Raw genomic sequence first — 67,886 nt, 5'->3', positions numbered from 1 at the left:
CTGCTTGTTCCTTCGCCCTGGGAGCCTGGATGTGTGGTTCCGCCTTCTTGGCTCCTCTGGCTTTGGCGCCTGACACACTGACCCACATCACAAGCAACTGCACGCTCCGTTCCAGCCACCTTGGCAGGGCCTGCTGGCTTCATGGCTGCCGTCACCAAGTCTTACGCTTGGGCAGGCAGGCAGGAACCCACCCCAGCCAGAGAGCTCCGGGCTCCCTGATCTACCGAGCCTGTCTGGCCCTCTCCACTGAGGTTTCCTCGGAGCCCAGAGCCCACTCTGGAGGCCCTCCACCATCCCTGTGTCTAAGCCAGGGCAGAGGATATGATTGTTCTGGGCCCCGCAGGCTGCTTCCAGTGAAGGAGCCACGTGTGTGTCAGCCCCATCCCGACCCCCAGGGCTCCTCATGGCTCCTGCCCTGGGGTCTGCAGACTGGCTGCAAAGGTGGTGACTCCTGGAGGATGTGGCTTGGTGGGATGGGCAAGATTTAAAGAGGTAAAGGGAGGAAATAAGGACGAGAGCAAAGTGAGTGAGGTGTGTGTGGGGACCAGCAGTCAGCTGCTCATTTATTCAATCCACAAACGCTCGTGAGTAAGTACTGAGGCCAGGCCATTCACAGGAAGGAAGGCACATCAGCTTGGCTCTAACGGGTGGCAAAATAAGGCTGGAGCCGTCTTGTGGGACCTCTCGCCCCTGGGAAGTTCCCCAGGTTCATGTCCACTTCTGCGTGTCCAACACTGACGTCATCAGGTTTAGCTCCTGCTTTTGGATTTCCTGTTCCCATGAATGACACCACAGAAACCCAACCGCTCAAGCCGAAAATTTAGGCAATATCCCTGACTTCTCTGTCCCTCACTCCTGGCACCCAGCCCTGCGGCCTTTCCTGTGGAGCCGCCCCTCTGAACAGCTCCACATCTGTCCACTGCTCTTGATTTCCCTGCCGCACTCATGGGAAGGACCCATGGCCTCTGGCCGGGCCCTCTGCAATAGCCTCCCACTGGTGTCTATGCTTTCACTTTCGTTTCCTTCCTGTCCATTCTCTGCACTGAAATTGGAGGCATCGGTCGGTCAAAAGCATCTAGCTGATCACGGCACTTCCAGACTTAAAATCCTTCATTGGCTGATCTCCCACTGCTCTCAGGACAATGTGTCCAAAGCCCTGCATGATCTCCCCTGCCTGCTCCACACAGCTAATTTCTCTCCATTTTTGATGCCATCGCAGCTGCTTCTCCTGGTGAACCCCCTGAACGTGCACAGGAGATGCCATTAGTCTTCATGCCACCTCCCCTCCCTCACCTCCGCTTGCAGCTGTAGCTGGAGTGGGCATTTACTTCCCCAGCACATTGCCAGGTCCTACCACCAGCTTCCACCTCGAGGGCCTGCTGGGGCTCTCTGATTTTTTGGCTCCACCCTCCCATCCTTTGGAAGGACAGTTCTGAGGCATATTCTTTTCAGTTCTTCAGAGAATTCCCTAGAATTGATCCCTGGTTACCCTCAAGTATGCCCATTCCACACCCTCACTGGCTTTCCCTCTTTCCTCCTACGCCCTCGGATCATCACCCAAACAAACTCTCTGCTCCCAGGTCCTTGCCTCAGGCTCTGTTTTCAGGGGACCCAAACCAAGAAACGTCTTCTCTCACCCAGACAGGAGTAGATGCCCCTCCATTCTTATGGTTCCGTGTTATAATTGTCTGTCTGTGTGTCCATCTCCCCTGTGTCAGTGTGAGCTAGGAAAGAGAAGAGACCATGACTGTCCCTTCCCAGCACACAGCACAGGGGTATGTCAGTAGGTGTTGTGAAATGCTGTGAAATGAATGAATAAGAAATAGGGTGGTCATGATAAAGATGCACAACAAACTGAGGATGATAAAGGTCATTTGTGAAAACTCCACAACTAACATCATACTCATTGGGGAAAGAGAAAGATTTTTTCCCCCTAAGATCAGGAACAAGATAAGAATACCCACTCTGGTCATTTATATTCAACAGTGTACTGGAAGTTATAGCCAGGGCAATCAGGGCAATGTCTTAAATGAAATAAAAGGCACAGATTGGAAAGAAAGAAGTAAAACTATTTCTAGTCACAGATGACATAATTTCATATATAGAAAATCCTACAGAATCAACCCAAAACTATTAGAGCTAATAAATAAACTCAGCAAAGTTATAAAATAAAAAATCATCATGCAAAAATCAGTTATATTTCTATATGCTAGCAATGAATAATCCAAAAAGGAAATCAAGAAAGCAATTTCATTAAAAATACTATCAAAAAGAATAAAATATTTAGGAATAAATTTAACTAAAGAGTTGTAAAGACGTATACACTGAAAACTGTAAAACATTGCTGAAAGAAATTAAAGATATAAATAAATGGAAAGATATCACTTTTTTTTCAAATTGGGGTTGTTTTACAATGTTGTGTTAGTTTCTACTGTACAGCAAAGTGGAGTTCCCTGTGCTATACAGCAGGTTCTCATTAGTTATCTATTTTATACATATTAGTGTATATATGTTAATCCCAATCTCCCAATTCATCCCACCCCCCACCCCTTGCCCCCCTTGGTGTCCATATGTTTGTTCTCTACATCTGTGTCTCTATTTCTGCCTTGCAAACTGCTTCATCTGTACCGTTTTTCTAGATTCCACAAATACATGTTAATATACAATATTTTTCTCTTTCTGACTTACTTCACTCTGTATGACAATCTCTAGGTCCATCCACGTCTCTACAAATGACCCAATTTTGTTCCTTTTTATGGCTTAGTAATAAGACATCCACTTTTATGGATTCAAAGATTTAATATTGTTAAAATGTCAATACTCCTTGAAGTGATCTAATGATTCAATGCAATTCCTACCCAAATCCCAATGGCCTTTTTTTTTCTTTGCAGAAATGGAAAAGCTTATCCTCAAATCCATATGGAATTTCAAGGGACCCTGAAGAGCTAAAGCAGTTTTGAAAAAGAAGAACAAAGTTGTAGAACTCACACTTCTCAATTTCAAAATGTATTACAAAGCTACCATAATCAAAACAGTGTCATACTGGCAAAAGGATAGAAATATAGATCAATGAGAATTGAGAGCCCAGAAATAAACCCACACATCTATGGTCAGTTGATTTTTGACAAGAGTGCCAAGACCACCTTTCTGAGGGAAAGAACAGTCTCTTCAACAAATGGTGCTGGGACAACTGGTCTCAAAATGTAAAAGAATGAAGTTAGACCCTTTTTTACACCATATGCAAAAATAAACTCAAAAACAGGTCAAAGACCTACATGTAAGAGCTAAAACTGTAACTTTTCAAAGAAAACAGAGGGTTAAATCTTCATGACCTTGGATTTGGTACTAAATCTTAGATATAACACCAAAAAAAAAAAAAAAAAAGAAGCATCAAAAGAAAAAATAGATAAGTTGGACTTAATCTAAATTTAAAACTTTCATATATCAAAGAACATTACCTAGAAAGTGAAAATACAACCTATAGATTGGGAGAGAATATTTACAAATAATATACCTGACAAGGAAATCATACCTAGAATATACAAAGAGCTCCTAAAACTCAACAACAAGAAGCCAAATAACCCAATTTAATAATGGGCGGGGGACTTGAATAGACAGTTCTCCAAAGAAGATATACAAATGGCCAAAAAGCACATGAAAAGACGCTTAACATCATTAGTTATTAAAAAATGCAAATCAGGGCTTCCCTGGTGGCACAGTGGTTGAGAATCCGCCTGCCAATGCAGGGGACATGGGTTCGAGCCCTGGTCTGGGAAGATCCCACATGCTGTGGAGCAACTAAGCCCGTGCGCCACAACTACTGGAGCCTGTGCACATAGAGCTCGTGCTCCACAACAAGAGAGGCCACTCCAATGAGCAGCCCGTGCACCACAACAAAGAGTAGCCCCTGCTCACCTCAACTAGAGAAAGCCCGTGGGCAGCAACGAAGACCCAACGCAGCCAAAAATAAAATAAATAAATTTATTTTAAAAATGCAAATCAAAACCACAATGAGAGATTATTTTACACTTGATAGAGTGGCAATAATAATAATAGTAATAATAATGGAAAATAGCAAGTGTTGGCAAGGATGTAGAGAAATTGGAACTTTTGTATATTGCTGGTTGAAATGTAAAATGGTGCAGCCTCTGTGGAAAATAGCTTAGCAGTTCATCAAAAAGTTAAACACAGAACTACTATATGACCCAGCAATTCCACTCCTAGGAATATGTCCAAAAGAATTGAAAACAGATATTTTAAAAATTTGTACATATGTCCATTGCAGTACCATTCACAAATGCCAAAAGGGAGAAACAATGCCAATGTCCATCAACTGATGAATGGATAAACAAAATGTGTCAGTGGAATATTATTCAACCATAAAAAAGGAGTGAAGTACTGACACATGCTTCAACATGTATGGACCTTGAAAATATTATGCTAAGTGAACAAAGCCAGACACAAAGGGTCACATATTATATATTCCATAAATATGAAATATTGAGAATAGACAAGTCCATAGGGACAAAAAGCATATGAGTGATTGCCAAGGACAGGAGAAAGGGGAGGATGGGGATGGGAAGTGATTGCTTAATGGGTACAGGGTTTCCCTTTTTGGTGATGAAACTGTTTTGGAACTAGATAGAGGTGATGATTGTACAATATTGTGAATGTACTAAATGCTACTAAACTATACACTTTAAAATGGTGACTTTTCTGTTATGTGAATTTTACCTCAATCAAAACAAAAAGGAAGTAGGGTGGGTCTGCCTGTGGTGTCTGGCGATCTCAGTCTTCCCATCCTGTCTCCCAGCTGCACAAGTGAGTCCCACGCAGACAGGATCCTTCCACCCCAGGTCTTTCACGTTTCCCACAGAGCAGTCACCCAGACCTTCAGACATGGAGCTGCCGTGATCTTTGTCCCTCTCTGCCCTTTCCTGTGTGTGTGTGGCTGGGCAGGTGTTGGGGGGATTGTCTCACATTTTGAATCCTCCATTTCTCTGCGAGTGCCCATCAGAATTTGGCCAGAACTGTTGCCCTCGGTAACAATTACTTCTGCCAAAGGTGTGTGAATATTTATGATTGCTCATATGCTTTCTGTTTACCATGTCAGCAGCACCGTTAGCATTCGTGCTGATAATGAAAACTCAATTTATAATAAAAACACGCATTTTGTTGTGGAACTGGGTTTTAAAGATCCTGTAAAGGCTTTGTGGAGATTTATTTGAGCCTTGTAAATGTCTTGCCCCAGGGTGACACTTCAGAGCCTTCCAACAGTTCATTTTGAAGGATTTGGTTATTAGAAAACTTTTATAGTCTCTTTAATTTAATGGGAGAAGAATAACAAACTGAATGGCTTCCAACAATGATGGATTCCTGTTATCTGGAATGTCTTCTTACCCTACATAGGCTACCCTAAATAGTGCGAGATCTCATAGCTGGGAGTTGGGAGACCTGGTTGCTAGGCTACTCCAAGGCTAAATAACTGTAGGTAAGTCCCTTCTCCGTTCTGGGCCTCAATCTTCTCTTCTGAACTGTCTGGGGGTTGAAATTTTATGTAATAAGAAGTTTTGATCCCATAATCCCATTCTAAGGAAATTTTCCTGGGGGGAAAAAATTCAACCAAAGCAGAAAATTATATGCCTAAAACTGTTCAACACAATCCCATCTATACAGGCAAGAAAGCAGAAGTTAAAAAAAAAATTACCCATGAATTGGAAGTAGCTGATAGAATTATGAAACAACTATGACAGAATAATAAACTGACAATAAAAAATAGTAATTGCCATTTATAGGTCCCCCACCACCATCTCAACCCAATACCACCAAGACTGGGATGATGCTCATTAAAACGAAACTGATTATTTCCAGATGATGGGATTATGGTTGATTTTTGTTTTCTCCTTTATGCTTTTGTGTATTTTTCAAATTTTCTATAATGAACACATATTACTTTGATAATCAGAAAAAAACAAATATCATTGAGATAGCAATTAATTTTATAAAGAATATGTGACAAAGAAGAAAATGCTTTAGTTATAATGTGAAATGAGAAGGAAACAGAACATGAAATGAATATTCAGATTGCAACTAAGCTGAAATGGTAACAGACCAAATCTCTGAAAACCACTTTGCCTAATTATCAATTCATCTAATAACCAATTCTCTGAAAATTCACCCCTCTGCCTTTAGGTGTTTTTAATATCTATTCAATTATAATATGCTTTTTCATTTGATCATCTTTTGACATATTAAGTATTTGTTATCCAATTGTCTATGGGTACTTCTCATAATTTTATATTTCTAAGAGTTATTTTAAACATTTGAACCATCCCTTGATTATGGGATTGCTTTTATCCTTGTGTGTGTAATTTGTTCCTTCTTAATTTACTTTTGAATAATTTAAGGACTTATTAGGATGTTTGTTAAAAATCCTTTCTTCAAAATTTAATATTTCGAACGTACTTTTCAATGGTACCCAAGACACTAAGTATAATAAATTATAAAGCCTCTTTTTGACTTGATCCTTCACTAGAATCCCATCACCAAGCTTATGGATCAAGCAAGATATGAATGTCTTAAAATATGAAAATATCATTTATGAAATGCTGATGATTTAATCAGTGTAAACTGTCAAAAAGATGGCAAGGAAGAATAAGATACCCAGTTGGATTTAACACAGCATCAAAATGTAGGTGAATTCATCTTAGGGAATGGCTATAAATAAACTGATATAAAACCCAAGGGAAATTGAAATAATAATAACAGTAATAATAATAATAATAACAATGCTGTGTTAGGGTGGTGGAATTTTGGTGTTTTTATTGAAAATTCTCTTTATTTTTCCTCTCTTTATTCCTCTCTGAAAGCATCTGAGTATCTTATTTTAATTTTTCTTTCAGAAGTATGATTTCATTGTAAACACTGAAGATGAGAACTTATGATGAGTTTTGTGTTCACTTAAGCCATTTCTTGTGTGAAAAGACAGAGGTCAGCTGTTGTTCATAGGCCTCGTTACTTTCTAATGAGGGGACATCCTGGTACTAGGAGCGGAGGTGGTTACTTTGTTGAGCGGGATGGTGGATATAGCTAATGAGAATTTTGGAATGGCTGCAACAAAGCTAAATTGCCCTTCATAAGAAAGGGAAAGAGGTTAAGAGTATAGGAGTCAGGGAGCTAGAGTCAGATGCTGAGAAGATTGAGAGTGAAGGAAAGGACCCAGGGAAATAGCAGCCCTTCCTAGTTGATCATGACACTGAAGAAGAACTTGAGGGGGGCGTCTATAGGGATTTGTTAAGCTGTTAGCAGTATAGTGCACAGCAAGCACTGCCACACTTTCTCCTACCAAATCATCAGCAACGTCTGCTTGGCTCACAAATCCTTTGGAATAAGTGGAATTTCTAATGATAAACCTTGAACTTTTGGGTCTTACCTCAAGACTGGCCCAGTGCAAAAATCAGGGCTTTCCATAAGAGCAGGCGACATATGGGTTATGTCCGACTATTTGAACATCTGCGTGTGAACATACCAAAAAGGAGAAAGAAGGGAAGAAATGGGGGAGAAAGACAGAAAAGAAAGAAAGGAAACATTTTATAAGAAAAACTTTATACTGTCCATGCTAGTTTAAAGTTGGAAGTATTAAATTTAATTATACTTAAATTTAACAAAAGAGAAAGAAATGGGATGGAACGTCAGATAAACATTTTTTCAAAAAAAGCAATATTCATTGCTAAAGATTCCTCTAAAGAGATGAAAGGCATGAAAAACTTTAAGTTGTCAGAACCTTTGTTATTTTCTTTTAATTAAATCTGATAGTCTCTGCTGTTAATGTCAATTTAATTTGTTTATATTTATTTGATCCCTGGTTTTTGGACTTACATACATCTTTTTTTTCCTTTTTATCCTTTTTCTTTTTTTCTTTCCTGCTTTTCTTCTGTAGGGTCTTCTGTATATTGTTCCCCCTTTTGCCCCTGTTGACTAGGAAGCATAGATTTTATTTATATTCCTTTAGTGGTTACCTTTAAAAACTTAATGTGTATATTTAATGACTAATTTCTCTAGTACAATCTAAAATTATTCAGTATCTCTACTCATCTTTTGGGAAAGTCAAGGATGTTGGCACACTTTTTCACACTGATCTGCCAATCTCCTTATTACCACAGTCTAGATACTTACTTTCACTTCTGTTTAAATACAAGAAATGGTGTGATGATTATTATGCAGTCAATAGTTAATTAAATTTGCTAACATATTTTACCAATTTCTGTGTTCATTGTTTTCTTTGAATTCTCCTCTTTGATTTCAAACTTCTTCCTGATGCAAAGGTCAATGGGTAGTAAATGGTACATCTGGGGAGAACATCTGTATTTTGCCCTCCCCCTGGAATGATAGTTTAGCTGAGTATAGAAATCTAGGGGTAGGTAGCTATTTTCCTCAGCGCTGTGTGAGCTTTGAGCCAGGTCAAATAAAGACAACCTTTTAAGTGGAATCTTTTGGGCAACCACCAGACAGGTCAAATGATGACAATCCTCTGGGATCTGAAGAAGCTTCAACCCTGTTCTTCTGTCCCGGTGGCTGTCAGGCTGCTGGTGATTACTATGACCATAGGCGGTTGATTTTCAAGGTAACTGTGGAGCTGCAGAGCGTGAGATGGGAATAGGGCAAATTTTAAGTGCCACAACACTTGCTGTCCTTACCAAGATTAAGCTGTTTTTCTAGAAGAAAGGCTCCTCAGAGTGCTGCAAGCCTTTGATTAACTTCCAGACTTCTGAAAAAGTTGAGTTTGAAAATTTTTGTCAGTTTTCTTCTTGCTTTTATGGAAGAGAAAACTTTTGGAAGCCCTCACTCTGCCATTTTCACTGATATCACTTTTTCGTGCTTTTTTTTTTTTTTTTTCTTAATTTCGGTTTACAGGTTCATCTTGAGTAGATCTTTCTCTCTCCAATACTCCTCCCTGCCTAGCAATTGCGTGGCTGTCTCCACCTTACCCTTTGAGACCCTTAGTTCAGAACTACCTCTTTACATTAGCAGCCTAGGGATGGCATTGGGGATATTTCAGATGCTTCCACTGAGTCAGCAGCTTGATTGAGTTCCCGGTTGTAAGGCTCTGTTCTTCCCCTGCCTCCCTGAGCTTACAGTTTCATATGAAAGGCAACCCCTGAAGCTGTCAGCAGACTTTTTCAGCTTCTTTTCAAGCGTAGAGGGTACCCATTCAAACTCCTGCTGTGGAGCAAAGAGCCTGGCTCTTGTGTCTCACCTCATGTTGGAGGCTGTTACTTGCTCTTACATTCTAGAATCCAAATTCCCACCCCTCTGCTAGCTTCCCAACCTGGAGCCCTGGAGGCTCACTGTGACAGACTCTTACCACTTTTCATTTCTGGTCCATGGAGATGCTACTCTTGATTTTGAGCAGGTTTAATGTCTTTTAATTTTTCTCTCTTATATTTTACTTATTGTTGCTGTGAGTTTGGAGCATGAGGACTGGGAGTTGTGGAAGTAGACGAGGCATGAGTGAACAAAGTCGTCTTGACTATACGGTGTGCAAGATCTGCCATCATTTAAAATTTCTAACTATTTTCAACCTGAGAGGGTATCTATTGACTCTCTGCCCTGATATACGAGGAAATTAGCCTAAAATGATTAAAAATGACAATACGTACCTATGGCATGCTTGAAAACTGCAGGTAGTACTCATGAGTCTGTTTCTCTGACAAAACTACTGCTACTGCTTTCAAAAATAAATACGCCAAGCATATATCTTGATTTTGCTTTCCAGGAAGGCACAGAAATAAGGCACCAATCATCATAACAAGGAATTTTTCCTTTTCTTTTGTCAAGCATGTTTTATGAGAGTGAAGAAGTGGCTCTGCGGAGGATAACAATAATTCCCAGAAAAACCATGATTCCATCCAATTATATTTGTAGGCATATATACAAACATGGATGAAAAAACCATAATGTCCAACTGAGTAACACTTCACTAACTACAAGTTTAAGGAAGAGATTAGCCTGATCCAATTTGACCAAATTTTGCCAAACTTCTACAAGGTGCAATTTATAACCCTAAGCAATGCATGGATTACAGAAATGAATGAATACTATTCTTGTTCTCCAGGAGAGGGGGAGGGGAACTTAATAATTTGAGCGTTTGCACTGTGATCCATACTTACGACTCTTACTGAAGTTGTTTCTGAGTGCAGGCCTGAGGATCAGGTGCCTCTGATGACACCTGAATGTTGAAGAATAAACTTCACCATATTGTCAAAGGTCCAATGATGGGGAAACTATTAATGGCTTTATCTGAAATTTTCCCATTGGCTTTTTACGGATCAACGCAAAGTTCCAGAGGTAGAAATAATAATAGTCAATTGACTAAGCACATAGTTCTGAAGAGTACAGAAATCCAGTTATTTTAATGTTGCTATCTAGAGAGGCTGCAGACATAGTTCCAGAAAAACCTCTTTCTAACAAACAGATGAAATCAAATCTCCTCTTCAGTCTGTGGGTTCTCTCTCATTAAGGGGTGGATCTTGGAGAAGAGTGTGAGATGTCCCTTCTAGGGGAGGGGGGCAATTCCAGCTTGGGGATCAGAAGACCAGCAATGGAGGCTCCAGTCTGGCTCTTCCAACTCCCTGCATATTGAGGCAAGCATTGCTTTTACAACCAAGCCATTCACCGGTTCAAACACTTCCATGACTTTCCATTGCCTTCAGCATAAGGCAAATTCTGTGACCTCCATAAAAAACCCTGCATGGTCTGGACTCGGCCAGCCTTGTTTACTTTATCTCTCACCACTCTTCCTCCACCCCAAACTGGGCCCCAGACATACCCAGCTACTTGCAGGTCTGTGAATTCATCCAGCTTCCATGCCTGTATCTATGCTATCCCCTCTACCTGGAGATGCATCCCTGCCCTTCCCTCCTCCAGGAAGCCTTCTGCCACATAACAGTGATAAGCAGCTAGTATTGATTCAGATCATTCTGGCAGCATATGAAGAGACCAAATAACAGCTTACATAAGATAATAGTTAATATCTTTCCCACCTAAAAGTCCTAGTTGGTATAGAGGCTCTGCTTTACAAAGTTGCCTGGGGTATTGATTCCTTCTAGATTGTTCTACGTCCGGAGGACACATCCTTTGTCTCCATGGTCCAAGATGGCTCACTGTTAGTTACTGTTATGTGAGGGAAATCTCCCAGGAGGGACAGCAGGGATGAGACCTCCAACATGGAAAGGACAGGCGAGCAGGAAGGGCAGGTATCACCCTTTAAGGGCCTGAGCTAGAAGTTGCACACCTGACTTTCATTCATATCCTCTTAGCTGGAACTGACTCACATGGTAACACCCAGCAGCAAGGGAGGTAGGGAAGTGTCACCTTCATTCTGGGAAGCCTCTATTATCATGAGAAGGAACAGGAGACCTTATATTGGGGAATGGCTGGATGTGAACGATGGCTGTGAGAACAGAAAGACCAGCCAGGGTGGATGAAGGTGAAGGCTTGACCACTCCGATAAGGGAGAAGGTGCCATCGCTCAACATTGCAAGGAATATTGAGGAGATGAGAAGTGGGAGCCAGGTTACAACGAACTGGAAAATGTTCCCACATCCATACCTTTACTCATGTTAAGTCTTATTGTCCAAAATGTCCTAACATTTCTTTGCTCATCTCTGGAGGCTCCACGTATGCTTGATCTCCCCATGGAAGCCTCTACCGGCAACTGGAATCTTTCTCAAGTGTAAATGGAGAGCCTCCTCTCTGGGCTACTAACTGGGCCAAAATGATATAATAATCTTTTACTGATGCCTCTGATAGGCAGATGCTTTACATACATATCTCATTTTCTTCCCACAATGCCCTTAGCGGACTTTTAGGGATTCAATAAAAAACACTTCCCTCTTTCACATTCAAAACGAGGACCAATTGAGAAACAAGATCCAGGAGACGGGCCAAGGGAGACCAATGTTAGCTTCTTATTGATAAACTGGAGAATGTGTCTTCATACCTCCAGTCAAAGAGCTTGCTAAGAAACCTCCCTTCACTCCCCTTTTACAATTTAGACCTTGGAACAGCCCAGCCGGGGGTAAGTTTGGGCCCCAGAGTCACCTACTGACTCAGCACTTCTGCCTTTCACTGCTGTGGAGCAAGGGGACAAAAAAAGGGAATATCTCCAAGCATGCAACTTTTTAATAAATTAGCTCCACCCTCTGACAACCCGGTCCAGAGGCTCTTGCTCCACATCCGGTAATGCATTCCTCCCGGGCCCTGCCCTGGAAGAGGAAGGGGCGGGTCAAGACTGTTACTCCCCTGGTGTTCCGTCCGCATGGAAACGTGGTAGGAGGAACGAAGGTTCTGCCATAACAATTCCTAACCAGAGGAGTTGTTTTGCCCACGTTACAGACCAGGAAGCCAGCACTGTGAGAAGTACCATGACTTGCTAGGGTCACCCACGTATTAGATGGCAGAGTATTTTGGAACCAAGTCTGTCTAGTTCCAAACTCAGGCTTTTAGTCACTAGCTCTAGCAGCTTATAAGCTTTTTGAGGGAGACATTACAATAAGTATCTCCACGTTTTCAGCAGCACCTAACAAAGCATTTATTAAAAGACTCATGGCAGGGTTTAATGTAAAGGCCTGGGGGTTCTGGCCCAGTTTGTTGCTTCCTTGTCTCATGTTCAGCCAAGTTTCTTGACCAGGACAATTCCCCAGGAGCAGGAACCAGTGATGCTGCCTGGGGACCCTTTTTTTGACTCTGGATGTTCTTTTGTTGGGTTTATAGTTTGAGGTACTTTGTTGTACTTTTTCGAAATCCACTTTCTCGCTTAAGCCCCCTACTACCCGTGAGGAAGGAAGGAATGACAGGGTGGGGAAGAGATTTAGCAAAGGGCAGAGAGGGATTAAGGACCATCAGTGGTCCAGGCTGGTGGTTTAGTTAGTAACCCTCCAAACCAATGCCCTTAAATATTTGCCTAACATCTGTTTCAAGAGGGGAAGAGAGATTTGCTTCATATTAATAGAAATTGTACAGATAAAGAAATTTCCTTAATTATTTGCCTCCTCAGGCAGAAGTGGTGTCAACATTCTGAAAAATACCTGCCAAACATTCCAAATATTCCCCACTTTTGTGTGGTTCTTATACACTCTTCAGTTTTCTTTTGCGATTGGCTAAACTGTACAACTTTTTGGTAGGTGTGTTAAAGGGTTTTATATTTAGATAACGAAATAAGCCGTTTGTTTCCAGAAAACAGCCCGACTTTATGGAAAGGACTTTTATAAAATTGTAGGCCACCGTGACTTGTCCACTGAAAACAGGACTGTGCTTCAGAGGAATGTTTTGCTTTTATTTTCCACTGGAGGGCGCTGTCTACTTTGGTGGAAGTGGAACCACGTTCCATTTCACCAATTTATTCCAGCGATCCTTTAGCTGCCCTCACGGATTTGTGCGCTGGGCAGCTGTCCAGCTGTCCACTCCTTAATCTGGCTTTTTCCAAAGTCCCGCAGGGCAGCAGTGTCTGGGTTTAGATGAGATTCCAGTCAGTCTGAATCCTAATGGGGCCTCTGAACTCAGACTTCTCATTACCCTGGTAAAAATGCCAGGGCTCACCCCATATGTGTGTATCTACTACATGTCCCCATACTTTCTGTGATTTAATTTCCATGATTTTGCATCCTTTGCCTTTGAAAAAACATAAACTAGGCATCTGTCACCTGCTTCCTGGGTCACAATTTCTAACTTCTGGCTCAGCAGCATGGTCCCCCAAGTTGTTGGCATGTGGCTTTAGAGTGTGGTTTCTCCAACTGTAATGTGCAAAGGAATCACCTGGGCATCTTGTGAAAATGCAGATTATAATTCTGTAGGTTTTGGGAGTTGAACCTGAGATTCTGCATTTTTAACAAGCCCTGAGCAATGTCACTGTTTGTTGACATTCCACATTTCAAATGGCACGATGTCACCTACTTGTCCCATCCAGGAGTTTCCCCACTCAGTTTTGTATATGGGGGTGTAATCAGAGAAACTCAAGGATGGAGGTTGATCAATATCTCTTTAGAGCTTTGTCTCTTACTTAGCTTTTATAAATTGTTTCTGCAGGGCCCCTTTCCCTGGCTTTGTTACATCTCATCTCTTTCTCTTTCTTTTTCCCTATTTGGACAACTATGAGGCAGTGTGTTGATGCCTGTGTCTGTCACATCTGTCCTCCGAGTTGTCTTTCACTGTCATATAAAGTAATTTCATTTTCTTTGATTTCCTTTCTCACTGAGAACCTGAATCAAAATACAATGAGTGATATGATAATGGTAATGACAACCTCACATGTGCATAAAGCGCTTTAATACCCATAAGACAATATAGGTAGAGGCTATGGGCCAGGGCTCCAGAGTCTGCCTGCTTGCATTCAAATCCTGCCTCTGCTACTTTCTAGCTGGGTGGCCTTGGGTAAGTTACTTAACCTCTCTGTGCCTCAGTTTCCTCATTTGCAAAATGTGGCTAATGATACTTCATAAGGTCCTTGCGAAGATTAAATGAGATAATGTGTGTGTTCTAGTGAGGCACTTAGAGTAAGCCTGACACAGAGTAGGCACTCAATAATCAGCAATGTTCTAATTGCTCAGTCCTGTGGGGAAGTTAAGGAACCAGAAACGCATAAAGAGAAATGACTTGCATTCAAGATCCCACAGCAAGACTGGTGGCACAGAAGGAACCAGATCTGACTCCAACTCCAGTGCTCTGAGCACCCCCAACATACTTCCAAATGTGGAGTTTCACTGTGGAGCCAATGCACAGCCCTGAGTGTGACTGTTTTCCCAGCATCCTGTTGATCTTTGTTCTCTCTTTCACTCTAAATGGAGCATTTCCAGCTGGTGTGATTCATGGATCTGGGACCGCTTGGCTCTCATTAACTTCGAGGAAAGTCGTAAGGCAAAACCCACATCAATCAAGCCTCCAAATTACTCATCCATCTTTACAGGTGACGCGTGGACTAAGATGAACAGGGAGCGAAGCGGGTATCATACAATAGCTATTTAGATTTATGAAACTCACATAAGCGCTTACATCAAGTTCCAAAACTGAAGCTTGCTCTGTTTTCACAGCAAGGTTGAACTTCACAGATAAGAGACAGGGTGTCACAATAGAACAGCCTCGAAACTCAAAGTCTGAGGGCCTGGGACTCCCAGCTTCACTACTTACTAGACTTGTGATCTTGAGCAAACCTTTTAACCCTTAGACTCTGTTTTCTCATTTTACTATTCAGCCTTGCAACAAACCAAGGAGTTAGTTATTATCCCCATTTTACAGATGTGGAAACTGAGGCATAGAGAGGTTAAGTGACTTGCCCAAGGTGACATGACTATGAAGAGATAAAGCAGGGCTTCAAACCCCTATGTTTGAGTCCAGAAACCTAAGTCCTTGTACCACTCTCATAAATGAGATGACGGGTCTAAAAGCAGCAGGCAATGAGTAGGAGCTTAATAAACCTTTACTGAATCTGAACCTTGAGGACAAGACTCATTTTTTGTCAACCTTTATTTTCTATAGTACCTTTGTACCTAATAGGTTCTCAATTAATAAGAGTTGAGTTGCATTATTCCCCCTGGAAATGGTTCTGTTTTTATTTAATGATCTTCTTAGATGCATTTTAATATGCAGACCACAATGCTTCTTGTACAATATCTTCTGGACTGCAAGGCACAGGCATTCATTATTTTATGAGACGCATATGTCATGCATAGCACAAGCCCTTTTCTTAAACCAACACAACATGCAAATAGAAATTTCATGTAAAATCACATTCAGACAGTCTCAGAGTAGAAACAGATGTCTGAAAAATATGAACGCCAGGCTTATTAAATATTTTATCATCAAATATTTCATACATTTCAAAAATGTCATCTGTGAAAACACAGAAATACTGCCTCAGGAGAACCAAAATATTTAATCACTTTCAAGAAATTCTTAAAAATAAGTCTTCACCTCAGAACTATTCCAGGCAGAGAACAAATTTCCAGGTGCTGCAAGCTATATTTATTATATTTTCATCAAAATCAGTAACCTAGTTGAAGGAGATACAGTAATCAGTAAGGTCATTATTAGGTAAGATAATGACTTCTGAATGAATTCTCTCATTAATCTCATTACAAAATGGTAATGGTACCTGACTAATCATGCCGGAGGGGAGAGCTGTATTGAATCAGAGCAAAATTAAGGTTGTAATCACAGAGCTGCTCTCGCCATTTCTTCATGAAAGTCTTACTCAGGGTTTGGGGACTGGCTTGAATTTCCTCTGACCAGCTGGACTATTGATCTGAAGGCTGGGGCACCTGATGTGGCGAGGGGCAATGGGAAGAGCCCTGGGTAGCAACAGTCTCGAGAACTGGTCCCCTTCCTGCTTCTGTCTACTTCCTGGGTGACCTTGGACAGGTCATGCCTGGCTCTGGGCTCCAGTTCCAGTTTCCCTGACTTAGTCTTCTGCTTTCACCCTAGTCCCTTAAATATATAAGGCAGACCACATCATGCCCAGAATGGCTGCCCATCTTATCCCGAGAAGGTTCCATATCCTTCCATGGACCACACACCCTGCATGATCAGCCCTCTTTGCCTTTCTGACATTATCTCCCACCACTCCCCCAGTCACTTGCTTCATTCCAGCCACACTGACCTCCTTGCTGTTCCCTCTGTCTGGATCATCCCCGCGCCCCACTCCATTTGTCCGCATGACTCACCCCCTCACACTCTCCAAGTCTTTGCTCCAATGTCACCTTCTCAGTAATGCCTGCCCAGACCACCATATTGAACACTGCAATCTCTCCATTGGCACTCAAATCTACAGTTTCTTTTTCCACGTCCTTATTGCCATCTCACACACTATGTAATTTATTAGGTTCTTTTCTGTCTCCCTACCCCCACTGCCCCCACTAAAACATAAGTTCTACAGGTCTAAGATCTTTGTACACACATATGTATGCCTGGCACACAGCAGATGTGCAATAACTCTGATGAATATGGAATTTATCACATGCTTGTGGGTTCCCAACCTTGCTGGACCCTCAGAGGGTGTGTGAGATGGATGACCAAGGATGACGAAGTGTATATACTCACTGCAGTGAGGCCCCTCTGGTGGTGAGGCTGGCTTTGCTTTTCCATCTTGTTAGAAATAGAAGCCACATTGAGTCCCTTTCTGTCCATGAGGACTGGCCTGAGAATGCACATGGTGGATGGCAGCATCTGGAGTCAGTGGAACCTCAATAGCCAGGAGAGATGGGCCAGGCTGAAAAGATGGAATGGACAGGGGTTGAAAGGGATGCCCTGTCCCGAGTTCCAGCCCAGTGGAGAGGTCCAGGGTCGGGGTGACGGGGCTCCATGGTAGTAGACATGCAAAGACCTCAGGGGTTTCATCAGCTGAGCGTTCAGGATGTTTTAACAGACTCCTTATGACTGAAGTAGGGCAGGTGGCAATCTCACACTAACCCTCGCTGGTCAAGCTACTCTGAGACAGCTCAGAGCTGTGATCTCCCTCTTTGTTCACACTGGTGCCAAAGAGAGAATCTGGAACAGGCTGGGTGCTCATAAATACTTAGTCAGTGTGTAAACAGCACTGAATTAGGGCTTGAATACGTTTCTGTGTGCCCTGTTTTATGGTAGGGGGAAGGGGGCAGTAATAAACTGTCCAGTGCTAACAAGGAGTCTGGAAACCACATAGCTTAAGGGACAAGTTAAAAAACAGGGATGTTTAACTGAACAGAGGGCAGGATGAAAGTAAGCCCAGTCTCCATAACTGCAGTACCAGTATGTAAAAGCTGGGTTACTTTTATTTTATGTGGCTTTAGAGTAGGGAGGGGGGATAACTGGCCCAAGTGCTATCATACACTCCTCTCAAGTCCATAACAACATCACTAATTGATCACAGACACCCTCCTATATAGAAAGCCAGACCAAGCCTCAGAATCCTTCTCAATACAGTGCCTCAAACTCTCCCCACCTGTTGAATGGAGTTGACACGTGAGATAAAACATATTTGTAAATCTTTGTCTAGAACACAGGGATAGGCCAATGGAAAGCCCATTAATATTAAGAAAAAACATTTTGTTATGAGCACAGGTAGAGTAAATTTCTCTGGGGACAGTGAGTTTCTCATCACCGCTCAAGAAGAGGCTACTTGTCTCCTCTCTTTCCTACGATGGTCTCCAGTGGCAAGGAAAGCATCCATTGGTATGTGGTGGATACATTTCCAGTGTCAAAAGATCAGACCCTGAGTTCTATCAGACAGAGCACCTTTAGAGCTAAGGACTAGAAAAAATTATAATTATGTGATGTGACGGAGGCATTAGCTAATGCTACAATGGCTATTAATGTATCAAATCAATATGTTGTACACCTTACACTTGCACAATGTTATAGGTCAGTTAAATCTCAATTTAAAAAAAGGTAAGGACAGTGACCGGTGCTTCAAGGATAGGAGGGACAAGCCACCTCGATACAGAGGATAGTGCCCTGGAAATGTTTCATGGTTGCTCCCAGGAAGTTCCACCATTTTCTCCTGCTAACCAGGTTCCTACTTCAGTGGCTCCAGCTGGTACTACACTCCCTCTATTTTAGCCCCAATACTATTTAATCTCCAGATTTAGTGGTTCATCCTGTAGCCCGCCTGCTGTAGCCCCTCATTGTGGGCACCGGTGGTGAGCTTACACCCCAGTCCCCTCAGCTGTGTTCCCTTCTAGGACATGGGAACTTCTGGATCCCCTACACGATACACCAAGGGAACTGGCCTCTCTCTGCCTAATTAGACCACACCAGAATTCCTTGCAGCTCCCCGTGTTGGTGGAGGGTCACCCTATAAGGGTGTTGCCTCCCAGAGCAATAAAAAGTAAAACAGGCCTACGTGCACTTTGCTTCATCTTTCAACCGATAACATATGGGACCTTTCTACCACCTGTTCCTTCCCAGCCCCCATCCTAGGGCTTACACACTGAAGGAGGAGCCAGGACACTTGACTCTCTCCTTCATATACATCCTCCTCTCTTCTATTCTTTCCTCCCTTTCCCCCTGATGGGGACTTACCTTATTGATACCCATCATCTTTTCTATAATATGACTTTATGGAAAAATTCATAATTGGATACTTCCAGGCTCTATTCTTAACAGTAATGAAGCATTTAAGATCTTAAAACTTTAATTTTTCTCAACAAAACCTGTCTTTCAAGGTTACTATCTTGCTATGACCTCAAAACTCTAGTTTGACTTAAAGTTGGGCAATGACTGATTGGTCTAGACTCTAGATGGTACCAATGCCTCCCCCCTGAAGCAATAAATGCCACTGATAATGGGTGGGGAGTTACAGGACAACATGACTCACAGAGAAGGAAAAACACACGATTTTCCATCTTAAAAAGTTATTTTTCTATGGAATAGCCAAAATTCACAAAAAGATTTGTGTTCAAGGGTGTTTATTATAGCATTATTTATAATTACAAAATTGTAAACAAATGGAATGTCCAACAAAAAGGGACTAAATTGTAATTTTAAATGATATCATAGAAGATTATTCATCTACATGGGTAAAATTTTACAATATATTATTAGGTGAAGAAAGCACATTACAAAATAGCATATTTAATACGATTACATTTTGTAAAAAGTATATAGCTGTCTATCTCTGGGTGGTAAAATGATGAGTGATTTTTATTTTCTTCTTTGTACCTTTTCGTATTTTCCAAATTACCAGTGAACATGTGTTAGTTTTGTGATCAGAAATAAGTGAACAATAAATACTTTGTTTGCTTTTGTTTGTTTTATGGAGAAGAAAATGCAGATAATCCCTTGATAGAGATGATGAGGTGGATTTCAAGGGCCAGAATGAGAACTCTGGGACCTTTTTAGCTTTTCCAAGTCTAAAAGACTCTGGTTCTGTTATCTCCTTAATCTTGGCCTCTGGCTCAGTGGTGTGGTGAAGAGGGTAGAAGGGTCCTCCCCAGGCTTGTTGGCTCCGCAAGCCCTTGGATAATGGCCAGTGCCCCAACCGGCATAGAAAGTGACTATTCCCCATGAAGCCTTGCCATCATAGAAACACTCCATTAATTAAAGAACCAAGGTACCAAGAGGGCTTTCTGCCTATACTCAAACCTTGAGTACCCTGGAGTTTCAATCTCTTATGAAATAGCTTTTCATTTCCCCCCTCTCTATTAAGGGTAATTATAAGCCACTGAGTAGTTCCTTGTACATAAATTTTTTATCTTGTTAAGGTTTTTGGTTTTTTTTCACTTGACCAATGCTCAGTTCTTAAATAAAACATCAAAAATTTGCTCCAATTCCTTCTGTAGGTTTTGTTTGTTTGCGTTTATTTTAGTATGGTCTCCCTCTGGGAAGGAAGAAAGCAGTGAACACGTCACTATCTGACCATGTCCTTTGCCTGTGTATAAACCTTCCATGGTTCCCTACTGCCAACCAGAGAAAGCCCATACCTCTTGGCATGGCACTCAAGGCCTGCCATGACTTAGCCCAGCTATCCTTTCTAGCTCAGTTCCTCACCTCATTCTTCCAACCCCGAAAGCCAGGAACAATTGCTCTTCCAGAACATACTCCACTTTTCAGTCTTCCTCCTTCTGCTTGCCCTATGCCCTCTCTTGCGAATGCTTGGAAAAGACTTGGAGTGATTTTAATTTAACATTTTCTGTATGGTTCTCTCTGAGTTGTGATCGTTAACTCTGCCTAGTTCCTTTGTAGATAAGGCTGCTGCTTAACGAGCTCTGGTCTTGAGGTCAGCAGATCTGGGTTTGAGTTACACTTTGTGACACTAGTCAAGAGTTGTAGCTCCATTTATTTATTCATAAAATGGAGAGAGTAATGCCTACCTGACAGGGAGGTTATGAGAATTGAATACAATTACATATGTAAAAGTGCTGAGCATTATTTATGTATCAAACTGCCTAAGTGTTTTTGAAACACCTGTATACTCACCACCTAAATTTGATAGTTGTTGACATCTGGCCATATATGCTTTATCTATCTACTTATCTATCCATCTATCCATTATCTATCTATCTGTCTATCAATCTAGACCTATATAACCATCTGTCTTTTTTAAAAAAATTTTTTGGCTGAAGCACTTGAAAGAAGTTGCAGACATAATGATTCTTTATCCCTCATATATCTAAAGATAAGAAAATTATCTTATATGACCAAACGCCATTTTCCACCGAAGAACATTAACAATAGTTCTATATTATCATCTAATATCCGGTCTACATTAAAATTTCCCAGTTGTCCCCAAAATGTCTTTTATAATTTTCCCCCAACCAAGAACCAATCAAGATTCATATATTGCATTTGATTGTTATATCTCTTCTATCTCTTTTAATCTGAGACATCTCTCACACATGGCTTTTATTGACTTTAGGAAATAGTAGGCCTCTGTCTTGTAGAACGTCCTACATTTTGGAGTTTTCTGATTGTTTCCTTCTAGTATGCTTTGACTTTTCCCCTCTATCCCTTGTATTTTCCATCAACTAGTTGGCATAGACTATAGATCATTCTAAAATGATCAAATAGGGGCTTAATTCTTTCTCTTTCATTACCAAATTTCACAGTAAGGAGTTGGAGTAATAGTCACTTCCAGTATTAGCATCTGAATCCCTGTCTCTCTCTCTCTCTGTCTCCCTTTCTCTCTCAGTATTCACTAAGGACTCATGGATTTTTTTTTTTTAATTAATGCATTCTGTTGTAATCCATTATTTTTATTATTGGTTTTGATGCTTGAATTGTCCTAATTTGGCAAATGGGGACCCTTTCAAGCCAACATCTGTGCCTTAAAAAAAACCTCCTCCATTTTCCTCTAATGTATATTATGAAAATTTTAAACATCTAGGAAATTTGAAAGATTTTTATCGTGAACATCCATTACACAGCACCTACCACTCACATTTTACTCTATGCTTTATCACATATTTATCCTTCCATCCATTTCTCTATCCATCCATGAATTCATCTAAGTATGATGTAAGACTCTAACTTTATGTTTTCCCAAATGATTATCTAGTTGTCCTATATCATTTATCTTAAATGTCCATATTTTTCTGAGGATTTGAGGTTCCGTCTTTAATAACATCAACTTTCCACTTGTGGTGAGTCTATTTCTGGTCTTTTAATCTTCTCCCATTGATGTATCTGTCAAATTATGACAGATTCCATACTATTTTGATTTTAGAGGCTTCCGTGTATGTTTTAACATCTGGGAGAACTAGTTTCCCTTGCTGTTGTTCTAAGTTTTTGGTTTTTCCTCGATGGTCTTGCTTGTTTCCATGTGCACATTAAAATCAAGTTGTTTAGTTCCAGGAAAAAAAAGTGCTAGTATTTTCACTGTGATTAGGCTAAGTTTATATATATTACCTTTGGATATATTAAGTTATATTATCTAAGGAGAGCATCTATGAAGATGATAATATTATTTTTATTATAATTATTAGTATTTGGAATTATATTAATTTCCTAATATTGAACCATCCTTGAATTGTTGTAATAAAGTTTGGTCACTTGTGTTATTTTAAATGTGTTGTTGGATCTGTTAATAAAGTTCTATTTTGGATTTTTGTATAGTCATTAACAAGTGAGGTTGACCTGCAGATTTCTTCTTCGCACAATTTTTATCAGGTTTAGAGATCAATATTATTTTCACTTTATATTAAAATTCGGAAGTTTGAATACTTTTTCTGTTAATTGAAACAGCTTAAATGACATTGGAATTATCTGATTTTTTTTTATATAAGAATTTTAATAAAAATAGTTATGTTTTTTTTTTTTCACACACACTGTATTTTATTTTTACAAGAGATAAATAGACTGACACCAAGCATTGTACATGGATGACCACGACAAAAGCAACAATGATTGCAATTACCAAACATGAAACACACTCATACTATGGAATTATCTGATTTTTGAAGGAATGGTAGAAAGCATTGAAAGCACCTGAACCTAGAAATTTTATGGGTGTGTTGTTACTTCTTTCACAACTTTCTCTATTTATTATGAAAATTGATCTATATAAGCTATCTCCATTTGTGTCAATTTTGCAAATGACATTTTCCCCAGAAAAGTATCTTTTTCATCTAGGCTTTAAAATTTCATCTAGGCTTTGAATAAAATTGTGCCAAGAGATCTTAAAAATTTCTTCTGATTCAATAACTATATCTTCCTTGGCATTCTTTGTTTTGTTCTTTCTGCTTATTTTTCATGTTTTAGTTAACTGTTTGTGTATCTGTTTATTCTCTCTGTTTTTATTTTTATGGAAATTTCTAACTTCTTCACTATGATCTCATGTATTGTTAATTTTTGTGAATGTTTCACGGGCACCTGAGAAGATGGTATATTCTCAATTATCAATCAGGGTATAAATTTTGATACATATACATAAGATCTACTTTACTGATTATGTTGCTTAGAAGTTCTATTATCCATATTCATATTTTGTCCACTTCATCTTTCTTGAAGTGAGAGAGGTGTATTAAAATCTCCCTTCATTATTGATTTCTGTACATTTCAATTTGCATCTCCCATAGTTTCTGCTTTATGAAGATTGCTAGTATTATTTGGTGCAGTGATATTCATAAGCTTTACATCTTCATTTTGAACTGCAGCCTGTAACGTTATCAAGTGTTCTGCATCATCTCACTTATTTATTTACTTATTTTTTGGACTGAATTTTACCTTGCTTTATTATTTTTTTTAATTAAAAAAAATTTTTTTAACCTTGTTTTAGGTCAAGGTATTAGTTTTCTTTTTGCCTGGTATACTTTGCCCCAATCCTTTATGTTTACCTTTCCTGAATCAGTTTCAAATATGTGTTTTTGTAAGCCTATCTGAACATCTTTTTCTTCTAGTAGGTAAGTGCTATAGACTGAATGTTTGTGTCCCCATCCCAAATTCATATGCTGAAACTTAACCCCCAATGCGACGGCATTGAAGATGGGGTTTTCAGGAGGTGACTAGATCATGAGGGTGGAGCCCTCATAAATGGGATTAGTGCCCTTATAAAAGATACACCCTTCTGCCATGTGAGAGAACACAGTGAGAAGACAGCCATCTATGAACCAGGAAATGGATCCTCACCAGATACTGAATCTGCCAGCAACTTGATCTTGGAATTCCCAGGCTCCAGAACTGTGGGAAATAAATTTCTGTTGTTTATAAGTCACCCCATCTAAGTACTCTGTTATGGAAGCCCTAACAGACTAAGATAGAAACATTTGCGATGATTAATTTTACTTGTCAACTTGATTGAGCAAAAGGATGCCCAGATAACTGGTAAAATATTATTTCCAGGTGTAACTGTGAGGGTGTTTCCAGAAGAGGTTAGCACTTGAATCAGCAGACTGAGTAAAGGAGATTGTCCTCATCAATGTGGGTAGACATCTAATCCATTGAGGGCCTGAATAGAACAGAAAGGCAGAGGAAGGGCAAATTCTCTCTCGGCTTGAGCTGGGACATCCATTTTCTCCTGTCTTTGAATACTGGTGCTCCTAGTTCTTGGGCCTTTGACTCAGACTGGGACTAACACCATTGGCTCTCTGGGTTCTCAGGACTTCAGGTTTTGACTGTAACTACACTGTCAAATTTCCTTGGCTTTCAGCTTACAGATGGCAGACTGCGGGACTTCTCAGCCTCCATATCACATGAGTTGATTCCTCATAATAAATATCTGTCTATCTATCTATTTATCTATCTATCTATCTATCTATCTATCTATCTATCTCCTATTGGGTCTGTTTCTCTGGAGAATCCTGACTAATAAAAGTTATGCCTATTTACACTTATCAATATGATTTAAGTTTAGTAATAGTTCTGTTACATTACTTTATGTTTATTGTGTGCTTTTGCTATGTATTCTATTTTCTTTACTTGAATTTTGTTTCATTTTGTGTTTGCATTTCTTCTGGTGTTTAGAAAGGTTTGTGTTTTTGTTTTAGTGGTTATGTTCATACTAATACTTGGTGTCCTTAGTCCCCCTTTCTTTACTTGTGTTTACTGCTGTTTGGTTTGTTGACTTTAAATGCTATTCTTTGATTCTTATTAGCTATGCAGCAATAATGAACTTATTCTACTTTCTTTTTTCTCTCTCCTGTCCCCCCACCCTTTTAAAAAAATATTTACTTATTTGTCTGAGCCAGGTCTTAGTTGCGGCACGCGGGATCTTCATTGCCACGTGCAGGATGTGGGCTCTTTAGTTGCGGTATGTGGGCTCTTAGTTACCGCACGTGGGATCTAGTTCCCTGACCAGGGATTGAACCCGGGCCCTCTGCATTCAGAGCTCGGAGTCTTAACCACTGGACCACCAGGGAAGTCCTCTGTCCCCCTTTCTAGTTATATAATTTCAACTTCCTCAGAATATAGGGTATTTACACACTATTCTTCCACTTTTGTGGAAATCTAAGTTTTAGTCATAGATCCATGGTTAAATAATTCAGTGATCAAAATGAGTCTTTTGACCAATGTTTCTCAATCATCCCCTGGTTGATTAAAGTTATTCCTCTAGTGTATTCTTCAGGAAGGACTCATGAATACCATATTCTATAAATTTTTGCAAGATTACTGTGTAGAACTATTTTTCTTAGACTTCATATTGAAGGACAGATGAAATTCCTTCTTTCCATACTTTTATATACTTGAGTTCCCTGGATGTGTTACTCTAGTGATGACTAGCCTTATACATTGCTGTTGAGAAGTATGATGCCAAGATTATTTTCTTTCTTTTGTCTCTATATCTGAAGGCTCGGAAGGTATTTTCTTTTACTTGAACATATAATATTTTCACTAAGACATGTCTTAGTGTTGACTTTTCTTAGTCAATTTCCCCAGGCAAAAAGGGAACCTTTCCATTGTGTAAATTCATGTCTCTTTTATTTTGGGAATGGAGGAGTCAGGGTGTGACCCCAAGTGCAGTGGGAGCCGTGGAAGAGTGTCCCTCAAGGGTGTGACGTGGGCGGACACTGACTCACAGCATCTGAGTGACGAAAGGACCCCAGCAGTGATCTGGTCCAACCGCCGCTCTGCAGAGGAAACCCTGCTGGAGGCTGCACCCCTCTGGTGACAGGAAGCTCCTCTCTCCTTCAGCGCCCACATTGCTCTGATTAGAGAATTCTTCCTTATAAAGAACTGAGAGCTGCCTTCCTGCAGTCTCCACTCAAAGCAGCTCTGCGTTTTCTCCTTGTCTTATCCTTCTCTGGGCGAACATCCCCCAAGTCCCCTGAACATGACAACACTGGGAGAGGTCCATGATGCTGGAAGGGGCCGCTGGCTCAGCCACAATCCTAAATACATTTCTCTTTGGAGCAGAAAACCACTGCACGGAGCTGGTTCATGCCCCCAAGAATTCCAGTGGAGGTGGCCGCAGGTTGCTCTCCACCAAGGACCCTGACAGATAAGCAAGTATGGTTCTAAATGTACTGGCTTTTGTGGCAGCAGCTGCTTCAACATAATGGACAGAATAAGCAGCAGCTGCCCTGTTATCGGTCCCAATTCTGACTTCTGCTCATCAGTACCCCCGTCTCTCACCCTTGTTTACCTGGGCTCTGTGCTTATTTATTCACCTCCAGGTCACCCCAATTCTTGCTTCTTGATTGAAGTGGAGACCCCAGTTTCTAGCTCCCTTATCTTGGTCCCTTTCCTCCGGGACCCTGATCCCATGGCCGTCTCCAGGCCCCAGCCCCGGGTCCTCACTTCATCTTACAGGTCTGCTCAGCTGAGCCCCGCATGACACTGAGCTAATAAGCAAATCCCACTAAATGGAAGTAGCTGTTGCCAAGCACATTTCACAAGGGAAAAGGGAATTTTCATCTATCAAAAGTGCATATATTTCAAGGGGGCCTATCACTCACTGAAATTTGCAAGAAAAAGAGAGTCCCAAGAAAATCAAGGGCATTTGCATTACAATCCACCCAAGTGCCCCAAAATATCTGGCTGAACACGCAGAATTTTAAGGAAAAGAGTGCGTTTTGCTTATTTGCAAGAAAAAAGAAAGAATGTTCAAGGAAAGGAGGGGACTGAGGTTGAAAATCTTAGACACGCAAAGAAAAGCATTTGGTAAACTTTGACCAAAGAATCACCTTTGTTCTTACCAGTTTTGGAGCTGGCCCTGGCAGGGGTGACAGAGGATCCAAACACGATACAGAGGCAAAGGCACTGCGTTTTGGGATAGGCCAAAAGGATTTAAAGCTGGATGACCTTGAACTCTCAGTATCCATGGTTCCACGTCGTTAAAATGGAGGCTATGGTAACAGGTCACCGTAAGGATTCCATCTGTGCTCTACAAACCTGTCTCCCAAATCTCCCTAATGATTGAGGAAAGTGAGCATGAACTTGACCCACACAGCTGTCCTCTTCACCCTCACCTCTCCAGTAGGGGCAATGCCCACAGAGCAGAAATGCCTTTGAAGTTTTGTGCTTGATACTAAACATTAATGCAATTTGTATCTTACTCCATATTATTCTGTGTTTATAATATAAAAGTGCTTAAAATGATTCCCCACTGGGGGAAAACCTAAAATCAACCACAGAAGCCTTCCTACCTGTCCCATATGTTAATGGGAGAGTCGTTCTCGATAACAACCATAACTGATACTTACTGGGCGTTTCCTCTATGCCAGGGATCGTCGTGCCAAGAGTTAGTCAAATATTCTTTTATTTGGAGAGATTAAGTAGCTTGCCCAAGGTCACACGACTAGAAAGTGGCAAAGTAGGACTCAAAATCAAGCCTGTGTGACTCCATACCCCAAGCATGGAGACAGTGCACGTTACAGCTTGAGTCCAGCAGCGCCAGGGACAGCGGCTGATGTGAAGTGCGATGACATCCCGTCGGGTGAAAGTCCAGCGCAGTTCTCTTCTCTGTCTTAGAGTCACAGTATTTTAAGGATCCAGACTTACACTACTATGTGGATTCAAGGGTTCCTTTTTAAGTTTATTTAATGAGCCTCATCAGTGATTTGCAAGGGGAGAGGCTCAGAAAGTGGTTAAAGAGGTGTTGTGGTGCAATGTTCTCAGGGGGACCTCGGAAAATTCTCAGTTAGGGCCCCATCCTGCCAAGAGGTCAGGTCACTTGCCTCACGGATCCTTGGTCATCCCCTCCTCCTCTCTCAGGGCAAAGCTTAGCAGAGGACGGTCCCAGTTAAGAAATCTGATCGGGGCTGAAGGTCTCTATTTTACCATTAATGCTGCAATTTTCACTGCATGATATTCCTCCCCACTGTCAACCTTCTTCATCTAGTTCTCAGACTTGTTCTGGGCAGTAGATAATTCCCTTTGCTTTGTGGTTGTTGTCTGAGAGTGACCTGCTTGAAAAAAAATCTGCCTTTAGATGATAATACTTATTATCTAAAAATATTTAGATATTTTTAGATAATATGTATCTGGGAACCCTGTTTCCCAAAATTCTATCCCTTCTCCTTCTGACCTTATGTCTGTCCATAGAGAAAACTAATAATTCAAGACTGTAAGGGACAGTTTTCATTGGTTTTGCCTTCCAGGATCTGAAGCCCCTCCAATGTGTAGCAGGTGTGTGGAGCAGTGTGAATCTGCAGGACTAAGATGTGAAGAGGTTTATTTCCCTCCTATTTCTGCCCCTGGTAGCAGATCCCTTACTGTCATCTCAGAAAGTCCCTCTTGTGGCTGTTAGAAGTCAGTCCAAGTCCAAGCCCACTTCTGAGTCAATGTTTCCCCCACCTCATAGCAGCCAGACCTGGGACCTGGGGACCTGAAGTGGGCAGGCGTGGTCTGCTTTCTCCTCCTCTTCGTGCTCCAGCATTGGAGTATGGGGAGGAGGGTCAAGGACCACTTCTGGGTACTTCCTCCTGCTCTCCTTTTGGACCTGATTCCTCTGGTACTGTGGACAGAGAGGAGAACCAGAGATGAGAGAACCTTCTCTTTCCCTAATTATCTTGGCTATGGTCGTTTCTTGGTTGATTGTTCTTGCTTCTCTGGGTGACCATGATGAAGGTCAATGCCCACTGGTGGTACACTCCACAACCTCCTCCTGCTGCTGCTAGGGTCCTCTTGCCTGGTGGGCATTCCTCTCAGGTGGGGTCCTTGCAAGATGGCAAGACCCTGGCCACCACCCACAACATCTACGTGATCCACTGGAAATTCTGAAGCTGTTTCTCTCCACCCTACTTCTCTTCTCTTCTTCCTGCTCAAATAGGATCAAAGGGCATATGAGCAAGTCTTCTGACTGAGTAACTATCAAGTGGGGAAATGAAACACTGGTCTTACTTTGCAGGCACCCTCACTCTTTATGAGTGTACCTCTTGGTGCCCTTCCTTACCATTTGCCTTGGGGATGGAAGAGTAGCATCCTGTTCTCTCCCAAAGAGTGGACAGAAGGGGCCAAAACACTGTCCTTCCCACTAGGTCAAAAATACATATTTCAATAATTTCCTCTATCTCCACCTTCCAAGGCTGCTTAGATGAGGGTGAGGTTGAACCTCTCCAGCTGCCTCTTCAATAAACCCTGATTGGGGTGTCCCACCCCAGTTGTTCCTGGCTCTTTAGAATTCAGGGTGCTTAGTGCTAACTCTTCATGCTCAGTTTAGGGTCCTAATCACACTCTACATCCTGTTATACATAGTCGGAGAGCTTCATCTTTATGAGACAGAGTCTGCCTCCCACTATAAAAAGATGAGTGGCAGAAACTCACTTTCCCAGCCTCCCTTGCAGCTAGGGTATAGGTATGTTACCCAGCTTTTGATGGTCAGATACACAACCCCAGACTTTGAATTAGAAACCAGCAATATAAAGAATTAGGGACTTCAAAAAAATCCAGTACGGCTACCATTGGTAGCAGCCACAGTAGCCGTATCCAGTTTCTAGGGGCACAGTGACAGCAGTGTGAGGGTCCAGTGCCACTGGGGTCAGTGGTACAAGCCATGGTGTCTGTGGAGAAGCTGTATTGTTAATGTCTCCATAGACCCTTTCTACAACCTGACTTGGGGTGCTGCTTTGAGCTGCATACACTCTGAGCCTTTTTTTCAGGTCTTCCTGAGATTCCGTGGGCTTACCCAATATTTTTTTAGTAAATTTCCTTTCTTAAATCTAGCACCCTCCCCCACCATAACTAAAACAAATGTATATCAGTGCAGTTAAGAGGGCTTTCAAAGTTACTTCCTGTTTCATTACATATTTGGCTAAAAAGATGATGAATCAAACTTTGCTATTTTTGGCAACAGTTGCTTTTTTTTTTAATGCCTCACCAACATACTGAAAAAATTGAGTGGAAAACACTTCTAGGCAAAATATCATTAGTGACTGATGCAGTAGCTACTGCTGTGCTCATATTTTGCAGCAGCTTTGATAAGAGATCTCTCACTCAAGCTTTGACCACTATAGAATTGATCTCATCTTCACAAATACTCTTGATTTTTTTCTAGTTCATACTATCCTGATTTAAAAAAATGATCAGGTAATACTGAAAATTTGTCACTAGTTATTTTACCATCCAGAAATTTTACCCAGAACCATTATAAATAAAGGGACAAAAGATGAATAAGATGGCTAAATTATTGGGACTTCCCTGGCAGTCCAGTAGTTAAGACTCCACGCTTCCACTGCAGGGGGAGAGGGTTTGATTCTTGGTCAGGGAACTAAGATCCTGCATGCCACGTGGCCAAAAACTTTTTAAAAAATGGCTAAATTTTTAACACCTAAAATATTACCCAAACGTAAGGGAAATAAATATTGATAATTCCTAAAAGTTTTACTGAACACCTACTCTGGATCAGATCCCAGACTAAGTATATATTATTTCATGTAATACTTATAAAAACCCTATGAAACCAGAATTATCACCCCCATTTTATAAATAAGGAAACTGAGGCTAATGTGATTAAATATCCTCAATCTTTCAACCCACTGTCCAAGTACATTCGTTATATTAATGACGTCATTCCATAGCAGCATCTTTTGGTTTCTGTTTAACCCCAAAAGATTTGACTTTATCTACAGCAAAGGGTGTAGCATTTGCTCTCTAAGACATCTAAGGTGGGTCTGTCTTCAGAGAACAAAATCCTTTCTAGCCAGTTGTAAACAGAAAAACTTGGTACACAGTTAATTGAGAAATCCGAGGATACAAACCCTAGGATGAGCCTCCAAAAGCAACAGCCAAAGCCAGATGGCAGAATTGGGCCACCAAGGGAGCTGTTGCTCTTGTCACTACGGGAAGCAAGTTTAGAGACATGCTTCAGAAACTTGCTACCTGGGCTACAAGCAGGAAGCTGTTTCTGCTAAATTGAAAAGCTGCTCTAGACCTATCTTGCCTCTGCTCAAATCTGCACCAGTGAAGAAGGATCTGACCAGTGAAGAATAGATGCCTGGTACCTGCTCTTCTCCACATTTAACATGGTTCCTAAATCAAGTCTAGGACCATACAAGGAAGACAAGGTGAGTATTACTAATTTTTTCTTTTGCCTCAGGCTCCAATATGGCTTGCCATGGCACTATTACTGATCTTGCCTTTGTTGAAAGTTTTGGTATTTTGTTCATCATGAATTTTTGTTTTAATATTGAATTAAAAAAAAAAACTGTGTTAAAATATTATTTACTTTCATTACTATTTTGGTGCCCCCTTAAACTGGGGGCCCAAGGCAAGTGTCCAAAATGCTGGCCCTGATAAGATACATCTAATTAGCAAAACTTAAATCACATTCAGAATCCTATTGCAAGGGAGTCTGGGAAATGCAGTGTTTAGCTTTCTGGCTTCTATAATATGGGAAAGTCTGCTGGAAGGAAGTTGAACAGGTATTAGGGAAACCAATACCAAATATCAGCCATGCATGGAAACTTTGAATCTGGCCTTATGGAGGAAGCTACAGATCATTTGCTCTCTTTGTTTTTAACATTACATTTTACTCTGCCAAACTCTCTCTCGCTCTGTGTGTGTGTGTGTGTGCACTCATTTTCATCAAAAATTTCCACAGTTTCTTTTTAAACTTCAATGGATGAAAGATGGTTTCTTGCAGCTAGGTTTTTGTTTTGTTTTATTTTCCCTCACACCAGAGACATCAAAGTTTTTGTTCTTCCGTATCTCCACAGTAAAAAGTTATATTTCAGAAATAAGCATTGGGGGCTTCCCTGGTGGCACAGTGGTTAAGAATCCACCTGCCATGCAGGGGACACGGGTTTGAGCCCTGGTCTGGGAAGATCCCACATGCCGTGGAGCATCTAAGCCCGTGTGCCACAATTACTGAGCCTGCGCTCTAGAGCCCGTGAGCCACAACTACTGAGCCCAGCTATTGAAGCCCACGCGCCTAGAGCCCATGCTCGGCAACAAGAGAAGCCACCGCAATGAGAAGTCTGCGCACCACAACTAAGAGTAGCCCCCGCTTGCCACAACTAGAGAAAACCTGCGTGCAGTAAGGAAGACCCAACACAGCCAAAAATTTAAAAATAAATTAATTAATTTTTTAAAAAAGAAATAAGCATTGGCTATTCAGAGTCTTTTGTATTTCCATACAAATTGTAAAATTTTTTTTTCTAGTTCTGTGAAAAATGCCATTGGTAGCTTGATAGGGATTGCATTGAATCTGTAGATTGCTTTGGGTAGTACAGTCATTTTCACAATGTTGATTCTTCCAATCCAAGAACATGGTATATCTCTCCATCTGTGTGTATTGTCTTTAATTTCTTTCATCAGTGTCTTATAGTTTTCTGCATACAGGTCTTTTGTCTCCTTAGGAAGGTTTATTCCTAGGCATCATATTCTTTTTGTTGCAATGGTAAATGGGATTGTTTCCTTAATTTCTCTTTCAGATTTTTCATCATTAGTGTATAGGAATGTGAGAGATTTCTGTGCATTAATTTTGTATCCTGCTACTTTACCAAGTTCATTGATTAGCTCTAGTAGTTTTCTGGTAGCATCTTTAGGATTCTCTATGTATAGTATCATGTCATCTGCAAACAGTGACAGTTTTATTTCTTCTTTTCTGATTTGGATTCCTTTTATTTCTTTTTCTTCTCTGATTGCTGTGGTTAAAACTTCCAAAACTATGTTGAAAAATAGCGGTGAGAGTGGGCAACCTTGTCTTGTTCCTGATCTTAGAGCAATCTTGAGAAAGAAAAATGGAACTGGAGGAATCAGGCTCCCTGACTTCAGACTATACTATAAAACTACAGTAATCAAGACAGTATGGTACTGACACAAAAACAGAAATATAGATCAATGGAACAGGATAGAAAGCCCAGAGATAAACCCATGCACATATGGTCACCTTATCTTTGATAAAAGAGTAGAACATACAATGGAGAAAAGACAGCCTCTTCAATAAGTGGTGCTGGGAAAACTGGACAGCTACATGTAAAAGAATGAAATTAGAACATTTCCTAACACCATACACAAAAATAAACTCAAAATGGATTAAAGACCTAAATGTAAGGCCAGACACTATAAAACTCTAAGAGGAAAACATAGGCAGAACACTCTATGACATAAATCACAGCAAGATCCTTTTTGACCCACCTCCTAGAGAATTGGAAATAAAAACAAAAATAAATAAATGGGACCTAATGAAACTTAAAATCTTTTGCACAACAAAGAAAACCATAAACAAGATGAAAAGACAACCCTCAGAATGGGAGAAAATATTTGCATACGAAGCAACTGACAAAGGATTAATCTCCAAAATATACAAGCAGTTCATACAGCTCAATATCAAAAAAAAAAAAAAAAAAACCCAATCCAAAAATGAGTGGAAGACGTCTAAATAGACGTTTCTCCAGAGAAGATATACAGATTGCCAACAAACACATGAACGTATGCTCAACCTCATTAATCATTAGAGAAATGCAAATCAAAACTACAATGAGATATCATCTCACACCGGTCAGAATGGCCATCATCAAAAAATCTACAAACAATAAATGCTGGAGAGGGTGGGGAGAAAAGAGAACCCTCTTGCACTGTTGGTGGGAATGTAAATTGATATAGCCACTATGGAGAACAGTATGGAGGTTCTTTAAAAAACTAAAAATAGAACTACCATATGACCCAGCAATCCCACTACTGGGCATATACCCTGAGAAAACCATAATTCAAAAAGAGTCATGTACCACAACGTTCACTGCAGCACTATTTACAATAGCCAGGACATAGAAGCAACCTAAGTGTCCATCGACAGATGAATGGATAAAGAAGATGCGGCACATATATACAATGGAATATTACTCAGCCATAAAAAGAAATGAAATTGAGTTATTTGTAGTGAGGTGGATGGACCTAGAGTCTGTCATACAGAGTGCAGTCAGAAAGAGAAAAACAAATACTGTATGCTAACAAATATATATGGAATCTAAAAAATAAAAAAATGGTTCTGATGAACCTAGGGGCAGGAAAGGAATAAAGACGCAGATGTAGAGAATGGACTTGAGGACATGGGGAGAGGGAAGGGTAAGCTGGGATGAAGTGAGAGAGTAGCATTGACATATATACACTACCAAATGTCAAATAGATAGCGAGTGGGAAGCAGCTGCATAGCACAGGGAGATCAGTTCAGTGCTTTGTGATCACCTAGAGGGGTGGGATAGGGAGGGTGGGAGGGAGATGCAAGAGGGAGGGGTTATGTGGATATATGTATACATATAACTGATTCACTTTTTTATACAGCAGAAACTAACACAACATTGTAAAGCAATTATACTCCAATAAAGATGTTAAAAAAAAACAAAGAAATATGAGGACCCTAATTAGTTGACCAGATTCCCTTTCTAAAACCAATCACCAACTTTTTGTATTATAACATCAGAGAAAAGGGTTTATCTTCTTGAATGAAAATTTGTAATATGTTTCTGAATGGATTGAGATAGATATTTGAAGCACCTATCAATTAAGAGGCTACATTAATGGTCAGGTATAGGTAAAGAAGAGTTGAAATAAGGTTGCTTTAGTTGAAAGGAGAAAGACAAGACATATGAAAAAAATGTATCAAATGTCATTCAATAGGATTTGACATCCACTGGATATGAAGGAGCAAAGAATAGAAGATACTTTTATATAGGAGAGAAATGTTGCAAAAAATAACTAAGAGAAATCACTCCTTCAACAGAAACAGAAAAACAAGAGAAGACGTTTGCTTGGGGAAAGAGACTTTTTTTCTGTTAAATTATGGTTGATTTACAATATTGTACTCGTTTCAGGTATACAAAATAGTGATCTTTATAGATTATATGCATTTTAAAGTTATTATAAAATATTGGCTATATTCCCTGTGCTATACAACACACCCTTGTATCTTATTTAATACCTAATAGTTTATATCTCTTAATCCCCTACCCTTATTTGCCCCTCCACCATCCCTCTGCCCACTGGTAACTATAAGTTTGTCCTCTGTATCTGTGAAGCTGTTTCTGTTTTATTATATTCACTTATTTTTTTTTATTTTTTAGATTCCACATATAAGTGAAAATATACAGTAAAAAAAAAAAAAGAAATAAGCAAATAGATACATTCTATGTTTTTCTCTATTGGTTATGAATGCTCATTGGCACTTCCCTGGTTATGGTAGCAGGGCGACTGGCATTTCTGAGCGACAATGCAATGCCATCCAAACTCTGGTCAGGTTATTCTAAATTTCCCTCATTATATTGTGTATTTTCCTCGGTTTCTAAATTACACATCAAGTCTTCTGTTTTTATGTCTGGATCCTCAGCAGGTGGAAGGTTTTTCTATAAATGACACAAGTCAAAAGCCATAAAAAGTTTTTAAATTCAACTAAATACAAATGTTAAATTGCTGCATGAAAAAACTATAAACAAAGTCAGAACGTAAACAACAACAACAAAAATTTTGCAACACATACAACAGACAATAGGCTAATTTCCTTAATGTTTAAAAAGTTTCTATAAATAAGTAAGAAAATGACTATCCACCCAATAGAAATGTGGGCAAAAGACATGCAGGGACAATTTTAAAAAATACAGATATTTTGTTTTTCAGTTCTAGAATTCCATTTGATTCTTTTTAATATTTTTTATATTTTCTATTTCTCTGATGAGATTTTTTTATCCTTTTATTCATTGTGAACACATTTCCTTTATAACATTGTGCATAATTTTAATGTTTCAATCCTTGTTTGATAATTGTACCATCTGGATCATCCTGATCTTGGTCTTTCTTGATCATCTTTTCCCTTAAAAATGGGTTGCAGTTTCCTGGTTCATTGTATATTGAGTAACTTTAGATTATATCCTGGACATCATGAATGTTACGCTGTGGAGATCCTGGATACTATTAGAGCCCTCCTAGGAGTGTTCATGCTTCTATTTTAGCGGACAATTAACTTCAGTGGATAGAAGCTCAAATCTCACTTCTGTTCTGTCATCTTTAGTTGGGCTAGTTGAAGTCTACACCCTACATGCATGTGTTCAAAGGTCAGTCAGAGATGTGAGCAGAGTTTGTATATCAAATTTGGGGCTCCCTGTCTCTAGTTATTTCCTTTCCAGGATTCTCCAAGTTGTATCTGTGGTCACCTCAGAGCAGAAAGACAGCAAGTTTTCTGTTAATTTAAAATAAATCCAGTTTCATAGTTCTCCAGGATGCCTGGCAAGGGCAAACCAAGTCCTCTCTGTAAGGGCACATCCTCAATCCAAGTCTCTCATCATGCCTACAGATTAAAATCAACCAAATAAGGACTCCAATTAAAAATGATCAAATAAGTGAGAAATCCACCATGATCCAGAGTAATCAGTAACCATAATCAGCAGTATTTGTACCATGAGTACTTTAGATATTTGATATGTCACATATAAAATGAATAGAGAATATTTATAGAAATAGAAGAGAATTAAAAACAGAAACTGTGAAAATAATGTGCCATGTTTTTAAAAATTCAAATAGAACTCCTAGAAGTGAAAAATAGAATTAGTAAAATTAAAAATTCAATAGATGGATTAAACAGCAGATTAGATACAGTTAAGAGAGAATTAATGAGTAGACTATAGATTTGAAGAAATTAGCCAAAATGTAGTACAAAGACATGAAAAATATGAAAGCGAATATAAGTAACTAATATATGTCCAATTGAAGTTCTATAGGAAAGAAGAGAAAGAATATTCACCATATAATTTTTAAAACAATGGCTGAGAATTTTCTGGAATTGATCAAATAGCTGTTCTTCATGGTCAGGAAGTACAACTAATCCCATGTAGGACAAATAAAAAGAAATTACACTTTGACACAGCAATTTGAAAGTGCTGAACACCAAAAACAAAGATATTTTCAAAGAAGCCAGAGAAAAAATACACGATATTCCCAAGGAGAAATAAGTAGACGAACTATTGACTCTCAAAAACAATAGAAACCAGAAAACAGTGGAATAATATCTTTAGTATCAATTCACAATTACATTGTTGGTGAAACTATGGTACCAAGAATAGGGATGAAATAAAGATATTTTGAGACTGAGTTTACCACAAGTTAGGACTTCACTAAAGGAATTTAAAGGATGTAGTTCAGGTAAGAGAAGAATGACCCCAGAAAGAAGGTCTGATATGCAGGAAGAAATGGTGAGCAAGAAATTGGTAAATATGTGAATAAATAGTTTTTGAAAATTGACTGTATAAATCAACAACAATAATAATGCCTAATTTAGAGGGTAGAGCTACAAGATAGATGTTAAAATATTTCACAGCAATAACATGTAATATGTGGGAGGTTCTTGGTATTTTGAAGGAGAAGGATAGAGCTATTGAACATTTTAAGATTTTATGTCAGGAATATCTATTAATATTTTAAGGATAACCAATACAAGAGTAGAGGTAGTGCACACAAGTTGAAATCATTAGAAGGAAAATGGAACAAAATATACCTCTTTTTAAAAATTTTAAAAGGAGAATAAAATAAGTGTGAAAGAAGGAAAAACAGGAAAAAAAATAAGATGCTAAGTAATCAAAATGAATTAAAAACAAGTTAAGAGACAGAGAGTGTCATATAAGATTTTAAAAATTTGGCACTATGCTCTGTATTAAACATATCTGAATTTAAGTATGCAGAAAAGTTGAAACCAAAGAGATGGATAAATATATACCGGGTAAATACTAATCAAAAGAAAGCTGAAGAGACTGTATTAATATCAAACAAGAGAGACTTTTAGGAAAAAGAGAATTATGAAGGTCAAATTAAGGATGAAAACACAATGCCAGAAAGTTCAATTCATAAGGAAAACAAAATAATTCTAAATACCTATGCACTTTATTAAACTCTCCTTAATTATCCCATTTGAGCGTGTCTTCTCCGCTGCCAAGACAGCTTAATACACCAAGTACTGGCAAGAGGGTGAAATCATAGGAACCCATACATACACTGCTACAGAAGTGTGAAGTGGTAAAACACTTCGGAGAACAACTGAGCAACATTTAGAAAGTTAGAAACGTACATAGTCCACGAGCCAGCAATTCCATTCCTAGATATAAGCCTAGAAAAACTGCTTCTGTCTATTAAGAGACACTTATAAAAGTGATCTTCACAGCAATGTTGTAATAGCAAAAGATTAGAAACCACCTAAATATCAATAGGAAAAGGATAAAGAAATAGTAGAATAGTCACACAATATAATACTATGCAGTGGCTTTTAGAGAGCCAGTAGCTACATATATCGACGTGAATGAATCCAACAAACATAATTTTAAGATGACAAAAGAAAATGGCAGAAGAACATACATAGATTGATACTATGACTCTTTAAAACATGCAAAAAAATACAATTGCTTAGGAACACAGCGTATATAACACATGCATAAAGAACTGTTTGGAAATGATAAATATCAAATTCATAATAGTGGCTACCTCTAGGAGGAAGAGAAGTTGAGGTGGTTCCAAAAGGGTATAAACAAGGGGAATTTAACTGTGTTGGCAATATTTAATTTCTTAAGCTGCGTGGTAGGTTTATGATTATATGTGATATTACTTTTAAAATTTTGTGTAGGTGTTGGAAAATTTTTTAATTTTAAAATTTAAATAATAAGAGAAAAAAGGGGGAAACTCTAAGGTTTAGTAATGAGAAGATAAAATGTTCATATAAGATTGCAACGTAGATTGTAAGGATAAAAGAAGAGAACTCCATTTAAAACAAGGCTTAAAACCATACGTATCATATGCTAGCATTTGCATATGTTATGTATGCATAAATTATCTCTGCAGAGATACACTTGAAACTGGTAATAGCAGTCTTCTGGTAAAGGGGTCAAGTGGCTGGGGGCAGGGTTTTTATTTGTGTGTGTTTTAAAATTTGGAATCATGTGCATTTGTCATCTGTATTTTAAAATAAACTGTTTGAAATGACTTATAATACAGTCACTCTGCACCAGACCAGCACTGGTCCTTAAAACAAGGGAGAGCCTGGTATTTAGTCACGACTGGAGACCACATGGTGCTCAAAGCCTAAAATATTTGCTATTTAGTCCTTGAGGAAAGTTTGATGACCCCTGATTTGGAAGGATGTGGATTTGAGAGATGAGGGTGAGGGAAGTATCAAGAAAGATATCTTGAGAAAAGGTTGGTTTTGAGCCTGAGGATGTAGTGAAATGCTTGGGGGTGGTACTCACTGAGCCAGAGCCTACAGAAGGAGGAGCCATTGTGGTGAAGGGGGTGAGTTGGGGCAGACAGGAAGTTCTAGAAGATTCTGGCTATTTTGAGATTGAGATGCAGCAAGATGTCCAATTGGTGATGTCATTAGGCAGTTGGATATATGGATCTGGAACTAATTGGGAACTAAGAAATTGGGGCTGGAGATACAGAACTGGGAGTCATTGCTGTAGAGGCGGAGTGTGGAGGAGGTTATTGATGCAGTGAGAAGGAAAGGACCTGGGGAGGCACAACTCTTTAGACTGGGCGAGAGGAAGAAGAGTTGACAGGGGACTGAGGAGAGGTGGCCAGAGAATTCAGAGGAAGACCAAGAGGGTATGGAGTCACAGAATCTAGGGGAAACATCTTCTTAGAAGGGGCTACTGGCCCAACAGTTCAAATTCTACTGAGAAGGGCTGAAGAGTGAGCATGGCTGGTGAACTTGATAAAGATTATTTTCAGTAAAATAGTGGAATTCTAGTGAGATTTTGGTGGGCAGAGAATGAGAGAAAGGACGTTCCAGGCTGAGAAGACTGAATCAGCCAAAAAGGGGGCCAATGAAAAATAAACCATGTGTAAAGAATGGGGAAGAGAGTGGAATTCCAAGTCCTAGGAATTCCTACTCTATTCTGTAGACATTAGGGAACCAACGCAGGGTGTTCAATAGAGGAGTCCTATTAAGAGAAGATAAACATTTCGTTTTTTAAAAAAAGAAGATTGCATGCATGGCTCCTCTCTGGGAATACTGAGATTCAACTTTGAAGGTTAGTGTTTTAAGAATTAGGACCCAATGCCTCTGTATCAGTCCTTGTTAAGACTGAACAGAGAAAGAATTCATTTCATGTGACTACAGGGAACCAAGCCATTTCCTGACGCACCTACACTTGAGACTTGGGGAAATGGAATGTGGAAGATATGGGTACTAGTAATTCTGATGAGGATTTAATTAAGAACTCAATTTTCCCAGACTTCCAGTACTTGACTGCCTGATGTTTCTTTAATAGGAACTGTTGATATGTTCTAATTACGGTGGGTTATTTATGGGATCAGGTCTCATCTCTCCGCTCAATTATGTTTTGTTTGGGAGATTTGCCTTCTTTCATGACTCTCATTCTTAATTGAGTCTATTGTCTTCCCTGAAGATGTGCTTAGTCTGGGGACCCATTAGTTTGTGGCTTTTCCTCTACCAGAGATGCCGCCACACTTAACGTTTCTCTTCCTTTTCATTGATAAACTCTGAAGCCATAGGGAAGATGACTCCATCCTCCCCCATTCTGGGCACCACCTGTGGCTGTGCTCCTGGCCCATTGCTTTGCCCTACAAACTCAGCTTAAAGCCTTTCTTTATATTTAAAACTATGCCTGGGTATTAGATATCTTTAAATTTCTGAGAAAACTGCAAATTTCAGATGCTTAGAGTCAGGAGACACATTTGATATTCTAATAGTCAGTCAAATTCCAACAGATCTGATTTCAACTGGAGTTGAAGGTATGAAAAGTGGAAACGTATGCCCGAGGACAGGAACAGCACAGATGAAGGTATGAATGCTTGGAAGTATAGTGTGTGTTTCAGTCCTTGCTAATCTATTTTGAAGACACACTGACCATGATGAGATCAAGTCAATGATGGAACTGACACAAAACCTCAGCTCTGCCGTGATTTTCTAAATGCCCTTATCCCACTTCCTCTTTCCTCGTATAGTGCATGGCACACAATGGGTGTGTAATAAATGTTTGCTGGACTGAAATGAGTCAGCACAGAAGTCTATAACCCCCGTGCTTCCTCAAAGCCCTTTCAGCCTAGACTTGTGGGATAAAAATGCAACAAAGGAGAAATTGACAGAGGGGCTTGATTTATCACAATTTTGTGATTATAAAGGAAGAATTTCATGCTACAAACATCTCCTTCTTCTGGTCATTTACATTCCCAGTTTTGATTCTATGGCCTTTCAGATGTGAAGGAAATACGTAATGGGATGAAAATGTGAAACACTAATACAACTGTTTATCATGTTCATTGAAGAGGGGTATTGATTCCCGGGAATGCTCATGAACTTGGGGATGCTTCCAGAGTGCAAAGATTGCTTTCTCATGACACGCCCCTCTCTGTCTGCTCAGCAGAGTCATTTCAAGCCCCCCAGTGCTCTCCTTGGCACTAACACAGGTGCTCTCTGGGGACTGGAAAAATCCCCCCGTGGAGGGAACCCTTCTTCACCTTTCACCTCCAAATCTGACTGATGCTTCAAGGTCTGGTTTTGAGTAACACTCTTCATGAAGTCAATGCTGTCCTTTTCTGAAGTCACTTCTCTACACAGTGTAGAACCTCATGAGGCCATATGCCATACATATACTGCCGTTTTCTCTCACTGGTCTCAACCTACAACAAGAGGTTTGTATTCATTTTCTAGTGCTGCCATAACAAATTACCACACAGTGGCTTAAAAGCACACCCATTTATTATCTACAGTTCTGTGGGCCGGAAGTCTGGGCACGATACCCAGCTGGGGCCTCTGCTGAAGGTCTCACATGGTAGGGGCTAGACTTGGCTCTCACTGGAAGCTCCGGGGCAGATTCTGCTTATAAGCCCATTCACATTGTTGGATGAATTCAGTTCCTTGTGGTTGTATGACTGAGGTCCCATTTCCTTGCTGGCTGTCAGCCAGAGCCTGGTCTTTGCTGTCAGAGGATGCCTACCTTCCTTTTTGCTGCTTTCATGTGGTTCCCCTCCAGCAATGGTGGGTCAAGTCTCTCTCACGCCACCAATGTCTCTGACTCCTTCTGCCGCATTTCTCCCAGCCCAGCCAGAGAAAGTTCTCAACTTTTAAAGGCTCATGTGATTAGATTGGGCCATGTGAATAATCCAGGATAGCCTCCCTATTTTAAGGCTTGTGATCTTAATTACATCTGTAATGTCCCTTTGCACTGTAACCTAACATATTCACAGGTGCTAGATATTAGAGTATGGACATGTTGGGGAAGAGGAGCATTCTGTCCTCTTCAAGGGGTGATGCCAGGAATCCAGCCTTCCTCATTGCTGTCTTTCCTACAAGGTCTAGCATGGGGCCCAGTGTTCCATCTCCTCTGGTTTTATCCTTCCTCACTCTGTGGAGCTGTCTCTGTGGTCCATGGTTCCAACCACAGTTTCAGGGGAAATCAGCTTCTCTGCAAATATGTCAATCATCTCTTCTTTTTGTAGAATACTTAAAAACTGATACAGCAAGATAGGTGAGGAAACTAGACTCAAAGAGGGCAAGTCACACAGGGAATAAGAGCATTGACAGGGCATGAGGTCACCCTGCAAGGGCCAGAAATAGGTCTCAGGTCTCCAGATGGCTAGGCCATTACTCTTCCCATTCCCTGCAACCAAAAGCCAAGTAGCTAAGGAACATACCTTCTAGCTTTCCAAGAGAATTCTAAGGGAGAAGCTGGCAAGCCAGTTGGAAGTTTGGCAAGCTATCACTTGGCTCCAGCTGCTAAGAATTTGCAATGGTAGCACCCTCCCATAGTGAATGGTACACTCTGGGCACTGGCACAGCCTAAATGGAGACACCAGCTTGGACAGAACTTCCCTGCCTTTTCCAAGCTGGCACATGGTTCTGACTTGGCCATGGTTCAGCTCCGGGTAACAGATTGAAAGAGAGGAGAGAAAGTCAGAGAACCACAGAACAGTTGAGTTGGGAGTGGGGGCAATTTAGAGATCATTGCCTTCACCTGATTTTAGAAATGGGCAACTTGAGGACCACAGGGATGGGGAGGTTGCCCAAGCAAGCAGAAGATTCATGACTAAGACCCAGCCACTCTGCTGTCCAGAGCAGAATTCAGTTCTCAGCCCCATGATATCCTGGTCCTTTCTATTCAGTCATCCTGTGAATTTACCCTTACAACCCACAGTGTTATAGCTTATATGTGTGTAGACACATAAATATGCTTGTCTGTGTTCACCCACACACACACGTACTAGCAATCTTAGTAGAGTTAATGGTTGAGAGCCTGGACACTGAAGTCCGGCTCTCTAGGTTCAAATCCCAACAATGCTAACCTTGGGCAAGTTACTTAACCTCTCTGTGCTTCAGTTTCCTCATTTATAAGTGAAAATACTACTAGTACCCACTTCATAGGGTTGTTTTGAGGATTCATTGAAATGCTATATGTAAAGGGCTTAATATGGTATCTGGCATATAGTAAATGCTGGGAAATTGCTTGTTATTATTTCCAGAAATTTACTGCCATGCCTGCCTTGTGTTCTCTTGGTTGGGAAATAAGGACCTAATAAAAAAATAATAATCCTAAACCACAATACTCACAAGCTGAAATGCCTGCAGGGACTGGAGGTAAAAGTGGGCTGGGTATAAGAAAATTTGTGCCAGCCGCCTCAATTCTATTTGATCTTCCATTTTGAACGAGAAACGAACACAGGGAAATATTTCTCTACTATAGGAAAAACAACAGTGCAAGCACAGTGATAAATGGTGACTGTACTTTGGCATCAGTACCAGGGACAACAGGGAGTGGTGGGGACTGTGGTGAACTGGAGCAATGGAGAGCATGTGCCCTGTTTAAAGGGGTGGTTGCTATTCAGTTTCACCTGATTGCTGCCATGTGGGAATTCACATCTGCTGTTGTCAGATCTCTTGATTTTTTTTTCAAGAGAAGCCAGAAATCTGCATTTTTAATGTAAAATCTTCCAATTATTAAATGTTGGCTCAACTCTTTGAAAACATTGGATGAGCCAAACAAAACATCTGTGGACCAGACTCAGCCGCAGCTGCCAGGACTCATTTTCTGCCTTATACTTTTGTGCTGTAGTCATCATCTTACTCAATCCTATGGTGTCCATGTGAGCATCGTCTGGTGGCTATCGGTGGCCCCATCTGGGGATGGGATAAAGAAACCCAGAGAGTGGCAGCTCACTGCAGGTAACTCAGCTAGTTAAAGGGGGAAATCTGAGATTATAAACTGGATTTTCCATAGAAGACTGCATCCCTGTTTCTAAGATAGGTCCTTTCCTTCTCTGGGTTTCAGTTTCCCCATAAGCAAAACAAATAAAGACAATCTGGGTTTTCTCCCAGGGCTTATTGAGTACTATCACGACTTCTGGCTACTCCTTATAACACTTACTACCTGCCAGGCTCTAGGTTAAGCACCTTTCATGGTGGGACATGTGCTGTTTTTGTCTCCTTGCTTCCCTCCTATTGGGGAACATTCCTGCTCCTCTTCATGTGTTTCTGGTAGAGCCATTAATCGCAGTACACAGTAAACCCCAGCCATTGGCCACAGCCTGGCCAATCATGCTTCTCCATCTTTTTGGCAGCAATGATTAATTAGTTCAAAAGGTGGGAAGGTGACCCAAGCAGGGTCTGGAGGGACCTTCACTGGGATTGCCATGCAGATGCTGAGAGAAGGAAGCACTTTCTTTCTTGGAGTTGCTAAACTGGGGCTGGTGGTGCCCCTGTCCCCACCATATTGGGAAGACCTCTCTGCAACAGGAGAGAAAGAAGCCAACATGCAGAAAGGCAGAGACAAGAGAGACAAGAGACATACAGAGGGAGAGTCGTGGTGGTTCAGAATTTAGCCCTCAGTTCCAGGTCCCAAGGCCCTGGTCCCTACAGCTCTTCCTCAGCTTCAGTGGACTACCTCATTACTCACAGAACCATAAGAGCCAAGCAATTCCTTAACCAATTCCTTAAGCAAGTTGGGTTTCTGTTACCTGCAGAAAAAAAAAAATTGAACAATTACAAAAAACTTTTTTGCAACCAAAAAATTCAGACAATTACATTAGAATCTAAGGTCCACTAGAACATAACTGCAAGAGCCAGGCCATATCAGTCTTATTCACCGCTGCATCCCCAGTGCTGTGAACAGTACCTGGCTCATAGTAGATTCTCAGGAAATTTGCTAAATGAATAGAGTACATGAATATTGCCTCATAGAATCCTCACACAAACTCTGAGAGAGAGGCTTTATTATCCAAAGTGCCAAATGGTAAGGTAAGGGTCAAATTCACCTAGCTAGATAGTGGCAGCTACCGGGTTCTGACATTATTCAAAAACCTGGATTGGTATCACCTCCCAGCCCCCTTTTTGCCTTCCCTCATGCAGGGAATCAGAGCGATCTTTCAAAAGCACAGACTTAATTCAATCATCCCTGCTTAAAACCCTTTACTGGTGTCTACAGGTGTGCCAGTCAGTTGCAGGGGCTGGAGTCCAGTGCCTGACCATTCCCCGTCCCTGTCTGTGCCTTTCCCACTGCCCCCCAATGGCTTCAGCTTGGCTGTTCTGCAGCGCCCAGCTTCCAGACAGAGTTTTCCTGCCTGCTGGTTGTTTCCCCCCGCCAGTTCTGTGAATCTGTTCCAAGTTTCTGGTGAGTTATTGGATCCTCAGTTTTAAATCTTTTTCATATGCAAGTAGTTTATTCTCATTAAGAGAAATCCTATCTTCTGCTTGTTTAACTCTGTCAGTTAAATCCGTTAAGTTTATTTGTGTTTGCCCAGTGGTAATTTTTATTGAGAGAACATCTGAAACCATCTGCAGAGAGGAAGTTATAGAAGCTTGAGGAGTGCCCAGCTCTGTTACTGATTTTCCTGACAACGCCACCACCCAGAACAGCTCCTTCCATCCACGGGAGGCTGACCACAGCTTTGCTCATCTTCTCTGGGTCCTTTTGAGTTTTGGATTTGCATAGGAACAGCCTTGACTTTCAAGATTTCACACTGTGTGCTTTTTTTGGTGGAGGGGTTTCAGAGAAGGGTAGCCCTGAAGAGCTAGGTTTAATGATTTCTGATGCAGCTTGTTAATGAGTAGTTTTCTGCCTTCAGAAGAAGGGGAAGGACCCAGAATGGACCCCACCCTAGATGTGATTACTCCCCTCTTCCCACCCCCCTACTACCAACTCCCCCAACCCCGGGCTCCTGCTGCACTTTATACCTTTAACAGGCCCCTGGCACTTTTTCCCTCAGGTCAAATTCATCTGCCTTATTCCCCTTCTAGACTCTGAAAGCCTTGAGTAAGGGCTGTGTAAAATTAGTTATCCCCCCTAGTTTATTCAATGGAGTGTCTGGAATATTGAAAGCTCTTTTCAGTGTTTGATGAATGAATGAATGATTCCATGAACATCATATTCTGCACACAGCCCCTGCCTTCCTAGAATACATTCTATCAAAGACAACCACATGTGAATGGCCCTAGGAGCTCCAGGGGGGTTGTTATCGTTTCTCCTATTTTATAAGGCTTTTAAAACATTTATTTTCCATTTCTTTTTTTTTTTTTTATACTCGGGGGTTCAAAATATCTTTATTGAGGATGCATTCTTCAAGTCAGTTGATGTCTCTACCCAATGTATGTTTTTTTTAATAGTCTCTTATGTGATATGGGCAAAATAAGTCCATTAGGAAAGAACTGTGTCTATTAACATTTTTGTGTTTACAAATACAGTAGAAGAAATAAAACAATATGGTAGAATATGAAAATAATACAAAGTTAAAGACAGGAAAAGGGTAAATATGAATACGAGGCTAGGATAGTTTGAATGCAAATATAAACATTTATTTTCTTATCTTCAGTTTCTTTAAGGAAAAAAAAAATCTCCACGTAGTTAATCAAAAGTTTCCTGTGTTGGTTCTTTCCATGAAAATGGCAATTTCCAAATGATACAGAACAAAGATAACCACAATTACAAAACAGGACAACTTAAAAAGATAAACTGTAGGTTTCAGAACAGAAAACTTAAACAAAACTTCACCTGTCAACTCCCCTCATTCCCATCCAGGTTTTTCAGCATCTCATTTTGACTTAAAATAAGTTTGTAACATATTGAGCTTTCAACATTAATTAAGCTGTCAAGATAGATAGTGAGCTCTCCGTCACTAGAGGTAGGCAAGTGGAGGTTGGATGACTAACAATGGAAAAAACAGAATAGAAATAACTGACTAGAATACAGTGAAAAGTTTAATAATGTGCTTTCCAAACCCCCAAATGACAAATTCAACTCCGTAGCTGGCAGACAGAAAGGAGTAGTGGAAAATAGCATAAGATTTAGGCTCAGACGGTCTTGAGACTGAATCTTGGCTTCAGTAATGACTAGCTGTGTGACCTTGAGAAATTTACGTAATTTCTCTGATTAAAAGAGATAAAAAATTATAAAGATCTTAGCATAGTGCCAGGCACAGAGTCCATTTAAAATATTCTAGCCCTCTTTATTTGAGGAGGAGAGGTATGATAGATCACAAAATTGGCCCCAAATCTCTCCCATCCCATCCCTGTAAGCATATCCGTCTCCAAAGCATACCCATCTCCCACCCAGAGGTAGACTCTCTCTCTCCACATGGCAATCTGGGTGTGGTCATGTGATTTGCTTTGCCCAGTGGGCACTGGCAAATGTGGCACAAGCAGGGACTTGAAAAGGACACCTGAGAACCCTAAAACTATGACAACATGAGCCCAGACTAGCCTGCGGGATGGACAGAGACACATAGCTAGTTTCCCCTGTTCATTCTGGCCAATATATGACAGAGGCATTCCAGGCCCTCCAGCACCCCCGCCATCCCTCCAGCTAACTGCAAAACTGCCTGGTTGGCCCACAGGTTCATAAACAATAATAAAATGGTTGTTATAAGCCACTAGGTCTTGGGGTGGTTTGTTACACAGCAGAAGCTGGCTATTACAAGCAGATTGGAAAAGTCATCTACGATTAATAATAGGAATCCATGCAAAAATGGCATTTGCTTTTCAGAAACTCACTGAATAGGTGACTTTGCCATAATACTAATACATCCCCTGATGCAAGGGCCATCCATGTGAATAGAACTGTCAAAACATAGCTGAATTGTTTGTCAGGCTTTTAGCTAATTTAATCTGCAAAAATGCACGTTATGCCTAGAACAATAAATTTTAATGCTGGGGCTGCTAAATGCAAAAAGAAATTTAAGCCATATTTACACAAGTGCTACATTCCCAGGAAAACCCACAGGTCCTCCTGGAGAGGAGGCTGGCTTGGGGCATCGCTGGTGTTCTTCCTCTAAGAGAGACTGTCTGTGATCCCTGGGAAAAGCAGAGAAATATTCAAACATTATTTAGAGCCCACTTTAATATTACCTAAAAAGCACCATTCACAGGCTTTGATGTCTTAGCTTGGTAGAAATAACACTTCCCTCATCAAAAAAGTTGTTTGATCCCTGAGTTCCATTTTTTTTTTCCTTTTAGATATTAACTCAGAGCATTTCAGTCTCCCCCGGGGATGAAGCGATGAAAGTGGGCAGTTGATTTAGTGAATACAGTTATTTAACGTCATTATTATTGCAGCCCTGAAAGGGGAGACTGTCCCGTTCCTGTTACAATCCCATGGTTCCTGCCCCACCCCCTACCCCACGGTCCCCACACAGCCCCCAGCCCGTTCTCACATCATCTCACAGATGATAATGGCAGCTCTTGTGCCTCCAGCACTTCTGCCCTTCAAGACCCTGGGTATACACATCACTGGAGTCATCTTTTAAAGATGCCAATCACATGTGATCCTCTTGGTCAGAAATCTGCAATAGCTCCCTATTGCCTTGGCCCCTGAGACCCATCTCCTTTCCCTGTTGTGTTAGTTTCCTGGGGCTGCCGTTACAAAGTACCACAAACTGGGCAGCTTCAACAAAAGAAATTTATCATCTCACGGTTCTGGAGGCTAGAAGTCTGAGATCAAGGTGCTGGCAGAGTTGGTTTCTTCTAAGGTCTGTGGGAGAATCTGTTCTGTTCCCCTCCTCTAGCTTCAGTAGCCTCAGGCAATCCTCGGCTTGAAGATGGCATCCTTCCTGTGTCTTCCCATCACCCTCTCTCTACGCATCCAAATTTTCCCTTTTTATAAGGACACCAGTCGTATTGAATTAGGGCCTACCTTCATGACTTCGTCTTAACTTGATCATCTTCCAAGACCCTGTATCCAAATAAGGTCACACTCACAGGTACTAGGCGTTAGGACCGCAAAATCTCTTTGGTGGACACAATTCAACCCATAACACCTATCTTTTAAGGTCCTTCATGAGCTGGGCCCACACTCCCTGTCCTGGATATTCCCCAGACTATGCTTGTACCTTCATAGTGCTGGCTACGACACCATCAGATGCCATCTACAGTTATGTCTGAGTTCAAATTTCTGTTCTGCCATCTAACAGCTCACTTATGCCCTCTGTGTCTCAATTTCTTCATCTCTAAAATGAGATAATAATAGTACCTACCTCAAAGGGATTGTTGTGAGTGTTAAATGAATTTGTACAAGGAAACCCTTTGAACGACTCATAAGAAGCATTCAGTGAATGTTAATTACTATTATTTTTACGTTCTTTTGAAGTATTTCTTTGTTTCTTCCTTGCAATGAGGCTCACTCTTTCACTGTCCCCAAATAGGAGGCTGTGGCATCCCAAGGTCACACTGCAAGTCCACAGGATTAAAACCTGGACCTCTTCCTCCAAATCCAGTGCCAGCTGTACTGCCTTGCTGCTCTGTGGCTCCCCTCGCCCCGGATCTACACGCTGTTCATCCTCCTCTGACTCCTTTCTGTGATTCCAAATTGTTCCAAGGTTGAGCCATGAAAATCTTCATTTTCTAAAAAACCTAGCTTCCAATCTGAGCTAAATGCGCCCTGAGTGTTAGCAGCCGTTGTTCTGTTACGTGTTAATTTGTCACTCGGGGATACGGAGGGGACGGGAAAAGCATTGAGCACTGGGTAATGGATTTCTCCAGAGTTTGCCCCCAGTCTTCATCAGCATCCTAATTATTCCACACCTTTTTAATAGAGGAAGCATTAGCATTCCTAAACTGTGTAGGGGTCTGATTGAAATAATATCTCCTGAATTATCTTTTCATAAATGGAAAAAATAAATAAATAAGTGGGAAGCTCTGCAGACACAGCCTCTTCCTGGGCTGCAGCCTGGCCAGGGTCTTAAGGGGTGTGTGAGGGGAGAGAGAACTCCCCTCACAGAGCTATGGCTGTGTTTGACCCACCGAGGGCAGGAGATGTTGTCCATTCCCTTTGCTCCTCTTCCTCCCCATCCTTCCTCACTGTGTTCATCCCTTCTGGTCCAGCTCACATGACCCCTCCTCTTTCAGAAAGCCCTCCCTGACATCTTTTCCTGGTTGTATGTAGAATACTTGCCCCTGGACCTGGTTCTCTGCAGTACCACCCTTATTGTTCTACAGTGCAGCCTTTGCCAGCTTGAGGGCGAATTTCTCAAGGACAAAGGGCGGTTGGAACCTCTTCTTGTCCTCTCTGTAGCTGCCGGCACAAGCCCCAGGCCCATAGAAAGTCTCAACATTTAGCTATTCACTTAACAGAAAGGAAGAGAATTTAAAGTCTCAGTGGATCCTGGTCCCTCCCATTCCAGCTGCCTCTCCAGCTATGACTACTCCTGAGGACTCAGCTGTCTTCAGTGAAAGGCAGAGTGAAGCTTAATGAGCAAGGAAGGTCTTCCCAGCCGCCGGGGGCTTCAGCAGGGAATGGGCTGCTGAGAAGATACAAGGTCCACCATCTCTAGGAGCATCAGAGCAGCAGACTGGAGACCCTCCATGGCTCAAAATCTCCAAGGTTCCATGGCTCCAGGGTTCTGTGAGAGACAGTAGGGTTCTAGTCTGTGTTTCATGTCATTCTTTGCAAAGGAAAGACCAGCCCCTTTGAGTAGCTCCCAGGCCATGTGTTAAGAGGGAAATCTGTAGCCGATGCCCACCACTTTGTTAAAACTGGTACAAATAGAACATCTCACATTTCGGAGCTGTCACTCCACTGAGAGTCATTCACATAAACAACAAGGTCCTCGTGGGTTTGATGGCAACACAAACACCACTTGTGACTCAATTAAGGAAGCAGTAATTAAAAAGGGGGAACAGCATGCAGTCTCTTCAATCTTATCTTCCCACTGGGGCCTGGACCCACTGACTAGCGAGATCCAGGGCGCTTAGGGGATCAGCCTGGGGCCTGTGCTCCTGTCCCAGGCAGAGCTCGCCTGGGTAAGGTACGGAGGGAGGGAAGACATGGGGACCCAGCCCCATCTCTCACAACAAGTGGTGTCAGTTAATAAAAATTATGGTACATTTATCAAGTGCGTCTCAGGGGATGCCATATGGCTCCTGGAGATTAGTCACAATTCCTTAGTTCCCAAATAATCATAGTCAATATTTTTATTTTTCCTATGTCATAAGAATAGGTATTAAGTCATAACAGTGCTATGAGATATAGCTGCTGTTCTTGGCTCCATTTTTCCAGATGAGGAAACTGAGGCACAGGTCCCAGCCCATTCAACGAGAAAGAGACAAAGCTAGGATTTAATCCTCAGGAGTCTGGCTCTGGAGCCCACTCCCTTAATCATTATACTCAACTGCCTCTCCCCTTCATGAAATGCTCTTTCCTAGACCTGGGCCCCCCGAATAATAGATTTACCATTTGTTAAATACCTACTCTGTTCCAGGAATTCTGCTGTGCACTCGACGTGGAGAATCTCATCAAGCAGGTATTGTGATGATCTCCATTCTACCGATAGAGAAACTAAGGCCCTTGAAGTTTAAATGCTATCCCTCACCCAGTTGAGCGACAGAGCCTGGAATCAACTCTGTATCTGTCTGACTTCAAATAGCCCATCCTGCCTTTCTTGCTCCCAGTTGTAAGTATTTAGGATAGAACTGGTCAAGGCCAAATAGTAGACTAACAGATAGTTTTCACTGGTATCCTGCTAGGCTATGAGTGTGGGAGAAGAGGACCCAATAGGATGCTCCTGTCCTTCAGGGTTGCTATGGATGTTATGCTATGAATTGTATTCCCCCAAATTCATATGCTGAAGCCCTAATCACCAGTGTGACTGTATTTGGAGATAGAGGTTTTAAGAGGTACTTAAGGTTAAATAAGACCATAAGGACGAGGTCCTAACCCGATAGATTTGGTGGCCTTATAAGAAGAGGAAGAGAAAGAGATCTTTCTCTCTCTCCACACGCATGCACAGAGGAAAGGCCATGTGAACACACAAAGAGAAGGTGGCTATCTGTGAGCCAGGAAGAGAGAACCAGAATTCAACCTTGCTGGCACCCTGATCTAGACTTCCAGCCTCCAGAACTGTGAAAAACTAGTTTTCTGTTGTTTAAGTCACCCAGTCTATGGTATTTGTTATGACAGCCCAAGCTGACTAATATAAGGGTGCTACATTCTTTTTGAAGCATTAAGGCCAATACACTGTGTCAAGTGGGGACTGTGGCTGACCCATCATCCATCTTAAGGATAGATGGATGAATGAGTAGATGAATGGATGGATAGATGGATGAACTGATGGATGGATGGATGGATGGAAAGCTGAGTATACATGTTATTCACCCAGAGGTAGGGTTCCCATAACCATCTTGGTAGCTTTCTCACCATTTCCTCTCAGCTTTCATGGATGACTGAGAGCATGGGAAAGAGGCCTCCACAGGCATCTTGATGTTTCTCCATGAGCTGCAACCCTGATTGCATGATCAATAGGTTAACATTCAACCCTGCCCCACGTGGCTCTCAGAAATACTCATGACTGACACAAACACACAGAACAATCACATCCTGAAATTACTTCTTGGTATGCTTTCAGTTCTATGAATCACATCTCCTAAATTCGGGGCAGGATGTTTGAGAAGATTAACAGTTGCAGGAATTCTGCCAGGGACCCAGGATCCAGGCTTAGCTTGGGGCTTGGCAAACATTTTCTGCACGCCTACTATGTGCTGGACCCTACGACGGGTGCTGGAATCACAGAGGTGAATAGACCCCTTGTCTGCCTCCAGCGACATCCAGTCTGGGGGAGGCTTAGGAAGCCTCCACTTTCTGTCCCCAGAAGCTCTGTTGACCTCCACCCCCATGCCATTCAGGCAAACCAAAGGAAGACACATCCTTCTTTTGCCAGGGAACAGAACAGTAAACAAAGGGGAACAGAAGGCAGTGTCCCTGAGGACAGCAGGCTCCAAACCAAGGGACAGTCTTGAGGGTTGTATCCAAAGGGCTGAATAAGTAAAAGAGAAGAGGCAACACTGGAGCAGAAAATTAGAACAAGTTTTCCTTTTGAAGGGAGAGTGGGGTGAGGGGGTTAAACAGGGGGCAGGGCCCGAAGAAGGCAGAGGGAGGGAGCTGCCTTTTAGGGCAGCAGAGACTTGCGATGGGCAGGGAGGAGAGCTCCGCTGGAGGATGGTGACAGCCACTGTGTGCTGAGCACCATACACCAGGCTCGTCGTGACTCTCCGCATGCACAAGATTAATTCTAAAAATATCTGTAAAGTGTTTAGTCTAGTGCCAGGTCCTTGGGAGGAACAACCTTATGACATAGGTTGTATTTTCCCCATTTTTTTTTCACTGAAGATGAGAAATTAAAGGTCAGAGAGCTAGAGCTTCAAGTGCCTGGTCCTGCCCCAAACTGGCCAGAGCCATGATTCCTGCCCAGGTGTGTGTGACCCAAGGACTGTGCCCTTCACCCCCCCTCTTCTGCTATCTCCCCAAGGGGTGCTCTGAAACCAGCAGAACCTCCACCAGACCTCTCTGTTCGACTTCTTTTCCCCTGTCTATAAAATGGGTTGTTTGGGAATTAGGGATTGCATGAATCCATGTGACAAAGAAGTATTTGTCAAGTGGGGCTCATTATCCAAGTTAGTGGGGTGTGGCTGCTAGTTAGAAGCAGTGCAGGGAGAACGATGGTGGTAAACAGCGCTCCTACTCTTAGTCTGTGCCAGGCACTGTTCTGAGTTCTATTCATGATAGGGGTGCATCCAATCCTCACCCAACCCTGGGAGGTAGGGACCAGGGTCATCTTCCTTCCACAGGCGCCGGGCGTTGGGAAACTTCCCCAGAAGAACACAGCTGCATGTGCAGAGCCAACTTCCCCACTCGGTCACCTGCCTTCAGAGCCCAAGCTCTTTCCACTCCATTCCACATGGCAGAGTGGAGAGGATGCAGGTCTGGTGCCCCGAGAGGCAGAGAAGTCAGGCTGTACCCAATAGCTCTGTGCCCTTTGGCAACTCACTAACCCTATCTGGGACTATTTATCTCTTAAATGGAGATTTAAATGCAAGTGCCCTGCTCACTGGGGCTGTTGGGAGACTTTCAGTACACAAAACACGCAGCCTCAAGCTTGGCACATGTAAGTGCTTGGTGAATGGCAGCCACAGTGATGGCGAGGAGGAGGAGGAGGACAGCCATTATCTCCTCCAAGTCTCCTCTATTTACCTGGCCTTCCCCATTTGGCTTAGGTGAGCCAAACTGGCATGGCAGCCATGGGCTAGAAGGGCCCAGTCACCCACAGTCTCCAGGCAGGGGCTTCTCTGAAGGCCCTCCTGTCTCCCTGACAGCCCTTTCCTTGATCCCAACAGACTTAAAGCCCCAAGTGTAAGGAGCTCCATAACAAATGCGCTTCAGGCAAGGCCATCGTTTGGGCCTGTAAATCAATAGGCTTTCCGTGGCCATTTGCAAAGTCAAAGGCATAGTCAGCTCCAGATAATGCATCCTGCCAGAGAGACCAGGGGCGGAGCTGTCATCTCCAGTCAGCAAGGAGGAAAATCAATGTCTCCTCCTGGGCCCCAGTGCCAGTGTCATGGAGGGCTGCCCACTCCATCTCCTGTGTGTGCCATGGGGCAAGTGACAGTAGCTACTCTGTGTGGGGGTGTGTGTGTGCACGCGCGTGCAGAGAGAGAGAGAAAAATTTGTTATTGTTTTTTGTTTGTTTGTGTGTGTGTGTGTGTGTATGTATTTTTTCCAAGAGGCCATCAGCATTCCGGCAGCGTCCTGAGAAATTCATCAAATTATTTAACCTTTGCTGGAATAAATAATACATGTGCTTTCTCAGGATTTATTCTGATTAAGCCATTCTGGAGTGGTGCCAGGCCTGAGCCCACCCCAGGAAAGGCAGGAAGGGGGTTGGTGGCACAGGATGGGAAATCAGGAGGCCAGCTGAGGGCTGGATGGGAGGGGGCCGATGAGGCCAGAGGGCCCTTGTGGTGGAGGTGGACCCCTGTGGGCTCCTCCAGGATGCTGGGACACAGATGAAGAGGATGGATTCTGCAAGCCTCCATCTCTCCAGCTGCAGGCTGCCTGCCTCCATCTTGGCATGAGGAGGGAGGTACAGTGCAGAGAGAGCTGGACTTGGGGTTCAGAGATGTGGCTCCAACTGTCGGGTGACTGTGTGTCCAGGGGGCTGAGAACCAGGAGGCCTGGGTTTGAATCCCTGGTCTGCTCTCTGCCTGCTGTGGGTCCTGCCTTCTCCTGGTACCCCCATCCACATGCCCTTATCCAGATGAGCCTGTGAAGCACAGCATCTAACATCTATTGACTGCTCAGTAGAAATGAGGTTGGAACGTACGAATCTGCTGATAGGTGAACAGCTTTACCCAACAAAAGGACCGATTCATACGGCTCAGGCTCAGCCTATACATGCATGTAGTGAAGACCATACTGACATGGAGAGTTTAGTGTGTGCTCTAGTCTACATGCCTTCCACAGTAACCAATTTAACTTCAGTCCCATGAGGGCTGTACAGTTATCATCCTCGTTTCGTAGATGGAGAAACTGAGGCCCAGAGAGGTCAGGGAACCTGCTGGGGGGCACCCAGCTGACAAGGGGACTAAGCCAGGATCTGAACCCAGTCTAGCCCCAGAGCTCCTCTCACTGATATGTCGTGACATCACTGCTGCTTGGCCTTCCCTGGGAAGATGCTGCCACTCTGCATGGGGGTGAGAAAGGCAGAGAGAGAGCCCTAGATTTCCAGATTCGATTGCTGACGTGGAGAAGCTCTCGATCAACTGTAGAGACCTTGAAAGGGGGAAATTGTTTGGGACTTTTGTACATACAGCATGTCATACGATCCCAGAAAGGTTCTAGACATGACCCAGAAGCTGGCCATCCCAAACATGTCTTTAGAAAAGCCTGTGGGTGCCAGAAAAAGGAGCCCCTTTCTCTGTGTGTTCTGATCCACATCGAGCACCTGACAGTAAAGCAAGTAAGTCTTAGAGGCTGTCTGGGTCAGCTCGGGCTGCTGTACAGAATGCCACAGGCTGGGGGGCCTAGACGACAGAAACTTATGTTCTCACAGTTCTGGAGACTGACAGTCCAGGATCAAGGTGCCAGCAGAGTTGGTTTCTGGTGCGGCCTCACTTCCTGGCTTGCAGATGTCCTTCTGGCTGTGTCCTCACCTGACCTTTCCTCTGTATGTGCCCACTTCTGGTGTCTCTCCCTCTTCGTATAAGGACACCAATCTTATTGGATTACGGTCCCACCCTTATGACCTAATTTAACTTAAATTACCTCCCTTAAGGCTCTATCTCCAAATACAGTCACAATGGGTCATTAGAGCGTCAACATATGAATTGGGGGGTGGAGGGAGACACGATTCAATTTACAGAGGTCAGTACAGAGGGATGCTGGACATAGCTGCCCTGACCCCAGAGGTGATGGAAGCAGGTGGAGGGATCAGGCCATGTAGCCTACCTCAGAGTGGAGGCTCTGTGACCCTAGATAAGTCCTTCCCCTCCTGGGTCCTCAGTTTCCTCCACTGCTGAGTGGGGTGGTCACCCCTCTCCACAGTGCCTCTGAACTGTAACGGTCTGTGATTCTCTAGGTGTCTGCATGGAAAGTGAGAGCAGGCAGGAGCCAGTGCGTGTGGGATCAAATCCAGCTCCACCACTGAGTAGCTGTGTGATGGGCAAGTGACCTGCCCCCCCACCGCACCCGCCCAGCTAATTTCTTTATCTACCATCATGGGACAGTAGTCATTCCTACCTTTGGGCTGGTAGGTTTGCTTCAACAAGAGGATTCTGTGAAGCACCTGGTTGGTAGTGGGGATTCCAGAAGTAACAGCTGGTGATCAGGAGGGACTAGGCAAAGAAGGTAGGAAGCTGGTCTCCGAATCAGAGGGAACAGAGGAGAGCCTGAGTGCCAGGAGTCCACGGGAGGATCCCAGGGGAGAAGACAGCTCAAACCTCAAACCCACCTGGGATTCAAACCTCAAAACTCTACAGGCAGACCTCAGCATTTCCGTAGGTGCCCAGTCAGCCCCAGTCCCTTTCTTAGTCAGCCCCAGAAAACCCAGGGTTGGAAAGATTCACAACTGCCCAATGATAACCCCAAATAATCTTTCTTGAAACCACATATCATTTTCCCCTTAAAGAAGCGAAATCTCTAATTAGAGTTTTCTCTGAACATTTTCTCTTTGAAAAAAAATTAAAAATGTATAAGCCCTCCTGTATCATGTATGTATATTTCATTGCTGCATAATTGGGATCTTTGTCAGTAACGGGGTAGCCGGCGACAGCCTTTTAACCGGCTACAGATGCTAATGTGGAGATAGGCAGTTCCCCCCTCTTCGCTCGACTGTTCCAGCCAGAGACTAGAGTCCTCCCTAATAAGTATTTATGTCAAACTCCTTTTTGGGGAGTAGTGGGGAGAAAGAGCAGCTGTAGCGCAGTTGAAAGATGTGGCTCTGATTACAGTTTGCTGGCAAAGGGAGGGGGGATCATTTTTAGAGTGAAACAGTGTTAATCAAGTTAATCACAAAACCCGCGCTATAATTGCTTCTGCTCTCAGACAAAATTTTACTTTTATCTAAATTACTAAAGTGAGGAGAGTGCAATCCACTCTAATTTAGCTTTTGAGCTAAGGAGAAAGCGTGTGTGGAAGGCTGGAGAGGTTTTTAAACATCAGGAGAACTCATGCTATGGAATTCAACTCTCCTCCTCTCTCTCCCCCTCCCTCCTTACCTTCCTCCTTCCACCCTCCCTCCCTTCCTTCAAGATAGCTTAGCCCAGTAGTTGAAAGCTCAGGGTCCTGGATCTGCCACAGAAGGCTGTGTTAACCAGTTAGTTAGCCTCTCCAAGTTCTCAGTTTCCTCATCTGTGAAATGGGGATGAGAATGGTACCTACTTTAGGATTGTGGGGCAGATTCAATGAATTAACAAGGATGAAGTACTTAGGACAGTGTTTAGTGCACACAAACGTACACACACACACACACACACAACACTCCAGATGTGTTAGTTGCTATCTTATCCCTCAATTTTCCTTCCTTCTGTTGCCACCACCTCCCCCTCCCCCTCCCCCTCCCCCTCCCCCTCCCCCTCCCCCTCCCCCTCCTCCTCCCCCTCCCCTCCTCCTCCCCCTCCCCTCCCCCTCCTCCTCCCCCTCCCCCTCCTCCTCCCCCTCCCCTTCCTTCCTCTCCCCCTCCCCTTCCTCCCCCTCCTACTCTCCTTCCTCCTCCTCTCCCTCTTCCCCCTCCTCTCCCTCCTCCCCCTCCTCCTCTTCTTCTGTCTCTTCTCCTCTCTCCTGATTCCCACCTCCTGTTACCGAGCACTTCAATCTGTAGGAGGCATGACCTGTTCTTCAGGGAGCTCACAGTTTGGTTCTCAATTTGTTCAAATCAAAGGAGGAACATGGGCATGGACTCAAGAAAACACTGAGAAGTTCTGGGGATTTGGACTGGAGGAGACCCTTTCTTCCAACTGGGAAATCAAGAAAACCTTCGTGGAAAACGTGACATTGTAGCTGGGCATTGAACGACACCACAGATGTGGCGCTAAGAGGGCGGGCACCCGCACTCCAGGCAGAAGGAACGGCATCGGCAGAGGCCTGGAGGGGGAGCACCCAGGACAGGGATGCTGTGGCAGATCTGGGTGCTGTCAGGTGGGACTCGGCTGAGCATGGTCCTGATGACACACCCAAGCTATCATTCCACCCTGTGCTACACTCGATTTTCATCCAGGTCATCTTCCTTTCCTCAGCTTCCAGGACACCCCAGGCTGGGTCCCACGGTGACCACACATTGAACCATACACAATCTTGTTGTCATTGGCTGCCATGCTCTGGACCTGCCCCCCACCAGCTTCAATTCCTCCCATGCCAGCTCCTTGGGTCTCCCAAACTCATGCTTAGTCCAACGAGGAGCTGATGTCATCCAACTTGCCCGGAAACACAGATTAGAGAAAACACACACAGTCAATTTAACTGGCAATTAAACAGGCTCCCCTATGTAATTAGCGTCAAGACAGCTCACAATTACTACAGGGTGCGCGTTCACAGCCAAGGCTCCACATTTATATAGAGAGACAGTCACTGGGCACTAATATCTTAACAGGAAGCAGAGGGAATTTGTGAAACCATTTCAAGGAGGCAGCCCATCCCGTCCCTCTGCACTATAAATAACTCTTTGTAAATGCAACTGTAAAGTTAAAGAGGGAATGCTTGAAATGATGCAGAAGAAGAAAAATATTTACTCTGTTGAAAGTGATTGTTCTTTTAAGATGACTGATTTCAGAAGACTCACTAGTTGGACCATATTAGTAATAACACACCACTGATTGAGGGCCTCCCCAAGCCAGGCTCAGGCCATACTTTATTGCATCCAAGTTACACAATGACTCTCTTACAGAGAGGGGAATTAAGGTCAGGGAGGTGAAGCAGCTCGCGTAGCTCTCAAGGCGGGCAGCAGGATATAAATGAGGTCTGACTCCAAAATCTTTGTGCAAAACCACCCGACACACGGCTGCTCAGCACTGCCTGGCGAGAGCAGCCTGGCAGAGTTCACATCTAGTCCCCAAACACTAATTAGCAAATGAGGAGGCGAGGCCCAGTGAGGGAGGGGCTTGCCAAGGTGGCAGCAAGCCCCTGGCAGAGTGGGGTGGAATCCCAGTCTCCTGCCTCTCACTGTCTGGACCTTTCCACTGTGCCCACTGGTGTATATGGAAAATGAAGCCTGGGGAAGGCCACCAAAGAGCGTCCTTCTGGTAACTCTGTTTCCCCTAGAACTGCCTTGTAGTTCTGAAGTCCTTGTTTCCAAGGAGAGGGAGGCCTGAGATGGCTTCAGGGTCAACAGATTCCTTGTAACTTAACCCAAACAATCGAATATCTAACAACATTGAGTACTGCCCTGGGCACACAGTAAGCTTTCTCTTTCCTCTTCCCTTCATCTTACCCTTCAGAAATACCCCTGAAAAGAATAGCAACCTACTCATCCATATTTTTATGGCAAGTTGGTGGATGTATCAGTTAGCTATTGCTGTGTAACAAACCTTCTCAAAACTCAGGAGCTTAAAAACAATGATTTATTATCACTTACCCATCTGCTGGTCAGCTGAGCTTGTCTGGGCACCGCTTCTTTCACTGTAGATGTGTGACTCGGCTAGGCAGCTCTGCTCCATATGTCTCTCAGCCTCCTTGGACCAACCGGTTGGCTGGGGTATGATCTTCTCATGGGGATTTTAGAGGCTCAAGAGTGTGAACTGAAACATGCAAGGGAGTCCTGGGATTGGCTCTGGTACACTATCACTTCTGTCCACATGTTATTGACCAAAGCAAGTCACATGGCCAATCCCACGTCACATGGCCAGTCCCAAGTCACAGGGCTAATCCAAGGCACATGGCCAATCCCAAGTCACAGGGCCAATCTGAGGCACATGGCCAATCCCAAGGCCAATGGCAAGGGTGTGGATGCAGAGAGAAGTGAAGCGGTATGAGGAAGAGAGGCATTCAATTTACCGCAGTGCAATAAACAACAGTTAAGTAATTTACTTGTTTAAAAATCAGTATTTGATGGGGAAGGAGCTAGCAGCTGAAGGGATATGACTTAAAACTTTAATTTACAACTCTGTAAAATGAGAATAATCACAACTAGCTCACAGGGCCCTTGTGAGATTTAAGTGAGATAATCCACATAAATTGCCCTGCACCCTGCCTGACAAGTCATCCTCCCTCAAGAGTCAACACCATCCCTAGGGTGACCAACTCATCCAAATTTAGCCAGGTTCCCATCCTTAGAACCCCCTCAGTCCCAGGCAAACCTGGATGGCTGGTCACTCTAACTCTCCCCATCACCAAACTAATACAAGCTAATCTGCTTTTGCCAGGGGTCTGGGGTAGACTTTCTCATTTAACCCTCATGACCACCCTACTCACCAAGGGGCCCCTATTTGATGTGGCTGCATATGGGACTCAGGCAGCACTAGGGAATAGGGAGGGTAAAAGACGACTGTTTCAATGGACTCTTCCCTCAAGGGGCTGACAATCTAGAAAGATAAGAAACACATGTATGGTAACAACTGTGACACAAGGGAAAAAGTGATTCAGGCAAATCCAACTTCTCCAAGGATGGTGAGGTTGGGATTTTTCAACATGAACGTTCACGTTCCTTTATAGCTACTCTATCTTGATAGCCAAGGTTAAGAGTCTGGGTTTGGAAATTCAAGGAAAATTATGTCTGACAAGTGTTTGCTTGACAAAAGGAATTTGACTTAGTTCTCCCACTGGGTCGGTGGGGGGAGGGGGCCTTTTTCTAAATATATTTGTTTACAAATTGGAAAACCTTTAAATCAACCAAGGGCAGGTGAGGGCTGTTCAACTATTCTGCTCCCTGAAATCTTGGGCAAAAACAGGAATGTGTATTCAGGGCGCTCTGGGTAATGTCAACACTCCTGCATTTACTTAGAAATGAATACTAAACCAAATTTAACTGTCCCAATCATTCATCTTTCTCCTTGCAACTGGACCTTTTAATTTTCATTGTTTTAAAAAGTCATGGGTGCGTAGAGAATGGACTTAAGGACACAGGGAGGGGAAGGGTAAGCTGGGACCAAGTGAGAGAGTGGCATGGACATATACACTCTACCAAATGTAAAATGGATGGCTAGTGGGAAGCAGCCGCATAGCACAGGGAGATCTGCTCGGTGCTTTGTGACCACCTAGAGGGGTGGGATAGGGAGGGTGGGAGGGAGACTCAAGAGGGAGGGGATATGGGGATATGTGTATACATAGAGCTGATTCACTTTGTTGTACAGCAGAAACTAACACATTATAAAGCAATTATACTCCAATAAAGATGTTAAAAAAAAAAAAGTCATGGGTGAAGCAATATGTTACCAGAAGCACAATAAAGGAATGGAGTGTTACCTGAGGAAGCCAATTTTGTCCTCAGCTCTGATGTCTTCTGGAAAAGCCAAGCCCAAAAGGTACACCCAGGTGCACTGGGCATACTGCGGCTTTTGAGAACATCCTCAGGTGAGCTTGGGAGTTGACTGTCTCATGCCCTCCCCCTGGTTTGCCTGATTTCAATTCCGCTCCCCTTTAGTGAGTCAGGGAGTGAGGGCTCACTTCCAGCTCCTCCTGACCAGAACTCCAGCTCATTCTTGGAGTCTCTCGCTCATTCGTCATTCACCAAAGTTTCACGAAGGACTTCATTACAGAGATAAACAGATCAGCCTTGGAGAGACTGAACTGGACACGTGCATAAACAATGGCAAGGCAAGGTCAGCCTTGGGAGGTCCGAAGAGGGAGCCACAAAATGTGTGACCAGGGCAGGAGTCAAGGCAGCTTCTCAGAGGCGGTGGTATTTGGGCTGAGCCCAGCACATCCACAGAGTCTTCTCCAGGAAAGCAGGCATTGCACAGAGGAAAATTCGGCTCTGAATCCCAGGCTTGCTTCTCATAGTTGGGGGATTTAGGCAAGTCCTCTCAGCTTTCTGTGCTCATTCTCCTCCTCTACAAACTGGGGGGTGATGACTGTACCTAATTAATGGAGGTATCATGACAATTAAATAAGATGACATGTATTATGCACTCAGAATATTGAATCATTTATTTAATAATTATGTATTAAGCACTAATTTGATGCCAGGCACGGGGCTGGGCAGGGGGATTCTATGATGGACAGAGGCAGGTCCAGGACCCAGGATAACTACATAGTACCTGGCACATGGTACAGCTCCAAGAAATTGTAGTTGTCATCATTATTATTGCACCCACCTTAACCCACAGAGCAGGAACAGGGCTCAGAAGGAATACCACCCAGATGGCCAAGGGTCCACAAACAGCCCCCATCATCTCCAAATGGGAACGACAGAGTTGAGCTTTCTGAAGGCAGGAAGTTATCCCAGCATACAGAATGCAAAACCCAAACATGTGTCAGGCTCCTGGTTGGAAAGATTTTGGGGGCCCTGAGGATCCTGCTGTTCATCCCACATTCCTCCCCGACATGATTCCACCATCTCCCTTGTACTGATGACGGTGATGGCCACTGGTCACTGAGTGCACGCGGCATGCCAGGTGCTCACCTGGTCCGATTTGACCTCCTACCCCCTGCGAGGTACTTTACATCAGTGGCCCTCATACTTTAGCAGACATCAGACTTACCAGGAGCGTTTGTAAAACAGCCCCAGAGTTTCTGATTCATTAGTCTGGGTTAGGACTGCAGAATTTGCATTTCCAGCAAGTTCCCAGGCAATACTGATGCCGCTGGCTCAGGGACCACTGGCTTATAGCATTATCCCCATTTTACAAGTGAGAAAGCTGAGGCTCTGAGAGGTAAGGTGACATGCCCATTCACAGAGCTAGAAAGGGGCAGGGCCTGTAATGCCAGATGGCCTGGTTTGCTTGCGAGTGAGGGGTTGTCAGGAACATGGGACTTTTCAGTGCTGAAATCAGGACAGTCCTAGGCAAACCAGGGAGTCGGTCACCCTAATTTCAAACCAGGCCTGAATGATTTCGTGGTCATGTCCCAAGAGCACTGTAGAGTTTACAAAGGGTCTATACACCCATTAATAATATTGTTATGATTATTAATAACCTCTATTTATATATTGCCAAGGACTGTTCTAAGTGTTTTATATCCAAGATAACTCTGAATTCTCATAACAGCCCTAAGAAGTAGGAATTATCATCCACGTTACAGTGGTAAACTGGAGCATTAAGACGAGGTGATTTGTCCAGGTCATATTGCTAATAATGGTAGAGATGAGACCCAATGCTAGGCTCTTCCTTGTCTACACCCAGGGGGTGGGAGGACTCCCTTGGTAGGAGGGGGAGTCTGAGAGGCTGGATGTGGAATGGAGCTTGGTGGCTCCCAGCCCAGGTTCTGAAACGGAGTATGGGTTCAAGTCCCAGCCCTGATGCTTGCTGGTGGTATGGCCTTGGGTAAGTCACTTAACCTCCCAGGCCTCAGTTTCCCCTGCTGTAAAATGGAGATCATTATAACAGCTGCCCATCAGGATGTAGTTGGAGAATTAAATGGGTTAAATCCAGATGAAGTTCACAGAACAGGGCTCAGCACTGAAAGCTCAGTAAGTGTCGGCTATTGTCATCCCCCTGCCTTTGCTGAGGGCAGAGGAAGGACTTGGAATTTGCCCTCCAGGGGAAGGAGAGCTGGCTCCCTGGACACAATATTACAGGGCCCTTGAATAAAAAGCAATGAATAGGGCTTCCCTGGTGGCGCAGTGGTTGAGAATCTGCCTGCCAATACAGGGGACACGGGTTCGAGCCCTGGTCTGGGAAGATCCCACATGCCGCGGAGCAACTAGGCCCGTGAGCCACAACTACTGAGCCTGCGCGTCTGGAGCCTGTGCTCCGTTAACAAGAGAGGCCGCGATAGTGAGAGGCCCGCGCACAGTGATGAAGAGTGGCCCCCACTTGCCACAACTAGAGAAAGCCCTCGCAAAAAAAAAAAAAAAAAAAAAAAAAGCAATGAATACTCTGGTGGAAAAAGTATGTATATTAACAATAATTTTTCTATCACTATCTTTAGTTCCTATTTTGTATCCCCATCAGTTCTCTGCCACCCCCTTTCTCTGAGACTGTTTCTAAGTTTCAAGGTTCTTATGTCATGCTAAGGTGTTAGGTGCACCTGATCTTTGGTGGGACAGCCATCCGTTCACCCCCCTCAGTTGCTGCCCCATGCCTGGGGCCACTGAATCCTCTCCATTTTCCTTCTATAAGGACCCTTCAGGTGTTACTTCTTTTGTGCCTCCCTTGGCAAACCTTGCTGGGCACAGAGGCCTTGGTGAGACAGCTGAGGCCCTGGGTCCCCTCTCTGGGGATCCAGCAGCCCTCCCCCACCAAGGCTCCACCTGGGATATGAAGCCCAGGACCCACTGGCTCATGTCCTGCACATTTTGGGGGTTTACCACCCACCACCCTTTTATTTTTCAGTCCTAACTGTCAGCCATTTCATTCGTTGCTAATGTGTTATACCTCACAGTCTGATTTCATTCGTTGCTAATGTGTTATACCTCACAGTCTGTAAAACACTGGCCTGGTTGACTGAAATGAGGGAAAGGTCAAGTGGGAAATGGAAATACTAGTCTACAATATTCATTTCTGTTTTAAAATATTGTCCCAACTAAAACAAAACAACCTCTCCATGACCACAGGCCTGTTTCATGGCCCAGGACTGTGGGGCAGGGAGCTGGGGAGGACCTGTTCTCACTGCCGCCCACAACTTCATCTCACTAACAAATTAGGATGGACAAGAGGTTATGTTTTTGTGTTTTTAAGAAAATTCTTTTGTTGGAGAAGACTTGGCTCCCTAGCCACTCCGCTGACTTAACAAGATGGATGGGTCTTGATTTAGAGCTGGTTGGAGAGAGACATGGTCCATCCCTGAGTTCCCAGCACTCCAGCTCTCCCATTGGCCATGTGGAGGTGGCAGTTCCTCCAGGCTGGCTCTGATGCCAGCATGTCTTCTTTGGATGGATTTGTCTTATGGATTGGATTTGTCTTGGACTTGGGCTGTCATAACAAAATGCCATAGACTGGGTGGCCTAAACAACAGAGATTTATTTTTCACAGTTCTGGAGGCCAGGATGTCTAAGATCAAGATGCTGGTTGATTTGGTTCCTGGTGAAGGCTCACTTCCTGACTTACAGATGGCCGACTTCTCTCTGTATCCTCATGGAGAGAGAGAAAAAGATCTCTTGTTATAAAACCACTAATGCCATTATGAGGGTCGCACCCTCATGATCTTATGTAACCCTAATTACCTCCTCAAAGCCCCAACTCCAAATACTATCACACTGGAGTTTAGGGTTCCAACATATAAATTTGTGAGGCACACAAACATTTAGTCCATAACAGGATTCTACACAGTTTTGGAACATTGCTCAGCCCTCAATTTCCAGAGGCAGGTTGGGCTTGGGAAACAGGGTGCTTGGGAATGAAAGACCAAGCCCCACCTTCAGTGATTACCTCTTTAAGACTTTCAGAGGACCAGCTGAGACAGAGCCTCCATGAAGCCTGAACCTTGGTCTCACAGGCCAACCTGAACTGGACCCTCCACTCACAACTGTGTCCTCACTCCCTGGGGGAATCCAGGAAGGTGACCTCCTGCAATGGTTCATTTTATATGTCAACTTGACTTGGTCATGTACCCAGATATGTGGTCCAACATGATGCTAGATGTTTCCGTGAAAGTATTTTTTAGATGAGGTTGACACTGAAATCAGCAGACTTTGAGTAAAGCAGATTATCCTCCATGATGTAGGTGGGCCTTATCCTATCAGTTGACGGTCACAGTAGGAGAAGACTGATCTCATGAAGAAGAGGTCATTCTGCCAGCAGACTGCCTTCAGACTTAGCTAAAACATCAGCTCATCCCTGAGTTTCCAGGCTGCCAGCCCACCCTACAGATTTTGGGCTTGCCAGCCTCCATAATCATGTGAACCAATTCCTTAAAATCAATCAATCTCTCTCTCTCTCCCTCCTATACAAAGGACAGGAGCCAACAGAAGGGTCCTCATCTCTAGGGAAACCTCCAAGCTGAGACCTGACAAAGGAGGCGGAATTAGCCAGCCCAGGAGTAAGAGGAAGGGTGTGGAGGGAACAGCACGTGCGAGGTCCCTGAGGCAGGAGGGAGATTAACAAGATGGAGAAGATAGTCCACAGCGGCAGGAAGGGAAGCATGCGGCAGGGAGGAGGCCGAAGAGCTGGGCTAGGACTGAACCACACTTTCTGTGAGCCTCTGTCAGGACTTGGGATTTCATCCCAAGGGCAACGGGAGCCCCTGAAGGGTTTCAAGCAGGGACAATGGGGTCCACTAGAGTTGCTTTGTCACCAAGGTACCCGGATGTTCTTGGGGGTAGAGTAGTTGGGGACGGGGGTCCATGGAGAACGGTCCCTGGGTGCCTGCCTTACTTTTGGCCAACTCTCCCAGGCACTCTGGGGTGGGGAGACTGAAGCACCCCCTAGCGGATGGAGGGGGCGCAGCAGCGGGAGAGCGTTCAGGTGGTTTGGGGCCCCCAGATCCTCCGCTGCTTCCTTCCCCATCCTCCCCGTTACGTAGATGGGCCGAGGAATTGAGTTGTGGCATCAGGCTTCGTGTGGAGAGCTATTGTAATTAAAGGTCTGTCATTTTTTCTGCTGGGGAGGCAATTTTCCGAGGGCATCTGGGTTTTTTTTATTTCTTTCTTACTGATTGTGCATGCGAGACAGGTCTTGAGGTCGTTATGCGAGTGTTAATGTTCCGTTACAATATTCAGTAATGAATTGGGACTTTCAGAATAATAGCAGTTTGTGCTATTGGCCAAAATGAGAGCAT

The 67,886-nt window shown here is 42.8% G+C and overlaps 1 non-coding gene across 1 annotated transcript; it reads right to left on the bottom strand.

Annotated features, from left to right (window-relative positions):
* Positions 1 to 25,249: 25,249 nt before the first annotated feature.
* On the bottom strand, positions 25,250 to 25,322 carry TRNAQ-CUG (transfer RNA glutamine (anticodon CUG)). Its single transcript has one exon. It is a non-coding gene; the product is annotated as a tRNA-Gln (tRNA).
* Positions 25,323 to 67,886: the final 42,564 nt, after the last annotated feature.

Source organism: Eubalaena glacialis, chromosome 9 (assembly GCF_028564815.1).
Source record: "Eubalaena glacialis isolate mEubGla1 chromosome 9, mEubGla1.1.hap2.+ XY, whole genome shotgun sequence".
Taxonomy (NCBI): domain Eukaryota; kingdom Metazoa; phylum Chordata; class Mammalia; order Artiodactyla; family Balaenidae; genus Eubalaena; species Eubalaena glacialis.
Note: the sequence above shows the minus strand (reverse complement) of the source record. Positions and strands in the feature narration are given on the sequence as shown.